The following is a 72,089-nucleotide window of genomic DNA, read 5'->3' on the forward strand; positions in this document are numbered from 1 at the left end:
CACATACATATAGGGCAGGGCTTTGGGCCAGTGATGTCATCACACCCGCCGATGCTGGCTGTCGTTGAGGCTTTGTGCTATTTGACTGCATATAATTTATTTTAGCAATGTGAGTACCTTTCTTTGTTTGTATACAATAAGCAGTATTCATGCTATGTGCGCCCTTGTTCCTTTCCCTTTATGGCGGCTATCTGAGACTTCATGATTCAGGGTTTAAGGGAATTATATCGGTGGATATCATATGTCGGGACCCAGTGGACCATACTGGTCTAGACCGGGGACACTGGGAGGTATCAGTTGTTCAGTATGCGTGTTTGATCTCTGTAACTGGGGATCATATTAATCCAGTAAAAGGCTTTTCTTGCAGTGGAGGGCACGTGTGCTTGGAGGACTTCCCAATCTTCTCACATGGCTTGGTGTTTAGTGGAGCATATCACTATTTAAAGAAGAAACTGATTGTTGTTCCAATTTTCTACAACACAATATGTTTCATTTGTTAGTGAAACTTGGACTACTAACTTTTTACTGAATTACACTATATTACCAAAAAGTATTGGGACGCCTGCCTTTACACACACATGAACTTTAATGGCATCCCAGCCTTAGTCCATAGGGTTCAATATTGAGTTGGCCCACCCTTTGCAGCTATAATAGCTTCAGCTCTTCTGGGAAGGCTGTGCACAAGGTTTGGGGGTGTCTATGGGACTGTTTTACCATTCTTCCAGAAGTGCATTTGTGAGGTTAGGCACTGATGTTCGACAAGAAGGCTTGGCTCGCAGTCTCCGTTCTAATTCATCCCAAAGGTGTTCTATCAGACTGAGGCAGGCCAGTTAAGTTCCCCCACCCCAAACTCAGAAGCAGATCTGCCAATTATGGTGTTCAATGGCAAATGCCAATGGAGCTCCACGATACCAGTCAGTGATCTCAGGGTCTACTAGAGGACGTCGGGCTCTCAGACCACCCTCATGAAGTCTGTTTCTGATTGTTTGGTCAGAGAAATTCAAACCAGTGGCCTGCTGGGAGCAATTTGTAGGGCTCTGGCAGGGCTCATTCTGTTCCTTCTTGCACAAAGGAGCAGATACTGATCCTGCTGATTGGTTAAGGACCTTCTATGGCCCTGTCCAGCTCTCCTAGAGTAACTGCCTGTCTCCTGGAGTCTCCTCTATGCTCTTGAGACACAGCAAACCTTCTGGCAATGGCACGAATTGATGTGCCATCCTGGAGGAGTTGGAATGCCTGTGCAAACTCTATAGGGTCCAGGTATCGCCTACTACTACCAGTAGAGACACTGACCCTAGCCAAATGCAAAACTAGTAAAAAACAGTAGGAAAAGATGAGTAGGGAAAAACATTTCAGTGGTCTCCACCTGTAAAACCATTCTGTTTTGGACGTTGCATCGATGCTGCCCATCTAGTGCCCTATTGTTAATTTCATTAACACCAAAGCAGCTGAAAAGTATTAACAACCCCCTCTGCTACTTCATTGACCAGATCAATATCCCAGTAGTTTAAAGGACTTGATGCTATACTCTGATTAAAAAGTGTTCCTTACATTTTTTTGAGCAGAGTATGCTTAAAATTACTCAGGGTTTTCGGGGAGTTTACAGGTGCAGCTCTTGGGGAGTGTAAGGGTAACCCCAAAACTCACGGGTTTCAGTAACATTTTGACTGTTGAAGCCAGATTGAAAATTATATTCACTAGACAAACATGTAGGTAACCAAGAATATATAGTATATATATATATATAAATATATATATTTTTTTTTGGTATTAACATAAGGAGCAATTACAAAGGATGACTGAAACAGGCTCCCTACAAATATGGCTGTGGTTGTTTCTTGAGGTTGCTTCCCCTCTCTTCCCTTGGTAGTGTCTCTGATTGCCCGAGGAGTTTTTTTTAGCGATGATACTCTTGTTTCAGCTTCACAACTCCTGAAAAAGCAGAACTCGGTTCTGAGAAATGCGTTGAGTCAAATTATATACTGTGTTTTGGCTACACAGGGGTATCAGAAGATTGGGTTCCCCACTCCTGCACAGCCAGGCAACAAAAATTTTCCATACCTCCTCCAGACACAAGGAACAGTCTTTGAGCTTGGTTTCTATTGTTTTATTAGGGGTAATAACTTGGATGGGAAAAATGATTTATGGGATGCCCAGCTTAGCTTGGGAAAAAACAGGGACAACTTCCTCCCTATGAACATGCTCCAGAACTGTCCTCCTTCTGAAGGACTGACTGAATATTAAAGATGCAAATGCCTCTTGAGGACTAGGAACCCTCAGTCCTTTAGAGCAGTGGTCCTCAACTCCGGTCCTCAGGGCCCACTAACAGGCCAGATTTTAAGTATTACCTTGGGGAGATGGAGACTAGAGTACTGCAATCACTGAGCAGCAAATGATATCACCTGGGATGTATTTCAGTTATCTTGCAAACCTGGCCTGTTAGTGGGCCCTGAGGGCCAGGGTTGGGGACCACTACTTTAGAGAGTTGTACAAGGAGTTGTAGACTGCATTCAAGAATATCTCCAACTCCCCTGTAGACACTGACCCCAGCTCGACCAACTGCAGGAGTTGTTAGCCCACTTGGCTGCTTCTTCATCAGCTCACCCAGCTGCCTCCTCATTATCCCACCTGGCTGCCTCTTCAGAAGTCTACCTGGCTGTGTCTTTACCAGCCTACTTGACTGCTCCGTAGATCTCCCAGGGCAAGGTATATGAAAGATTAAGCACAACGCTGTCTTCCAGAAAGACCTGCAACATGTGGCTGTCAGTTCCTGACCATGCTGATGTAATCACTCTGTCCTCCTTGCTCCTGCTACCTCTTAGGTAAGATTCCTTTTAAACCGCTCTGCTGTCGGGATTCTCCCAGGTCAGCCCATGCTCAAGCCCGAGGCAGGGCCACCCTGGTAAGGATTCCCCTCAAGGGCCACCAACAGGTCTCCTCAGCACTCCATCTCCGTCTTCCACCTCACTCCCCCAGCCAGCATGACTCATCTATATTTAATAAGCTGGCTCAGCCACCATGCCAGGCTCACTGCCTGAGGATGCAACCCTCCTGGCCTCTGCCCTCCAGTTTCAAGAAATTTCTCACAACTTACAGAGCCAAGGGGAGGCACCAGGGACCTGCCTGTATGAATCATCCAGCCTAACCTTAACCACTTGCCGACTGCCGCACGACTATTTACGTCGGCGGTCAGCCCCTCACAGGCAGAGTGACATAGGGCTACATCGCTAGCCTGTAAGGGTTTTGGGAGCGAGCGCGCGTCGCTCGGTCACAGACCCCCCACGCGTGTGCCCGCGGACCCGATGTCCGCCGGGCACTCGCGATCGTCTGTGACAGCGGGAGAAAGGCAGGCGGCTGATGTAAACAAAGCCGCCTGTCATTCTCCCTTGTGTAACAATGGTGATCAAACGGTTCTACTATGTAGGACCGTTGATCACTGTTCTTACACATCAAGCCACATCCAATCACAGTTAGAAACACGCCCCTAGGACAACTCCTTCACTACCAGTGTCATTATTACAGTAACAGTGCATATGTATAGCACTGATTACTGCAGTAATGTTACTGGTAACCCCAAAAGTGTCAAAAATGTCAGTCAAGGGTCCGATCTGTCCGCCCCAATGTCGCAGTCCCGCAAAAAAAAAACGCAGATCGCCACCATTACGCGTTTAAAAAAAAACAACAAAAATGACAAAAATCTTTCCCTTTGTTAGTAAACGCAATAACTTTTGCGCAAACCAATCAAAATACGCTTTTTGCGATTTTTTTTTACCAAACATATGGTAAAAAAAAAAAAATTGGCCTAAAATGTTAAAAAATTTTGATTTTTACATTTTTTTTGGGGGGGAATTTCATATAAAAAAATGTGAAAAATATTGTTATTTTTGCAAAATTGACGCTCTTTTTTTGTTTATAGCGCGTGATCAAATAATAGCACAGGTGATCAAATACCACCAAAATAAAGCTCTGTTTGTGGGAAAAAAAGGTCGCCAAATTTGTTTAGGTACAGCATCGCACGACCGCGCAACTGTCCGTTAAAGTCACGCAGTGCCGAATCGCAAAATAGGCCCTGGTCAGGAAGGGGGTAAAGTCTTCCGGGGCTTAAGTGGTTAAGTAAACCCATCACCATATTAATATTTACAAGTTAAACATGAGCCAAAACATTAATTTTCCAGCACTCACACTATTAGCACACTAGAGGGTACTACACTATAAATAATGGTGCCAGGGACAGCACTCAACAGTTTTGCTATAATTAAAAAAATTAATAGTGTGTGTCTGTTATAAATATGCAAGAATAGTATTCACCTGTACCCTGAATTCTGCTCTTGAATACCTTTTTTATTTTTTTATAAGTGATCACATGGCCTTGTTTTCAGGTGCAGAAGGAGCTTGGAAAGGTGAGGTTGGATAGTGTATGGGGTGTGTCAGCAGAGATACAGCAGTACACTAGTAAAAAGTGAAAATTAGTGTTGAGCGAACACGGACTGTATTATTCGTGTTCGTACTGAATAATTGGATTTTTGTTACCCGAACACGGACACGGACACTTTACTGTATATTCGGGTAAAAATCCGTGTTCGGTCGTTTTATTTCCGGGTTTTGCATGCTTTGGCGCGCTTTTCATGGCGGGCTTTCAACAGCCAATCAACAAGCGTTTAACTGGTGTGCCTAAGCCATCCCAGCCATGCCTACAAATGTATCAGTAGCTGTGATTGGCCGTCTAAAGCATGTGACCAAGTCTTTATAAGTTCGAGGCAGCGCCGCAGCGGCGTCATTCTGCTGCTTAGATCAGGGACAGAGCACACATCAATGTGCTGGCTGCTGATTAGGGAAAGACAGGCAGGAAAAAACCATTTGTGTCCGGATAGAATTGAGGGACAGGTCGGAGTGTTTTAGGCAGGGCGAGTTGTAGGCATTTTAGGGAGAGGCTGCTGCTGATTTTTAGGGAAATTGTGTTCTACAAACTACAATCGATATTGCTGTGTGGGGTGGGGTCTGCACTTAGTCCTGATCTACGATCTCTTATCAATCCTGTTAGGGATAGAGTTTGCTGATTTTTAGGGAAACTGTGTTCTACAAACTACAATCGATATTGCTGTGTGGTGTGGGATAGGAGATAGGCAGGTGTCAGTGATCCACATCCATTTTTCTGTGTGTGGGCTGCAGTGAACACAATCTTTTTGGGGTGCAGTGAACACAATCTTGGTGCAGTGAACACAATCTTTTTGGGGTGCAGTGAACAAAATCCTTTTGGGGTGCAGTGAACACAATCTTTGTGGGGTGCAGTGAACACAATCTTTTTGGGGTGCAGTGAACAAAATCCTTTTGGGGTGCAGTGAACACAATCTTTGTGGGGTGCAGTGAACACAATCTTTGTGGGGTGCAGTGAACAAAATCCTTGTGGGGTGCAGTGAACACAATCTTTGTGGGGTGCAGTGAACAAAATCCTTTTGGGGTGCAGTGAACACAATCTTTGTGGGGTGCAGTGAACACAATCTTTTTGGGGTGCAGTGAACAAAATCCTTTTGGGGTGCAGTGAACACAATCTTTGTGGGGTGCAGTGAACAAAATCCTTTTGGGGTGCAGTGAACACAATCTTTGTGGGGTGCAGTGAACACAATCTTTTTTGGGTGCAGTGAACACAATCTTTGTGGGGTACAGTGAACACAATCTTTGTGGGGTGCAGTGAACACAATCTTTTTGGGGTGCAGTGAACAAAATCCTTTTGGGGTGCAGTGAACACAATCTTTGTGGGGTGCAGTGAACACAATCTTTGTGGGGTACAGTGAACAAAATCCTTTTGGGGTGCAGTGAACACAATCTTTGTGGGGTGCAGTGAACACAATCTTTTTTGGGTGCAGTGAACACAATCTTTGTGGGGTACAGTGAACACAATCTTTGTGGGGTGCAGTGAACAAAATCCTTTTGGGGTGCAGTGAACACAATCTTTGTGGGGTACAGTGAACACAATCTTTGTGGGGTGCAGTGAACACAATCTTTGTGGGGTACAGTGAACACAATATTTGTGGGGTGCAGTGAACAAAATCCTTTTGGGGTGCAGTGAACACAATCTTTGTGGGGTGCAGTGAACACAATCTTTGTGGGGTGCAATGAACACAATCTTTTTTGGGTGCAGTGAACACAATCTTTGTGGGGTACAGTGAACACAATCTTTGTGGGGTGCAGTGAACAAAATCCTTTTGGGGTGCAGTGAACACAATCTTTGTGGGGTACAGTGAACACAATCTTTGTGGGGTGCAGTGAACACAATCTTTTTGGGGTGCAGTGAACAAAATCCTTTTGGGGTGCAGTGAACACAATCTTTGTGGGGTGCAGTGAACAAAATCCTTTTGGGGTGCAGTGAACACAATCTTTGTGGGGTGCAGTGAACACAATCTTTGTGGGGTGCAGTGAACACAATATTTTTTGGGTGCAGTGAACACAATCTTTGTGGGGTACAGTGAACACAATCTTTGTGGGGTGCAGTGAACAAAATCCTTTTGGGGTGCAGTGAACACAATCTTTTTGGGGTGCAGTGAACAAATCCTTTTGGGGTGCAGTGAACACAATCTTTGTGGGGTGCAGTGAACACAATCTTTTTGGGGTGCAGTGAACGAAATCCTTTTGGGGTGCAGTGAACACAATCTTTGTGGGGTGCAGTGAACACAATCTTTTTGGGGTGCAGTGAACAAAATCCTTTTGGGGTGCAGTGAACACAATCTTTGTGGGGTACAGTGAACACAATCTCATACTTCTGAAGATTTGAGGGTGCTGCCTGTTCCATACTCCTACTCCTCATCCATCCTTTTAGGGGTACAAACAATAGTAATTGGGGCCTAGTGTGGTTGTGTACGTGTGAGATACACAGGGCCATATTAACGTAGGGGCTATTGGAGCTGCAGCTCCAGGCCCCTACCTTTTATATAGGCCCCGGGTTGGCCATATTCACTGTTACCGCTCTTCTGTCACTTGTAAACACAGAAGTCTGGCTTCTATGCTCGCTTCCCCAGGCAGCACCCTCAGAACCTCCCCACACAGCGCGAAGGCCGGACAAGGAGGGACAGTTGCCGATGCATGGATGTGTTTATGGGCTTCAGAGACAGCATCCCATGTTGAATTAGGCATGCATGGCTGCACCCTTCCTCCTCTGGGTGCATGCCAAGGCACGGCCCTTAAGGCCCTTCAAAATCCTCAGCACCAAGCCCATGATGCTCCTAATCCGGCCCTGGTCCTCCTCCACCGCCTCTTCCACCTACACCGCCCATAGGTGTGCGCAGCCTATTGCATTAGGGTGTGCACCCCAAAGTTTAAATACACATGCATGTGTTTGCCTACATGTACATGGCCCCGATACATTACTCTCCCTGCTGGCAAAGAGAAATAGAGCAGAGCAGGTCAGAGGGAGATCTTTCCCATCTCCTCACTGGCAAACATAGTGATAATGCTATGTGCCCTAGGTGATTAGGGTGTGCCCAGGCACACCCGGCACACCCTGTGCGCACGCCTATGACACCGCCACATCCACCACCACCTCAACCTCCCTCCTACTCCATATGGGCCTCGTCCTTCAGAGATGAAGAACATTGTTTTATTTTACAGTTTTTTTTTGTTGTTTTAAGTTATTTCCCTATCCACATTTGTTTGCAGAGCACTTGCCATGCTCTTAATTACGTTTTGCTGCCATTTGCAGCACTCTAGCCCTTTCCTTTGGTGTTTTAGAGCCATTTTAGTGCCTGAAAGTTCGGGTCCCCATTGACTTCAATGGGGTTCGGTGTCCGGGAAAAGTTCGGCAAAAGTCCGGGACACGGACCCGGACTTTTTTTTAAAGTTCGGCCGAACCCACTGAACACGGACATCCAGGTGTCCGCTCAACTCTAGTGAAAATCCCTAGTCCTCCCTCAACCAGACTGACCCAAAGACCAAATATTATTGCATCACTCCCAGTTGCTGCTCTTAAAGCGGAGTTCCACCCAAAAGTGAAACCTATGTTTATCTCATTATAACCACCCCCCCCCCCCCCTCCGGTGCCACATTTGGCCACATTTTTCACCTTTCGGGGGAGGAGGGGGGGAGCGGGTACCTGTTGTTTGACAGGTACCCTGTCCCCACTTCCGTCGGCAAGGTATGTCACTAGTTCAGCCCCCCTCCTCCCCCATCCTCCTTCCCCTGCTGCCGGGCCAGTAAGAGAGCGCAGCACAATAGGGAACCAGTTGTGACGCCGCAAGACGACAGCACCCGACAGCTGATGGAAACATTGGCTGGGGTGCCAACATCGCTGAATTCCAAGACAGGTAAGTGTCCTAATATTAAAAGTCAGCAGATATAGTATGTGTAGCTGCTGATGTAATTTTTGGAGGGGGGTGGGGGGGAACTCTGCTTAAAGTGTACAGCCAGTACATACAAAGTAATGAAAGATAATGAAGTACAACACTCTTAAAGCGGTAGTATCCCGCTTTTTGACACTTTTACCTACAGGTAAGCCTATAATAAGACTTACCTGTAGGTACAATTAATATCTCCTAAACCGGCACGGTTTAGGAGATATTTGCAGTGCATGCAGCCGCTGACGCGAGCAGCGCATGCGCTCTGAAGGTCCGGGGGGACCTTCAGTTTTTCTTGCCGGGAGATTTCCGGAAAATCACTCTCGCGCGCATTCGCGGGAGTGACGTCATTGCGGCTCCGGCCAATCACAGCGCCGGAGCCGCCGAACCCGGAAGAGACGCAGAGGGATCATGGCAGCGCCCGCAGCGATGTCCGGGGGTCCGTGTCGGGGCTTCGTTCTAAGGTAAGTAATACATAATGAGCTAGTATGTGATGCATACTAGCTCATTTTGCCTTTGTCTTGCAGGTTTTGTTTTTTTTTTCGGGTTTACAACCGCTTTAAATACATAAATCCAAAAAATTCATAGAAAAAAAAGCACATGGTTGCATCTAATAACCCCATATCAAATATGTGTATCCTATAGAGGTGTAAATTAATAATACAAAAGTGCTACCCCCGTGGTGAACCGATTGCATAGAGAAATAAAATGAGTACATAGATAAAAGTGATAATTATAAAGTTTAAATATACTCCCTAATCCACAAAATAATATTATATATGGACACAATATGCAACTACTTTGTTAAACAGTCGCCTTTTAGAGCCGGTTCACACTACCGCCACCAGAAATTTGCCCCATGAAGAAGCGACTTTTTAGCAGAGACTTGTAAGAGACTTGTAAGATTGGCGACTTTGTCTGTGGGGGAATGCCTGGGTAATCTTTTTCTTCTTCCTGGAAAGTCTGATCACAGTCGCTTGAAAATAGATAGAGGTCGCCTTGAAGTAGTACAGGAACCTTTTCTGAAGTCGGAGCGACTTCTGTAGTGCATATTAAAACGGCTCTCATTCATTTACATTGAATTTGTAATGACAAGAGACTTGGGGCGACTTGAGGGCACACAAGTCGCGTCCCAAGTCGGAGTAGTGTGAACCGGCTCTTAAAGTTCACCTTTTGAAAAAATAAATAAATAAATACATGCACATCTTTTTGCAGGTAAAAAAAAATGTGCATTTACTATTTTTTATTACATTGCATCATGTATTGTAAAGAATTGCACCCTCGATCATCAGATCGATCGTGGGTGCAGTGCCAGGATCATGCAGACTCTCAGTCAGCTGTCTGCCGTCCCTCCTGTAAGAAGAATCAATGAACAACGAAAACTGCCCATCAGCTCCCTGGTAGTTCATTGAGAATTACAAGCCGTCTGCTGCAATCGCTCGCAGTACTTGTAGTCTATTCATTCACAGTAAACTGGTGGGTGTATAAGAGCATGGTACATGTTACACCCAAATTATGGGTGTCACATGCAGCATGCTCCTATAGGTGAACGTATCCATTCAGCGCATTATGCCACTAGAATAAACTTGAAAGTGTCTATAGTTCCCGAAGTGCAGAAGTACATTAACTTTATCCAATTGTGAACAGGTACTCTTCAGTGCATAACCCCCTTATGTATGTTCACTCACCAGAGCCAGTATGACCTCTTATATAATAGGTGGGTCTATACGCACTGTTAAGGCCCGTACACGCGTACCGATTGTCGGCCGTAAAGATTTGGCCGACAACCGATCGGCCGATTGTAGGCTTGTTAGTATGATGCTTCCGACAGCCGACAGCGCACTTTCGGCCGAAAAGAATCTGTCGTGCAAGCATTAAAATTTTTGTTGGCCAACACCAGAACGGCCGATTGTTCGCCAGTCAGTACAGATTTCGGCCGACAATCAGCAGATTTGCAAGACTGGGCATGCTCAGAAAAGAAAAAACCCACGGAAAGTTAAGCATCACATGACATCACTTCTGCAGTCGGCTGTTGTTGGCCGACAAAATTCGTGTGCAGTCTTTTGCAGTTTTCAACAGACACGACAGCCCTGGACAAAAGACGGCTGATCGTTCGGCTGACGATCGGTACGTGTGTACGGGGCTTTAGAAATATCCTCCTACTCCTCCACTCTTTGCCAACAAAATGGGCTTCCAAAGGTTAATATACTCTTCTTCACCCAGGAATAGGAGGTCTAGTCCAGTTATCTCTCCTCTCTTCATACCAAAGAAAAACACAAACAAGGAAGGCATATTTTACCATGCATGTTTTATTTAGAATAATTGTGATAAAAAAACCTACACTATATTGTCAAAAGTATTGGGACGCCTGCCTTTACACACACATGAACTTTAATGGAATTCCAGTCTTAGTCTATAGGGTTCAAAATTGAGTTGGGTCACCCTTTGCAGCTATAACAGCTTCAACTTTAGGTTTAGGAGTGTGTCTTTGGGAATGTTTGACCATTCTTCCAGAAGTGCATTTGTGAGGTCAGGCACTGATGTGAACGCAAAGGCTTGGCTCGCAGTCTCCACTCTAATTTATCCCAAAGGTGATCTATCGGGTTGAGGTCAGGACTCTGTGCAGGTCAGTCAAGTTCCTCCACCCCAAACTTGCTCATCCATGTCTTTATGGACCTTGCTTTGTGCACTGGTGCACAGTCATGTTGGAACAGGAAGGGGTCATCCCCAAACTGTTCCCACAACGTTGGGAGCATGAAATTATCTAAAATGTCTTAGTATGCTGATGCCTTAAGAGTTCCCTTCACTGGAACTAAGGGGCCAAGCCCAACCTCTGAAAAACAACCACACACCATAATCCCCCCTCCACAAAATTATTTTAACCAGTGCACAAAGCAAGGGTGGGCCAACTCAATATTGAACCCTATGGACTAAGACTGGTGTGCTTCAAAGTTCATATGCGTGTAAAGGAAGGCGTCCCAATACTTTTGACAATATAGTGTATGCGCACTTACATAGTAAGGTGCCAAAGACCAGCACCTGGATAGACAAGCAAGTAGACTGTGAGGATACAATGATCCACCCACTCCTTCCTGGATACAAACGTGCACTCCAACTGGTGGAAAAGATGTCAGCAGCCATAACCGCACTTCGATGCATTTCGTCAACCAGGAAATCTTTAGAAAGAGATCTTTCTGAGCAGTGCTGTTAGGGGACTTTCTCTATCCTTGTGAACAAGCCAGAAGTGGTGAAACATGCCAAGGAATGAATGTTGAATGCAGTCACTTTTGTTGACAACTAATAAATACGGATATAGAGGAGCTAAAATGGTGATGGAAGTGGCCGGCACCCAAACTGTCCATGTATAGGAGGAGCAAGTCTTGAGTGGAGCTGTGGATTTGGGTCTTTATTTTAGTTTCATCAGAGGCATTTATATGGTTCAGGTGAACAAAATACAGAAAGCCTTCAATGCATCAGAGAGAAACTGTGTACTGATATATGTGGATTAAAATTCTCACCACTGATTATCGTGACTTTGTTACAATTTAAAAAAACTTTTCTGTAAAAGAAATACCTTCACATCACATATTTTGGGGTGCCTGATCCTCCACCACACAATGTGGTTCCACCCTCCAGCCCCTGTACTGCTGATTTGTCCTGCAGAGCCGTAGAAGCTTGTGGTTTGTACCACAGTGCACAGGGCGGGGGGGTCCAGGCAACCAATGCAACTGAAAGTATTGCATGTGAATATACCGTAACTCTGCAATGGAGCAGATGATAAAATCTGTGGTTTTCTTTCTGCCTGTAAGTGGGTTGGAGTACTTACCTGGTGCCCCTACTTAGCTCTTTCTCCAGATAATGGTTGGTATAGAGTATAGTCATGTCATATTTAGGTCGATTTTGATATTTCAAACCGATTTAAGCTTATTTTGTTCCTCTTCAATCATTCTCTGTGTATGTTACTGCACTTGCCTGGGAGGTCCATGGAGTAGCTTTGGCCATGTGAGTGCATAATTTTTAATACAGCATATAATATGATGTTTTTAAAATTATATCTGTATAAAAAATATCATGTGCTGTTTATGTAAAAAAAATAAAAATTCTTCTGTATCTACACAGACTTCTGTTCTCCATTATTGTCCTGAGGAAGCGGGACATATCCTGTGAAACGTGTAGAGGAAAACAGGATCCCTATGACAACTTCAGCAATACAAAGGGGTTGAAATCTGGTGCAGCTGTGCATGGTAGCCAATCAGCTTCCAACTTCAACTTGTTCAATTAAGCTTTGACAATAAAACTTGGAAGCTGATTGGCTACCATGCACAGCTGCACCAGATTTTGCATTCTACAGTTTTAGTCAACCCCGATGACTCATGTATATACAGGCAGATTGCCTGATTTGGATTCTTGTAAGATACTGTAGGAGTCATAGTAGAAGAGGTTTTAAAATGGTTGTTAAAGTGGAGTTCCACCCAAAAGTGGAACTTCTGCCCTTTTGCTCCCTCCCCCCCTCCGGTGCCACATTTGGCACCTTTCAGGGGGGAGGGGGGAACGGGTACCTGTTTTTGACAGGTACCCTTCCCCAATTCCGGGATATGGCACCGCGGCGCCGTCCCTCAGAAGTTTGGCCCCCTTCTCCTTCCCCCCGTGTCGAGCCAATAGGACTGTGCAGCGCGCTTCACGCATGCGCAGTAGGGACCCGCCCGTGAAGCCGCAAGGCTTCATTGCCGGGTTCCCTTACCGGAAATGGCGGCCGCAACACCCAACAGCTGATGGAAACATCGGCTGCGGTGCCGACATGGCTGGACTCCAGGACATGGAAGTGTCCTAACATTAAAAGTCAGCTAATATGTGTAGCTGCTGACTTTTAATTTTTGGAGGGGGTGGAGGGGGAGGCGGAACTCCGCTTTAAGTCAGAAGTTTTTCTATGCATTAAGATATAAAACCTTCTGTGTGCAGAAACCCTCCTTAGCCCCCCTAATATTTACCTGACCCCCATCTTGATCCAGCGATGTTGGAGGAGAGTCTCTTCTGTCTGGGACTCTCCCTCCTCATTAGCTGAGACAGCAGCGTGGCACCATTGGCCCCCCACTGCTGTCAATTAAAGTCAGTGAGCCAATGAGGAGAGAGAGGGGGCGGGGTCAACCCTTGGCTCCATGTCTGAATGGACACACAGAGTGGTGGCTTGGCTCGGGTGCCCCGCATAGTAAGCTGCTTGCTGTGGGGGCACTCAGCAGGAGGGAGGAGCCAGGAGCGCCGGCAAGGGACCCAAGAAGAGGAGGATCCAGGCTGCCCTGTGTAAAACCATCACACAGAGCAGGTAAGTATAAAATGTTTGTTATTTTTAAATTGAAAAAAACTGAGACTTTAGCATCACTTTGAGAGCCGGTTCACATTGCAGCGACCCGACTTGCTGGGGCAACCTGTGAGGTCGCGGTGCGCAGCTCGCACCGCGACCTCGGAGCGGCCGGCACGGACTTCATATCGTTGAAGTCAATGCAGGTCGCTCCTGGTCGCCCCAAAGAAGCTCCGGACCCTTTTTCTAAGTCGGAGCGACTTGTGTCGCTCCTATTAGAACGGGTCCTGTGCTAATCTATGGCAGGTCGCCTGACAAGTCGCCCCAGTGTGAACCGGCTCTTAATGATTGCACTTTTTGTGTGATGTTAATATAATTGTAAATATTTTTGATAGTTATTTTGTAGTCCTTGAGTGCTTTAACTACTTGCCGACCAGCCGCCATGTATATACAGTGGCAAAGTGGCCGTATTGTGCTAAAACGACATGCTTGTAGATTGTTTTGTTCAACAGCTACTAGATGGCGCTATTGAACCGCCGTAGGCACGATCGTGCCGTGATTGGCTAACGGGGATATCAATCAATGGGTCCGGCAGGCCCCATGTCCACTGGCCACCTGCAATTATCCCTCGGCAAGGCAGATCGCTGTTCTGCAAGTGGACAAGATGGAGAACTTGTGTTCTTGCTAAGCAGGAACCCGGATCTCTGTCTTTGCCCAATCAGTGCACCCCCCACAGTTAGTATGCACCCCCTAGGAACACACTTAACCCTTTTATCGACCCTGATGTTAACCCCTTCCTTGCCAGTGGCATTAGTACAGTAACGGTGCATTTTTTTTTTTAACACTGATCACTGTATTAGTGTCACTTGTCCCCAAAAATTGTCAAAATTATCAGTTAGATGTCCGATTTGTGTGCTGCAATGTTGCAGTCCTGCTAAATATCGCTGATCGCCACCATTACTAGTAAAAAGAAAATTACATAAAAATATCCCATAGTTTGTAGACACGATAACTTTTGCGCAAACCAATCAATATATTTTACCAAAAATACGTAGCAGAATACATATTGGCCTAAATTGATGAAAAAATGTAAAAAAAAAAAAATGTATTGGCTGTATTTTATAGCAAAACATAAAAAAAATGTTTTTCTCAAAATTGACGCAATTTTTTGTTTATAGCGCAAAAAATAAAAACCGAAAAAAGGAAGCTCTTTTTGTGGGAAAAAGGACATCAAATTTTATTTGGGTACAGCATCGAACGACTGCGCAATTGTCAGTTAAAATAACGCGCCGTATCGCGAAAAAATGGCCTGGTCATTAAGAGCGGAAAACGTTCCGGTCCAGAAGTGGTTTAAAGTCCATTAAAATTGGTATTTTTCATAGACGCTCATAGTGTGCAAAAAAAAACCTACAGTATAGCAGAGGAACCGATGCATGTAGAGAGGAAGTGGCTGAGAAGTTCAGCAGGGAGAAAGGATGAAAAAAAATGAAAAAGTGATTTTTTATATAAAAACTGTAATTGTTTATCATACATACAAATTTTTGTAATTTTGTTTTTCTTGGCTCTGAGAGTGCTCACAATAATCCTCTTTCCCTTTGTTCCCCATGGTTTACAGCTCCGCCTCCTGAAATATTTCTGTACACCGAGCCTACACTGGGCTGTCAGTGAAATCCAACATTGATTTTATGCAAAAAGAGCAATAAACAACCAATAAGGAAACTGAATATGAAAATTGGTATGTTAGTTGGAGTTTATTGTAGTTTCACACTAGATTATTTTAGGCAGTTACATGGCTGAAGGGAGCATAGTACACATGTAGACGGCTCCTTATCAGAAGAGGAAATCTTCCTCTATACTATGTGATCTATGAAAATCTCTTTTATTACTTCATTTCTGAAGTTTTCAAGTTTCAAAGGGTACAACATTATAAAGTGCTGGTCTAACTACTGAGCTGAAAATAAGCAAAAATTGTATCTGTTACAATTTTTTTTTTGTTACCGCATATACTCGAGTATAAGCTGACCCGAATATAAGCAGAGGCACCTAATTTTACCACAAAAAACTGGGCAAACGTATTAACTCAAGTATAAGCCTAGGGTGGGAAATGCAGCAGTTACTGGTAAATTTCAAAAATAAAAATAGATACCAGAGGCTGCGGGCAGGGTACAGGAGAGGAAGAAGCTGCAGGCTTGGTGAAAGAGATGCAGAGGCTGCGGACGTGGTGCAGGAGATGCAGGGGCTGTGGGCATGGTGCAGGAGATGCAGGGCTAAGGGCATGGTGCAGGAGAGGAAGAAGCTGCGGGCATGGTGAAAGAGATGCAGAGGCTGCGGACATGGTTCAGGAGATGTAGGGCTGAGGGCATGGTTCAGGAGATGCGGGGCTGAGGGCATGGTGCAGGAGATGTAGGGCTGAGGGCAGGGTGCAGGAGATGCAGGGCTGAGGGCATGGTGCAGGAGATGCACGGCTGAGGAAATGTTGCAGGAGATGTAGGGTTGAGGGCATGGTTCAGGAGATGCAGGGCTGAGGGCATGGTTCAGGAGATGCAGGGCTGAGGGCATGGTTCAGGAGATGCAGGGCTGAGGGCATGGTGCAGGAGATGCAGGGCTAAGGGCATGGTGCAGGAGATGCAGGGCTGAGGGGATGGTGCAGAAGATGCAGGGGTTGTGGGCATGGTGCAGGAGATTCAGCGCTGAAGGCATGGTGCAGGAGATGCAGGGCTGAGGGCAGGTTGCAGGAGATGCAGGTCTGAGGGCAGGGTGCTGGAGATTCATGGCTGAGGGCAGGGTGCAGGAGATGCAGGGCTGAGGGCATGGTGCAGGGCTGAGGGCATGGTGCAGGACTTGCACGGCTGAGGGCATGGTGCAGGAGATGCAGGGCTGAGGGCATGGTGCACAATATGCAGGGCTGAGGGCATGGTGCAGAATATGCAGGGCTGAGGGCATGGTGCAGGAGATGCAGAGCTGAGGGCATGGTGCAGGAGATGCAAGGCTGAGGGCATGGTGCAGGGCTGAGGGCATGGTGCATTAGATGCAGAGGCTGTGCAGGGGTCTTACTTACCCATCCCCAAGGCGCCTTACATTTAAAAATGGTGCCACCCAGTGCCACATTTCATTGCGCATGCACCGTCTGCCCGAGAATAGTCCAGTGCGTACAGGCTTTCCCAAGCGGCTGTGGTGCATGCACAGTGTATATGTCGGGCTGGTTGCCACTGACGTTCGGTCAGCCCCAGGGAGAACAGGTAAGTGACTCGAGTATAAGCTGAGGGGGGCTTTTTCAGCATAAAAAATGTGCTGAAAAAGTCAGCTTATACTCGAGTATATACTGTACTTTGCCTTCAGATCTAGGCAGCAACAAGTCAAACAAGAAACTTAAAAATGGTCGTTGAAAATAATTGTTTACACAAACAAAAGTTTTTCCTTTTTATTATCATTGTTATATACTGTATATATACCGTATATAGGATTTATATACCGCCAACAGTATTATGCTGCCAACTTGCTCATCCATGTCTTTATGGACCTTGATTTGTGCACTGGTGCGCAGTCATGCTGGAACAGAAAGGGGCCATCCCCAAACTCCTCCCACAAAGTTGGGAGCATGAAATCGCCCAACACCATAATCCCCTTTCCACCAAATGATTTGGAGGGGTGGCCCAATACTTTTGGTTTTGCAGTGGAGGAACTTGACTTGCCTGCACAGAGTCAAGCCAAGCTTAACCCCTGAAAAACAACCCCACACCATAATCCCCCTTTCACCAAATGATTTGGCCTGCACAAAATCCTGACCTCAACCCGATAGAACACCTTTGGGATGAATTAGAACAGAGACTGCAAGCCAGGCCTTCTCATCCAACATCAGTGCCTGACCTCACAACTGCGCTTCTGGAAGAATGGTCAAACATTCCCATAGACACTCCTAAACCTTGTGGACAGCCTTCCCAGAAGAGTTGAAGCTGTTATAGCTGCAAAGGATGGGCCAATTCAATGTTGAACTCTACGGACTTAGACTGGGATGTCATTAAATTTCATGTGTGTGTAAAGGCAGGCGTCCCAATACTTTGGATATATAGTATATATAAATACTGGTTATTTACAGTACATACTGTCCCTGATATTAAGCAGTGTTATTATTTCATAATTATTTTATATTTTTTATTTTCATTTCATTTTTAGATTGTTTACACAACCCATATTTTTTTCAAAAATGTTATTCTAATGTAGCCTTTTTTAACAGGTGCCCAGCACCTTGGGGGTGCCTCAAGGTTTCTTCAGAGGTGCCTTGAGAAAATGCCTAGAAATTACCCCAAAACTGTATACAAGCTGGTGGGTGGATGAAGCCTGCCTTTTAGTTACCTAAAGCCTCCGGTTTTCATTGTACACCATTACGACATTCTAGCTGCCAACCTCCTAACGACCAATGGCATCATCAGTTGATAAGGAGGATGTCAGATGCCGGAATATCATCCTTGTTTGACCCTCCCTCTCTCCATCAGCTTTTGGAGTATCATTAGCTAAGTGATTGGAAAAAAGGAGGGAGAAGAGAAACATTGGAATACTAGTCAGTACCAGCTTGAACAAGTGTATTTGCTGTGGAAGAATAAATCACCTTTAACATTGGGTGTCCTACGTGTACTTATGTTGCTGTATTAAAACTATCAAAATGTTTTTTGTTTTTTTTTCTTCATTTTAGAATAGGGCGCCTCAAGCCTGTCCATAATTTTGGAGGTTGCCTTAAGACCCCGTTCACACTGGGGCTACCTGTCAGGCGACCTGGTCGCCTGACAGGTCGCCGTAGGTCGCCTTCCATAGAGAAGCTGTGGACCCGTTCTAATAGGAGCGACACAAGTCGCTCCGACTTAGAAAAAGGGTCCGGAGCTTCTTTGGGGTGACCTGGAGCGACCTGCATTGACTTCAATGTTATGAAGTCCGTGCCGGTCGCTCCGAGGTCGTGGGGCGAGCAGCGCGCCGCGACCTGTGAGGTCGCCCCGGGAAGTCGGATCGCCCCAATGTGAACGGGGCCTGACTGAAAAAAGGCTGAGAAACAATGTTCTAATATCTTACAGCTCTGATGAAACGTTATATTCTGCAAAACACTTTGTACTTTTTATGAGCCTCTGTTATTCTATTTGTTTATTTTTCTATTATAAGTTTACATTGTATCAGTTTTGTGTTCTTCTTTCTAAATTAGGGAAAAAATAAATCAAACATTTTGGAGGTTGCGTACTTGCCTTGACTGAAAAAAGGCTGAGAAACAAAGTTCTAATATCTTACAGCCCTAACAAAGCTTTATAATCTGCAAAACACTTTATACTTTTTATGATCTTCTATTATTCTATTTGTTTATTTTTCTATTATATTTGTACATTGTATCAGTTTTGTGCTCTTCTTTCTAAATTGGGGAAAAAACAAATCAAAAAGGTTTTTGATATGAAACAGATTCCAGTGTTTCAAAGGTCACCAAATTCCTCCCGGTATAGATGGAGGAAGAACAGTTAAAGAAAATGAGTTGCGATCATAAAAAGAATAATAAAGCATTACAAAGTACAACGTCTTGCAGCGCGAACTTCACCAGGAGAAGCATTTATGTTACTGTCTGCAGGAAAGATTGGACATAAGTGCCAAAGAGTTGGATACAAGGAACCATGACTTATCTAATATCGGGTGAACACCTATGAATATGGAAAAATCAAAGTTGTGATTCGAATGAATTAAAGAGGTGTCACTTTTTGCCACATCCTGGAAGGTCTGAAGAGCGGTGTCATGTCTGGAAGAGAGGTATGATTGCTCTACGGTAATTACTGATACTGTGACTTGCAACTAAATGTTACTTAAATGATTTTGAAGTTATTATTGTAATACTTTAATGATTGCTTTGTGCAGCAGCAGGCCTGGTTTTTATATGAAACGTATAAGTATAAAAAAGGACATGAAATAGTATAGTGAAATAAGGAATGGTTAGTGTGCTATGTACAGCGAGGGAAAAAAGTATTTGATCCCCTGCTGATTTTGTGTGTTTGCCCATTGACAAATAAATGATCAGTCTATATTTTAATGGTAGGTTTATTTTAATGGTGAAAGACAAAATAACAACAAAAAACAAACAAAAAGTTATAAATTGATTTGCATTTCAATGAGTGAAATAGATATTTGATCACCTATCAATCTGCAAGATTTCTGGCTTCCAGGTGTCTTCTATACAGGTAATGAGCTGAGACTAGGAGCACTTTCAGCTTGTTAACTGTATAAAAGATACCTGTCCACAGAAGCAATCAATCAGATTCCAAACTCTCCACCATGGTCAAGACCAAAGAGCTGTCCAAGGATGTCAGGGACAAGACTGTAGACCCAAACAAGGCTGGAATGGTCTACAAGACCATGGCCAAGCAGCTTGGTAAGAGGGTGACAACAGTGGGTGTGATTATTTTCAAACAGAAGAAACACAAAATAACTGTCAGTCTCCCTCGGTCTGGGGCTCCATGCAAGATCTCACCTTGTGGAGTTTCAATGATCAGGAGAATGGTGAGGAATCAGCCCAGAACAACGCGGGAGAATCTGGTCAATGATCTCAAGGCAGCTGGGACCATAGTCACCAAGAAAACAATTAGTAACACACTATGCAGTAGGGCTGTGCATCTTCACTTACCTCACGATTCGATGCGATTACGATTATTAGGGTCTCGATTCGATACGATTCGATTCCGCGATACATCACGATGCATCACAATTACTATGGGGACCCTTTTCTAAAGGGGGATCTATGGTGACCCTGCTCTAAAGGAGGATCTATGGGGACCCTTCTCTAAAGGGGGATCTATGGGGACCCTGCTCTAAAGGAGATCTATGGGGAGCCTGGGCCTGTCCTAAAGGGGATCCAGGGGAACTGAGCTCTAAAGGGGGATCTATGGGGACCCTGCTCTAAAGGGGGATCTATGGGGACCCTGCTTTAAAGGGGGATCTATGGAATAGATCCCCTTTAGTGCAGGGTCGCCATAGATCCCCCTTTAGAGCAGGCCAGCATCCCCAGAGATCCCCCTTTAGTAGAGAAGGTCCCCCCATAGATCCCCCTTAAGTAGAGCAGGTCCCCTCATAGATCCCCCTTTAGAGCAGGCCACATCAGGTTAGAAGAGTTACCTGATGCTAGTTGTAGTACCAGAGTCTGTAGTAGTCCCCCTAGTTGTAGTATAACAGGCCCTGGTAAGGAGGAATGCTGGGCTCTGTAGTGCCCCTAGTTGTATTATAGCAGGCCCTGGTAAGGAGGAATGCTGGGCCCTGTAGTGCCCCGACTTACCAGGAAGCAGAGCTGCTGCCAGTTGTGGATGAAGTAGCGGTAGGTGTATGGAGTAGGGCTCGGACAGGTCCTGGGTGATGAGCCTCATGTCGGGAATTTGGAGCTCGGACTAGTGCAGTGCACGGTACAGGCGGAACGCAGGGCCTCCTCGCTCCCATGCGGTCAACTCAGGCTGTCTGCCGAGAACCGCACTGCTACCAGAAGTGTACCGAGCTGGGAAGGCCGCAACTTCGGGCGGCCGGGCTGTCAGAGCGGGCGGTCGGGCAGCAGCGTGCTAAGTGGGCGTGACGTGTGTATCCCGGAGCCAGAGAGAGCACTGATAGCTCCGCTCTCCTCCTCTCCTCTCCCGCGCCGCGAGGAGGAGCTCTGTATCCCACAAGCCCGGCCAGCGCCGCCATGTCACTTCTGTCCCCGCCCCCGGAAATGACGTCATTAGGTAATCGATTATTCAACCACCCTGAATCGATGCAGAATCGCGAAGGGTCGCATCGCGATGCATCGATTCAGCGATTATATTCAGCAGCCCTACTATGCAGTGAAGGACCTCCTGCACAAGAAAGCACATATAAAGGCACGTCTGAAGTTTGCTAATGAACATCTGAATGATTCAGAGGAGAACTGCGTGAAAGCGTTGTGGTCAGATGAGACCAAAATCGAGCTCTTTGGCATCAACTCAACTCACCATGTTTGGAGGAGGAGGAATGCTGCCTATGACCCCAAGAACACCATCCCCACTGTCAAACATGAAGGTGGAAATATTATGCTTTGGGGGTGTTTTTCTGCTAAGGTGACATGACAACTTCACTGCATCAAAGGGACGATGTATGGGGCCATGTACCATCAAATCTTGGGTGAGAACCTCCTTCCCTCAGCCAAGGCATTGAAAATGGGTCGTGGATGGGTATTCCAGCAAGGCAATGACCCAAATCACACAGCCAAGGAAACAAGGAAACAAAGGAGTGGCTTAAGAAGAAGCACATTAAGGTTCTGAAGTGGCCTAGCCAGTCTCCAGACCCTAATCCCATAGAAAATATGTGGAGGGAGCTGATGATTCGAGTTACCAAACGTCAGCCTCGAAACCTTAATGAGAAAACGTCTGACCTCTGTGATTGCAAGGGTTTTTTCACCAAGTACCAAGTCATGTTTTGCGAAGGGGTCAAATACCTATTTCACTCATTAAAACGTAAATCAATTTATAATTTTTTTAAATGTGTTTTCTGGATTTTTGAGGTTGTTGTTCTGTCTCTCACTGTTAAAATAAAGCTACCATTAAAATTATAGAGTGATTATTTCTTTGTCAATGGGCAATAGTGATGGGCCGAACACCCCCCTGTTCAGTTCACACCAGAACATCTCGAACAGGGAAAAAGTTCTAGCGAACATGCAAACTCTATTAAAGTCTATGGGACACCTACATGAACAATCAAAAGTCCTCATTTTAAAGGCGTATATGCAAGTTAATGCCATAAAAAGTGTATGGGGACCCTGGTACTGCCCTGGGGGAACACGTATCAATGCAAAAACATTTTTTTTTAATGTTTATATTTACAGGAGAAGTGATTTTAATAATGCTTAAAGTGCCTGGGGGATCCCCTTAATGTGCCTGTAAAGTGGAGCATGTGCACGATGTATGGAGCCTGCTGCAGCAATACTGACATTTCTAAAGGAATAAACGTAATTTAAACTTGCTTGCGGCTGTAATGTATTGTTGGCTCTCGGCAATACAGATAAGAAAACATAAAAAAATGGCGTGGGGTTGCTAGAAACAGTGCACTTCACCAATAATTATCCCAATTCACTCCACCAGCAATTATCCCAGGGAACCCTGGTGGCTAATTTTCCAATTCACTAATATGAACTTATTCACAAGTATTGGATCAGCTGATCAGTACACTCTTCTGATTCAGGTGTTTCATGAAGGGAGACAAAAGCCATACCCCCTTTTCCGGGTACCATTAGAAGATAAGGTGATTGGGGAACTTTTGGGTGCATTTAATCTCTTACTTCCTGCCCCATTCTTTGCTGGACCTCCTCTTCATTTATATGGCCAGTAGAGGCTTACACAGAAAGGCGTTTTCTTCTATATTATCCATCCAAAGCATGAATGTTTCAATAAATTGTCATTATATTTTGACATGTCGCATAACAATGGTTAATCATGGGGGCGCGTAGAGGCTTGGCATTAGCCAAAATTATGATCACAAACCAGCAGCTCAATTACCCAAAGTCATATGGCACTTTTCCACTGCAAGTACCGGCTAGTACCGGCTCGGCTCTACTCGGCCCTGCTTGGCCCGGTTTGCTTTTCCACTGCGGTACCGCATGGTATAGTGTCGGAACGGTTCGGTACGGTACGGTATAGGTTTGTTTTTCCACTAAAGTAGTACTAAAGTTAAGTGGGTGGGATAACAACGGGGTGGGTGTGATTCTCTGACCAATCAGTGGCTATTAGTGACTGCATGCAAAGGATTGTGGGATATGGTACCAGTTTGGTACCTGTTGGAACCACAATCGAGTAGGTACTGTTTTTTCAGAGCCGTACCATACCGTACCGTTCGGTTCCATGCAGTGGAAAAGCAAACCTATACCGTACCGTACCGAACCGTTCCGACCCTATACCATGCGGTACCGCAGTGGAAAAGCACAAAAGTGTGCCGAACCGGTACGGTTCCATGCAGTGGAAAAGCGCCAATAATGTACCCACATCAGTCTGATCATCGATATATCTGGTACTATATTTAGGTATTGAGGAGTACAAATTGCCAGGTTGTTTCTTGGTAAGTTTTAGAAGATACCAATGGGTATAGATCTTACAGCAAGAGAAAAGTAAAAGACAGAGGAGAAGCAATGAAAACATGTGGGTTGGGAAGAAGCATCTGAGAAAGGGGAGAGGAGAAAACCCCCCTGAATTATTGGGGTGTCCAGGATTGCTCCCACTATAGGTGACAAACAGTCAAGTAGTCAAAAGTGATCAATATCCTATAGGAGCGAGTGAGATATTACGAGGCCCCAGCAGTGCCGGGGCAAGGTCATTTAGAGCCTATGGCGAACATGAACAAGTTGTATGGACATTACGTGTCAGCAAAAATGTCACCCCCCCCCCCAAAAAAAATAAAAAAGTTGTGCAGTAGTCTGCATACTTACCCCCTAAGTATAAATTTCCCTTCCTTCCAGTAGGAATCTCGCCTCCCAGTAGAAATCATTGTTCCCCCCCCTCCCAGTTCAAATCCTCTCTCCCCCCAAATCCTCTCAGCACAAATCCTGCATACAAAAATGCTCCCAGCACAACCCCCTTATCCCCTCCTAGCACAAATACCCCCCACCCCCCAATCATCCCTACTAGCAAAATTCCACCCCCACCAAAAAAAAAAAAATAAACCCCCTTCTAGCACCAATCCCCTGCCCCTCTACCATATGACCTCTTCTAGCACAAACCCCCCCAAATCCTTCCTCCTAACACAAATCTTCCCCCCAATCCCCCCTCCCAACACAAATCCCAACCAAATCACCACTCCTAGCACCCCCCTCCCCGTAAGTTTCCCCGCCTAACAAAATGATTAACATCTGCTGTCCCCCAAATTTCCCCTACCAACACAAATCCCCACCCCAATCTCCTTGCAGAGCCCCTCTTAGCTCACATGACACCACAGTGTCCAGGGCAGTCACCCTTCCTGCCCACCCTGGGTCCCAGGTTTTAATTGTCCGTGTTTTCTTTTGCAACAATCATTTTTTGAAGTCTTTTGTTTAAAAACTTTACTCTGACAGCTCCATTTCCTTACTTTATTTTTATCAACTTGTTTTTCAGAAACGTTGCTAATGAATGCACTGTAATAGTTTCAGAATAAAAATACTGGCAACAAAAAATGACAACAATGGAGAAGTTGGAGAAACAAACGCTTGATAAGCTTTATGACATAAGAAGCCTGATGAACATAGAAAGTAGGTCCCATGGACTGCGGATCCCTTCCTCCAGCTTTTACACTTATAAAGACATAATATTAAATGTGCAAATATGGGAGAACTTTTTTTAATTCATATTTTTATGTGTTGCTTATAAATGTACCCCCATCATTAATATCACCATCAATGGTGCAAAAAACTCATAAAAAATGATGGCTTCTTTTCCGTTCCTGATTTGTATCTTCCTTCCATCTTTATTAAAGTATACATAAAGGCAAAACCTGTATTTTTTTAGTTTTGGAAAGTGGATCGGGATTAGAACACTTGCCATGTTGTGATTGATGTCTGTGTCCCTATTATGGAGATTCACCCTTTCATTTTATCCTGTTTACCTTTAACACCAATAGAGAACGTGAAAGAACAGTAATAAAGGGGAAATCTTCCAATGGGGACACTAGACCTGGAGACAATCAGGGATATCCTTGCTTTGGAAGGATTTCCTCTCTCTTCCTGTTTTGGTTATGGGACAGGAAGTGAAGGGAAATCCCTACAATGGGACACAGATGGCAAAAAAAGCTGACAGGGGTTATAACCCAAAGAAAAAAGAGTTGCCCGGGTCAACAATTGTATTTTTCTCAACAATTGTATTTTCCTTCCTACACTACCCTTACCACCCTTTCTAGATTGGTTGCTCTCCCAGCTGTTATGGGTAGCAGTGACATCTAGGGCTGCCACCTCTAAGGTTACTACTCCCACATCTTCACCTAACTTGGCAAATCTGTTTGAGTGCTCCAGAGGTGTAGCTAAGAACCTTCAGGGCCCCAATGCAAGAAACCATGAAGGGCACCCTGGACCCCTGGGTGGTGCCCTTCCCTTCAAGCCTGGGGCTCTTTCCACTGATCCAGGTGCCCTTTACTCTCGTTGTTGGGCCCTTTATTATGGTCCCGCAGTGGGACCATTTCATAAGTTCTGCAGTGGGTCCCCTTCCTGCCATCTTGGGGCCTCCCCACGGTGGTGGAATGCCAGGGCCCGGTCGCAAGTGTGACCTTTGCGATCCTAGAAGACAGTGATTTCTCTACATGCTGCCCCCGCCGCCCCTCCTATCCAGGTGTACAGGGGAGCTGCACAAGCCCCCTGGAGCATGGGGCCCGGTTGCAATTGCAACCCCTGCAACCCCTGTAGTTACGCCCCTGGAGTGCTCAAACCCAGGGCTGGCCATCCTTTTATTTGAGCTCCTACTATTCCCTCTGACTGTATTAACCTATCTTCCTACCTGATCATACTGACTTACCCCTTCACCCTCCACATCAACCCCATTAACCACCTGCAAGGTTGTCAGTCTTGCCCAGTGTTGCAATTTGCTCCTTTAGATCTATAATGTGAGCTTCCAGAGGGACAACCTGCTCATATCTGTCACAGCAATATCCAGCTTGGAGCTGTTGCCCCATTATTGTATACATGCGGCACACTATGTACTGTACAAAACCTTTAATCTTGCTAGCACTTATAATTCCAGTTACAATATTAATATTTCTAACAGGAAATTTCAGATGTTACTTACAGGTTAGAAGACTCCTGTTATAATCTCCTGTTTTAAACTCTAATTTTTAACTCACCACTTAGTCAATGTTCCAACAAGCAAAGAGTGAGCAAGCTCAGAGTGAGTTTTGCACAGTGGCGGCCCATCTATTGGGGGAGCAGGGGCGCCGCCCACCCCTATCCATGCATCCGGCCCCCTAATCTAATGCTTTTTTAAGCATGTGATTAGAGCCAGAGGCTCTAATATGCTTCTAAAAAGGGTGGGCTCGGGGCACAGAGCACTGCGCCCTGAGCCCACCCAGTGGTGTGCCAATAGCGAATGAATATTCCCTATTGTCATACGGATTTTCCTCCTGGCCAATCAGGAAGTGGGTCCTGAGACCCATTTCCCGATTGGCCGAAAGAAGAAATCATGCTATTGGTCGAGGAGGAGGATGGAGGAGACACAGGGGAAGCCCGACCAACAGAGGGGACTGAGGGGGAAGCCGCCGCCACCACTGCCTGCCCTCCACATGTCAGTCCAGGGTGAGTAAGCCAGCGATTGGGGGGGGGTATGGTGTGTGGGTTGGAGTTGGTGTGGTCCCGGGGTGGGGGGGGCATGGTGTGCGGGCTGGTGTGGTCCATCTGACGCCCCCCCCCACGGCCCATGGAGCACCAGCCGCCACTGGTTCTGCAGAAATTTATATAATACCTGTAGCACCTGTGGCCAAATATCCCCTCCCCTTAAGTAGCAGACTGAGCCCCTGTTCACATCGGGCCAAATTGACATGTGATTTGACATGTCAAATCGCATGCCAAATCGGAGTTTATTGCCGGCAACGGCACCATTTCTGCACAACTTTGGGGGCGATTTCAATAGACATCTGTGCATGAACCCGCACAGATGTCTCTCAAATCGCCCCCGAAGTTGGATTGAAATGCTGGTTTGAAATTGTGCGAGTTCAGCTGAACTCCCACGACTTCAAACCCGCCCTCAGTGTGAACGAGGGCTGAAGGAAGGAAAGATCAAAAATGCAATTTAAAAAGTGACAGAAAAGGTGTTTTAAAAAGATGCTAGCAAAGATCCCAAAGAAGAAACTAAAACAATTGCAACCACAAACAATCGCCAACAGTCAAAAGCAAAACTTTTCTTCACTCTCTACTCGGATCTCCCAATTTTCAGCTTCGTCAAACAGGACCGGAAGGATTTGCCCCCTTAATGACCAGGCCATTTTTTGCGATTCGGCACTGCGTTATTTTAACAGAAAATTGTGCGGTCGTGCGATGCTGTACCCAAATAAAATTGATGTCCTTTTTTCCCCACATATAGAGCTTTCTTTTGGTGGTATTTGATCACCTGTGCGATTTTTATTTTTTGCGCTATAAACAAAAAAAGAGCGACAATTCTGAAAAAAAAAAAATATATATTTTTCACGTTCTGCTATATAACATTCCTCCAAAAATCAAAAATCAAAATTTTTCATCCTTTTTGGCCAATTTGTATTCTGCTACATATTTTTGATAAACAAAAATCGAAATAAGCGTATTTTGATTGGTTTGCGCAAAAGTTATCTTGTCTACTCACTAGGGGAAAGATTTATGTCATTTTATTTATTTATTTATTTTTTACTAGCAATGGCTGTGATCTTCGGTTTTTTGTGGGACTGGGACATTGCGACGGACAGATCGAACCCCTAACTGACATTTTTTACTTTTTTGGGGTACCAGTGACATTACTACAGTAATCAGTGCTAAAAATATCCACTTAAATAGTGGGAGCTCTCACGCTCAAAAGCAATATTACTCCACAAATAATATTGATATCAATATATAATGTGAAATCAATATATGAGCAAACGCGAAAAAGATGATAGATAGATCACGGTGCTGCAACTTAAATAAATATGAAAGAGAAACCCCCTTAGGTTTGTGGGACTTTAAGGGTAACAGTAAAGGCTCTCATAAGAGAAGTTTTAACGTGAAATAATTATAAAATTTTTTATTTTGTAAGGTTGTGGTTGTAACAGACAATCATCATAAACTGTACATGTTTAAGTCATAGACTCGAAAAAAAGCATGAATGATACAATACAGTTGTAGGTACATAGCAGAGTCCAACGCGTTTCAAACTGTTTGTTTTAGTACATAAATCTTCCTCAGGGAGTCTGCATATGTTCCTGAAATACATGGTTAAATGTAAGTTCCAAGAAACAGAATATATATAAACATTTTACAATGAAAAGTTTTTTATACATGAAAAAAGTATTATTAGCATCTGCGACCACATGTTGCCCTAAAGAGGTCCTGGAAAGCCTCTTGCTAGTCCAGGATACTCCTAGAGAGGAAACCTACTCCCAGAGATTGAAAGGGAAAAGGGAGAGAGGGGGAAAGGGAAGATTATGAGAGCCTTTACTGTTACCCTTAAAGTCCCACAAACCTAAGGGGGTTTCTCTTTCAATTTATGACGGGATTATGGTAACCAATTACCTGGTAGCTATCTATACTATTTTACACTTAAATAAATATAACTGAAAAATAATAGTGCAAAAATGATATAAACGGTTAGCTGCGCACATATATCATCAAAAACAGTGACATGTGTATAAGTGATCAATCAAATAATCAAATACGTGAATTTTTTTGGTGGCGGTGTTTTGGAATTTTATTGTTCACGTATTTGATTATTTGATTGATCACTTATACACATGTCACTGTTTTGGATGATATATGTGCGCAGCTAACCGTTTATAAAAATATGCACTGTTACTGTATTAATGACATTGGCAGGGAAGGGGTTATCCTAGGGGTGATCAAAGGGTTAAGCGTGAGCCTAGGGGAGTGTTTTCTAACTGTGGGGGGGGTGGGCTTGTGAAATGATCATAGAGACCTGTGTTCCTATATAGAAGGATCACAGGCGCTCTGTGATCATTCCAGAGAGAAGAACGGTCGGCTGTGTTTACAACAGCAGACCGTTCTTCTCCCTCAGCGGGGAGCGATCGCGGGTGTCTGGCAGCAATCGCGGCCGCCGGTCCCGTGGATTGGCACGCCTAGTGGGGGCGGGTGCGCACGTTCGCCCCCCAGCACCTCGCACGCAAACCGACGTAGGGCTACATTGGTTAGCACAGGAGAGGCTGCCTGCTGCAGTAAATTTGAGGCAGGTGGTCTTAATGTGGTAGTTGCAATAATAAATATACCAAAGTTGCAAAACTGTAGTCATGCTTTAAGATTTGTTTTGACCTTCATGATTAAGGGGTTCATTTATAGTGTCATGTATTCTACCAGGTCACCACCAGAAGCCCAGACGGCTCCAGAGAAGAATATCTAGGGTAAAAAATATTTTCATAATTTATCTAATTCTGTCTGTATTTTGTATAAAAATGTGGAGTTTTCCAGCTACTGTACATCTTCTATTATTTTATACACATTTCTAACCATTGTGTTCCCTAAAACATGATATAAACTCTTCTTCTCGTGTTCAGAAGAAATCAGGACACAAGGTTGGGATCTTTTGTTCGGAGGAGATGAACCCCGGATGGCTGGAAGAAGTGTTGAGATCTAATCTTTTTAATGATCGAATTAGGAAGTTGGAATGCATCACATTTAAAGGCAAAAAGAACATAAAAGAGGACGCCTCCAAGTACACTTTCTGCATCTGCCTTTGTAATAAGCGAAACTGGACCAACATTGTGTCACCTCCATGGAGAGAGGCGGTGGAGATACTTATGGGTAAGAGCCACATAGACCATTAAGGACTTATAAAACCACAATTACCTGAGACTAGAAAAAAAACATGTAACATATTGCAAGATTCAGTTTACAAAGATATTTGTTAAGATTTACCGCTTCCCGACCACCCGCCGCCTTTTTACTGCGACAAGGTGGCTCTCCTGCGCAAACCGACATAGACCTATGAGGAAAGTGCAGAGGTTGATACGGCGCTACCTTATAAGTGATAATGTGCCAGACAGAATAAATATATAAAAATATAAATAGTGATTATGTTCATAAAATGCTCAGAAAAATAGAATAAATAAATAAATAGTGATATTATATAAAGTGCTCGAGTGTTTGGTAGTCAGAGGACACAGTGAATATTTGACCTTTGACAATTATCCATACAGGAGTGAGAAGTGCTGGTGCAAATAAATAAATAAAAAGACCAATATGCAAACCAGTGAAATTTATTAAAGAGTGACCAGCTGCTGTTAAATGACGTGGTAAACCAGTGATGATTGTCATGAATTCATGGAAAAAAAATTATTATAAATACCAATAAAAAGATCGTGAATTAAAACAAATGCCTGTTGGTGTACAGCGTGATGTGCCAGTAATAGTGATGATACAAGTTCATATGATCAAAGCTTATATAAATAAATGAATGCCACCGCTTCAAACTTTCCCTTGTGGACGGAGAAAATGTGCAGTGATACAAGCCAGTGTTTGAAAACAAAGAGGTTAAGGATGCAATCACCAGTGTGACCACTTGGTGTCGCCTTTTATATACAACCTGTTTAAGTAATGGGACCGATACAAGTGTTCAGGGGATCCTTTTCCACAACCTCACTCTTTGTTGGTCCTCAGAAACAGAAAGAGAGAGGGGGGGGCCCCTTAGTGTGGTATACAATGCCAAACCAAAAATTGGGGGTAGTAACTCACAGTTTGGCTGTCCGCGATCAGTAGAAAGGGAGCCGGGAAGCTTCCGCGTTCCACGGCCCTAGCTCCAAAACCCGGAAGTGACGTGATGACGTATGACTCCACCCGAAAAAAACATGTAACATATTGTAAGATTCAGTTTACAAAGATATTTGTTAAGATTAACCGCTTCCCGACCACCCGCCGCCTTTTTACTGCGACAAGGTGGCTCTCCTGCGCGAACCGACATAGACCTATGTCGGTCGCGCGCAGGCAGCTAGTGGGCGGGCGCGCGCCACCGGCGGCTCGCTCCTTCCCCCACTCAGCAGCGGGGAAGCAGATGCAGCGGGCAGGCGGCTCTGATTGCCACCTGACACCCTCGATTGTTCCCCGCTGAGAGAGAAGGACGGGCAGCTGTTGTAAACACATCCAACCATCCTTATCCCTGGAATGATCACAGAGCTCATGTGATCCTTCTATATAGGATCACATGTCTCTATGGTCATTTCACAAGCCACGCCCCCCACAGTTAGAATCACTCCCCTAGGCTCACATTTAACCCCTTGATCACCTAAAATGTTAACCCCTTCCCTGCCAGTGTCATTATTAGAGGTGTACCGAACTGTTCGCCGGCGGACAGTTCCCGGCGAACTTAGCATGTTCGCGTTCGCCGCTGCGGGCGAACATATGCGATGTTCGGTCCGCCCCCTATAATACATCATTGAGGCAAACTTTGACCCTGAGCTTCACAGTCAGCAGGCACATTTCCAGCCAATCAGCATACCTCCCTCCCACACCCTCCCACCTCCTATAAATAAGCAAGGGCAGCATCCATCTTAGATCATTTCTGTGTTACTGAGAGCAGGGAAAGTGCTGCTGCTGTTAATAGCTAGGGACAGTTGTCAGTGTTCCTGGTCTTGCTAGTCAGTGTTCTTGGTCCACTACTGCTGTAAGGACAGCATCCTATTCCTGACAGCACCCCATAAGGCCCTTCTAAGGGCTGGTATTTGTGTAATTTTATATATATATATATATATATATATCTAGTGTCCCCAAAAGCCCTTTTAAGGGCTGGTAATTGAGTTTTTTCTTTTTATATATATATATTGTATATATTGTACACTGCAGTTGCCTGCCCGCTGTGTGTGAGACAGACCCACCACAGACTGTACTGTGTGCACACCACACTCATTTCGGGTGGCACAGGCACAGTACCGTGCATTTTAAAAAATATTTTTTTTTTCCTCTGTCATAATTGCAGTGAGTGCTGTGTCAGGTCCACAGAGTGTACTGTACCCACTGCAGTGCACTGCCCACCACTGATATATATACGGTGGCACAGCATCTTGTTGCAAATTTAAAAAAAAATATTTTTTATTATTGCAGTTGCCTGGGCTGCCAGTGACTGTCAGGTCCACAGAGTGTACTGTGCCCACTGCAGTGCCACTGCGTGCCCACCCACCACTGATATATATGGTGGCACAGCAGCTTGCAAATTAAAAATATATATATTTTTTTATAATTGCAGTTGCCTGGGTGCCAGTGACTGTCAGGTCCACAGAGTGTACTGTACCCACTGCCCAACACTCCTATAGGGTGGCACAGCACCTTGCACTCATAGTCCAACACATTAAAAAAAAAAAATGACAGGCAGAGGCAGGCCACCCCGCAAGGGCCGTCGTGGTCGTGGTGCTGTGATTTCCTTAGGCCCTAGAATAATGCCCAGTGTTCAGAGGCCACCACAGACCCTGAACTCAAAAAATTCTGAGGACATAGTTGACTGGCTTACACAGGACACCCAATCGTCTACAGCTTCCGCTCGGAACCTTAATGCACCATCCTCCTCCAGCTCAGCTTCGGGCACCTCTCAATTTACCACTCGCCAGCCCGCCGGCACCACCACCAACACTAGCACCACAGCCGCTTCACTTGATCCGTCAGAGGAGTTATTTTCACATCAGTTGAAAGAAATAAGTGATGCGCAACTATTAATGCCAGAGGATGTAGATAACGGGGATATGTCTCAGTCAGGCAGCATTATACACATGGACGTACATTGTGATGATGATGATGATGTTGTACCTGCTGCTGCTGCCTTTGCTGAGTTGTCAAGTGAAGCGGCTGATGATGACGATGTGTCCGTGGATGTCACCTGGGTTGCCTGCTCGAAGAGCAGAAGAAGAGGGGGAAAGTTCAGATGGGGAGACAGAGAGGAGGAGGAGACGAGTTGGAAGCAGGGGGAGGAGGTCATAGCAAGGAGCTAGTGGCGCAGTCAGACAGCATGTAGATTCGGCACCCGGGGTCAGCCAGACAGCACGCCAATCAACGCAAGCTGTTGCCACCACCAGAATGCCGTCCTTGCAAAGCTCAGCAGTGTGGCATTTTTTTTGTGTGTCTGCCTCTGATATCAGAGATGCCATTTGTAACCTGTGCCAAAAGAAACTAAGTCGTGGGAAGTCCAACACCCACCTAGGTACAACTGCTTTGCGAAGGCACATGATCTCACATCACAAACGCCTATGGGATCAACACATGAGTAAAAGCAGCACACAAACTGAAAGCCACCATCCTCCTCCTGGTCCAGCATCTTCAGCCACGTCAACCACTGCTGTCCTCCATGCCCCCTATCAACAACCCGCCCCTCCGCCTCTCACCTTCAGCAGTTCCTGCTCATCTGCCCACAGTCAGGTGTCTGTCAAGGAAATGTTTGAGCGTAAGAAGCCAATCTCACAGAGTCACCCCCTTGCCCGGCATCTGACAGCTGGCTTGTCGGAACTCTTAGCCCAACAGCTTTTACCATACAAGCTGGTGGAGTCTGAGGCCTTCAAAAAAATTTGTCGCTATTGGGACACCGCAGTGGAAGGTACCCGGCCGAAATTATTTTTCACAAAAGGCAATCCCCAACCTGTACTCTATTGTGGAAAATGAAATCATGTCACGTCTGGCACACAGTGTTGGGGCAAGGGTCCATCTGACCACTGATAGCTGGTCTGCAAAGCACGGTCAGGGCAGGTATATCACTTACACTGCGCATTGGGTAAACCTGCTGGCAGCTGCCAAGCATGGAATGCGTGGCTCTGCTGCAGAGGAGTTGGTGACACCGCCACGACTTGCAGGCAGGCCTGCTGCCACCTCCTCTACTCCTCCTACTCCATCCTCTTTGCTAACCTCCTCGGCTGAGTCCTCTTCTGCTGTTGCATCTTGCTCCACACCAACTGCACCCCCCCAGCTCCCCAGGGGCTATTCCACATGCCGGATACGACAGTGTCACGCTGTCTTGGGGTTGACTTGCCTGAAAGCAGAGAGTCACACCGGACCAGCACTACTGTCCGCCCTGAACGCACAGGTGGATCAGTGGCTGACCCCGCACCAACTGGAGATCGGCAAAGTGGTGTGTGACAACGGAAGCAATTTGTTGGCGGCATTGAATTTGGGCAAGTTGACACATGTGCCATGCATGGCACATGTGTTGAATCTGATTGTACAACGCTTTGTGCAGAAGTACCCAGGCTTACAGGACGTCCTCAAGCAGGCCAGGAAGGTGTGTGGCCATTTCAGGCGTTCCTACACGGCCATGGCGCACTTTGCAGATGTTCAGCGGCGAAACAACATGCCAGTGAGGCGCTTGATTTGCGACAGCCCGACACGTTGGAATTCAACACTGCTAATGTTCGACCGCCTGCTCCAACAAGAAAAAGCGGTCAACGAGTATTTGTATGACCGGGGTGCTAGGACAGCCTCTGCGGAGCTGGGTATTTTTTTGCCACGTTACTGGACGCTCATGCGCAATGCCTGTAGGCTCATGCGTCCTTTTGAGGAGGTGACAAACCTAGTCAGTCGCACCGAAGGCACCATCAGCGACATCATCCCATATGTTTTCTTCCTGGAGCGTGCCCTGCCAAGAGTGCTGGATCAGGCCGTAGATGAGCGTGAAGAGGAAGAGGAAGAGTTGTGGTCACCATCACCACCAGAAACAGCCTTACCATCGCTTGCTGGACCTGCGGCAACACTGGAAGAGGAGTCTGAGGAAGAGGAGGAATGTGGCTTTGAGGAGGAGGAACACCAACCACAGCAGGCATCCCAGGGTGCTCGTTGTCACCTATCTGGTACCCGTGGTGTTTTACGTGGCTGGGGGGAAGAACACACCTTCAATGACATCAGTGAGGACGAGGAATTGGACATGAGTAGCTCGGCATCCAACCTTGTGCAAATGGGGTCTTTCATGCTGTCATGCCTGTTGAGGGACCCTCGTATAAAAAGGCTGAAGGAGAATGACCTGTACTGGGTGGCCACGCTACTAGACCCCCGGTATAAGCAGAAAGTCTCTGATATGTTACCTAATTACCGGCAGGCGCAAAGGATGCAGCAGCTACAAAATAAATTGAAAAGTATGCTTTACACAGCATATAAGGGTGATGTCACAGCACAACGGGAATCCAACAGGGGAAGAGGTGAAAGTAATCCTCCTCCTACCACCACAACCACGCCGGCAAGGACAGGACGCTTTACAGACGTCTTGTTGATGGAGGACATGCGGAGCTTTTTTAGTCCTACGCATCGCCACAGCCCTTCTGGGTCCACCCTCAGAGAACGACTCGACCGACAGGTAGCAGACTACCTTGCCTTAACTGCAGATATCGACACTCTGAGGAGCGATGAACCCCTTGACTACTGGATGTGCAGGCTTGACCTGTGGCCTGAGCTATCCCAATTTGCCATTGAACTTCTGGCCTGCCCCGCTTCAAGTGTGCTGTCAGAAAGGACCTTCAGCGCAGCAGGAGGTATTGTCACTGAGAAGAGAAGTCGCCTAGGTCAAAAAAGTCTTGATTACCTCACGTTTATTAAGATGAATGAGGCATGGATCCCGAAGGGACTGACAGTGGGGGATGCATTTGACTAAAAAAGGCCTGGTGATGACTGAGATGCCTTGGGCTAAAAATGGTCCACACGCTGCTGTATTTAATCATTCTCTGCATGCCGGATGACTTACGTGACGTCTCCGCCACCAACTACGGTTCAAGCTGCAATGTTTTAGTGCACTTTCTGCCTTGAAAACCTCAATTTTTCAGGCTGCAACAATACCTACTTTTTCATGCATGTGTACATGCCTAATTTTTCTGGCCTCTGGTGCTACACTGTGGCTGCAAAAAAACAAAAAAAAAAAGGCACATACATGTGTCAATTCCCCTTTGTGATCGTTACCTTGTCGTGGTGAAGGGGCTTGCGTATCACAATGAAGCGATCACCTCTAGGAGTGTGTTGGCACACCCCAGATGATAAGGTCGTTGCTTCATTGTGAACAGACCAAAAGCGATCCGCGGGATAATTTTTCATAGAAAAAATATTCATTTTCTTTCATTCTTTCTGCGGAGCTGGGTATTTTTTGGCCACGTTACTGAATGCTCATGAACAATGGCTGTAGGCTCATGCGTCCTTTTGAAGAGGGGACAAACCTGGTGGTCAGTCGAACCCAAGGCAACATCATCGACCTCATCCCATATGCGTTTTTTCTGGAGCGTGCCCTGCGAAGAGTACTGGATCAGGCTGTAGATGAGCATGAAGAGGAAGAGTTGTGGTCCCCATCACCACCAGAAGCAGCCTTGTCGTTGTCAATTGCTGGACCTGTGGCAACGCAGAGAGAGGAGTCTGAAGAAGAGAAGTCAGAGGAGGAAGGTGGCTTTGAGGAGGTGGAATACCAGCCACAGCAGGCGTCCCAGGGGGCTTGTTGTCACCTTTCGGGGACCCTTGGTGTTGTACGCGGCTGGGTGGAGGAAGAGACCTTCAATGATGTCAGTGAGGACAAGGAACGGGACATGGCTAGCTTGGTATCCAACCTTGTGCAAATGGGGAGTTTGCGGTTGTGTAAATGGACTGACTGACTGACTGTTAAACGGGGAGTTGGGTCTGTCAGAGTTTGGTCTGTCACTGTGAAGCGGGCGTAACCCTTACACTACTTGACCGATACAACATCATACCTGATCGTATTCACACACTGGATGTTTTAAAGCACGTTATTCCAAACAATTTAGGAATGTTAGGTGATTTCTGCCCTTTATGGATCAAAACCCGACTCTGCGTCAACTACGTAATTTTCCATGGTAGTTTTGCCATGGATCCCCCTCCGGCATGCCACAGTCCAGGTGTTAGTCCCCTTGAAACAACTTTTCCATCACTATTGTGGCCAGAAAGAGTCCCTGTGTGTTTTAAAATTCGCCTGCCTATTGAAGTCTATGGCGGTTCGCCCGGATCGCCGGTTCGCAAACATTTGTCGATGTTCGCGTTCGCCGTTCGCGAACGGCGAAATTTAGGTTCGCGACATCACTAGTCATTATTACAGTAACAGTGCATATTTTTAGCACTGATTACTGTAGTAATGTCACTGGTCCCCCCCAAAGTGTCAAAAATGTTAGTCAGGGGTCCAATCTGTCCGCTGCAATGTCACAGTCCCCCTAAAAATCGCAGATCACCGCCATTACTAGTAAAAAAAAAAAAAAAAACAATAAGAAAGACATAAATCTTTCCCGTAGTTAGTAGACGCGATAACCAATCAAAATACGCTTATTGCAATTTTTTTACCAAAAATATGTAGCAGAAAACAAATTGGCCTAAAATGTTAAAAAATTTGGATTTTTCTTTTTTTCTTTTGAGAATGTCATAATATAGCAGAATGGGAAAAATGTTGTTTTTTTTTTTTTTTTCTTCAGAATTGTCGCTTTTTTTTGTTTATAGCGCAAAAACAGAGGTGATCAAATACCACCAAAAGAAAGCTCTATTTGTGGGAAAAAAAGGACATCAATTTTATTTGGGTACAGCGTCGCACGACCGTGCAATCGTCCGTTAAAGTAACGCAGTGCCGAATTGCAAAATATGGCCTGGTCATTAAGGGGGAAAATCGGTGATCCCGAGCGTGACTCGGGGTTGATTTTTTCTATCAGGAGCGGTAACCCCGAGTCACGCTCGGGGTAGATGTGCAGAGAGCGCAGCGGTGTTCTCTTACCTTCTCCTGGCGATCCAGCGATGATCTCTCATTGCTGTGACCGCCAGCCGAGAGTCCCGCCGCTCCTCCGTCCTCCGTCGGTGTGATGACTTCCTAGTTCCGTTCCCTGCAGCAGCAATGCTGCATGGGAGCGGAACTAGGGAGGGAAATTCAAAAAAAAAAAAAAAAATGTTGCACAAAACACAAACACATAACACATTTTATATTATATATATATATATATATATATATATATATATATATATATATATATATATATATATATATATATATATATGCATATATATATATATATATATATATATATATATATATGCATATATATATGTGTGTATATATATATATATATATATATATATATATATATATATATATATATGCACACACACACATATATATATATATAAAATTATATTATTGATTCAATTATAATTCATGCGTTATATATATATATGTGTGTGTATATATATATATATATATATATATATATATACACACACACATATATCTATATATAATATATAATGCATGAATTATAATCTAATCAATAATATAATTTTATTATATATATTATATATTAAATAATATTATTGATTAGATTATAATTCATGCGTTTGTGTTTCAAATTTATCACATCTGGGATGTCTACTAGAGTCTTGTTTTGGTCAGGTTTAAGTCAGTAATTACTAAGAATTGTAGGCCTATAATACATAACGCCAAATTTCCATGAAAACAATTGTACCGCTTTTGGTACATAATTCCTGACATAATCATACCGCCAGGGAGGTTAAGCTATAAACATTAGGCTATAATGCAATTATGTTTTTGATTTATAATCAATAAATACTGCACTAGGATTTTTTTTACTTTGGCAATTTCACAGTTATTGGTGAATGGTTTGGAGCAAAACCAGAATCCACATAAAGAGCAGAGAGGATACTAATGGATCCTGCTATACAGAATACCTAGGAGAACAAAGCTCTTTATGTTCTTCCTATAACTAGGGGTCCGATTCCTGGACTGAGTGTGTATATTTACAAACATGTGGTGATTCATAAGGGTTGAAGGATATAAAAAAAGAAAAGGACCCAATTGAAGTTCTTCATTCCGTGTTGGGTCACAATATTTGGACTTGGAACTTGGCGGCTGATAAGAGAGAAGAGCTTGTCCTTCTGTATGAGGCCCTGGCTCCATCAGTTCAGAAGTTGGCCCAGGTTGCAGAGGGGTTCTTCAAATATCTTTTGCTTGTGTGCATGGTAATTTCAGAGGCTGTGGCTTTTAGGAACTAAATAAAAGATGCCCAGGCCCCATCAGTTCAACAGCAGGGGCCGGGTAAAGGGAAGGGGCTATTTACTAATTTTCGGGAGCAAGTAGAGTACCCCGCCCCCCAAACTGGGGCTCCTGACAATTTAATTAAAGTTCTGGACTTCTTTTCTATCAATCTGTTGGGGAAGGCCAGAATTTAATTTAATTGTCAAATTCTGAAGCAGGAAGAGTTTACTCCACCTGATCCCAAAAACTAGTAAATAGTCCCCTCTCTATCTCTGGTCTGTACTGCTGAGCTGATGGGGGTCAGGCAATGGCACACTTAGGAGGTGTTGCCTGCACTAGGCACTGGAACTCTGGGGGTGCCAGCCAGATGGCTGCCTGACATGTTTATTTTTTTGTTGCTGTCAGACAAGTAGAAGCTGTGCTGTATGCAATCTAATGTGGGCAGTTCAGAGCCAAGGGAAGGCCCCTCCTTGGCTCCGGTCACATGACAGAGCTAAGGAGAGGACTTCCCTTACTCTGAACTGTGGTGGACTAGCAAGCAGATCTTCAGTAGAGGAGTCTTAACAGGGGATCTGTACTGGAGAATGTCTGTACTGGGGGAGTCAGTACTGAGGAGTGCCTGTACAGGGGGGTCTGTATGGGGGGACTGTATTGGGGATTTATGTACTAAGGGAGTCTGTACTAAAGGGTTAGACTAGGACGGTGGTCTGTAATTAGGTGGTCCTGACACAGAAACAAACAGGGTGTTAGATTTGGATTTTCTAAGGGTCACTGAAATCATCACTGGCACTGGGTTCTGGTTCAGGCAGCACTCCACAAAATGGGGACCACCCTTAGAAAAAATTGGAAAGGATCCAGGGTTGAGAATCCACACACATGCAATCCTATAAGAGTGCCAAACAAACATCCAAGAGTGAAAGGTACTGTCATTTCCTGATAAAATTGATTCATAGCAGACTAAATGCAATGCATTTTGGGGCCAAACACAATCCCTCTTCATCAAAGCTACCAAACAAGTGCAAATTTTAGAAAAATCAAAGCTCAAAAGGCATAAATATGAAAAATGATGATACATGTAAAAAGTAATGAATTTGAAAGTCAAAGGGTACCTTTGTATTTGTACTTGTTTTGTAGCTCTGATCTGTTTTGCCCCCAAAATGGGTTGGATTTATTATGTTATGAATAGGGTTGATCGAACACCTAGATGTCCGTGTTCGACGGGTTCGGCCGAACTTTAAAAAAAAGTCCGGGTCCGTGTCCCGGACTTTTACCGAACTTTTCCCGGACACCGAACCCCATTGAAGTCAATGGGGACCCGAACTTTAAGGCACTAAAATGGCTCAAAAACACCAAAGGAAAGGGCTAGAGTGCTGCAAATGGCAGCAAAACGTAATTAAGAGCATGGCAAGTGCTCTGCAAACAAATGTGGATAGGGAAATAACTTAAAACAACAAAAAAAAAACAGAAAAATAAAACAATGTTCTTCTTCATCTCTGAAGGACGAGGCCCATATGGAGTAGGAGGGAGGTTGAGGTGGTGGTGGATGTGGCGGTGACATAGGCGTGCGCACAGGGTGTGCTGGGTGTGCCTGGGCACACCCTAATCACCTAGGGCACATAGCATTGCCAGTGAGGAGATGGGAAAGATCTCCCTGGGACCTGCTCTGCTCTATTTCTCCTTGCCTACAGGTACATGGCCCCGATACATTACTCTCCCTGCTGGCAAACACATGCATGTGTATTTCAACTTTGGGGTGCACACCTTAATGCAATAGGCTGCGCACACCTATGGGCGGTGTAGGTGGAAGCGGCGGTGGAGGAGGACCAGGGCCGGATTAACAGCATCATGGGCTTGGTGCTGAGGATTTTGAAGGGCCTTAAGGGCCGTGCCTTGCCATGCACCCAGAGGAGGAAGGGTGCAGCCATGCATGCCTAATTCAACATGGGATGCTGTCTCTGAAGCCCATAAACACATCCATGCATCGCCAACTGTCCCTCCTCCACGCTGTGTGGGGAGGTTCTGAGGGTGCTGCCTGGGGAAGCGAGCATAGAAGCCAGACTTCTGTGTTTACAAGTGACAGAAGAGCGGTAACAGTGAATATGGCCAACCCGGGGCCTATATAAAAGGTAGGGGCCTGGAGCTGCAGCTCCAATAGCCCCTACATTAATCTGGCCCTGAGGAGGAGGACGAGGTAGCCAACACTGCTTCTTTTCAAAAATTTTAAATGAGGGTACACCCCAAAAGAGTGAGAAAGAGCAAAAATGGAACAATGGGTGGGTAAGGTCGGTATCCATTGCTATTCTGCATAAGGTACGGAAAAGTCCCGTGGGATCCATGCCTGGTTCATTTTAATGAACGTGAGCTTGTCCACATTGTCTCTGGACAGGCGGCTGCGCTTGTCTGTTATAACGCCCCCAGCCGTGCTAAATACCCGTTCAGATAATACACTGGCTGCAGGGCACGCCAGCACCTCCAAGGCGTAAAGGGCAAGCTCAAGCCATGTGCCCAATTTGGAGACCCAGAAGTTGAAGGGGGCAGACCCGTCATTCACTACATGTAGGCGTGTGCACACATACTGCTCCACCATGTTGGTAAAATGCTGCCTCCTGCTAAGACGTTCCATCTGAGCTGCTGGTGCTGCTGTTTGTTGTGGCGTGCTGACAAAGCTTTTCCACATTTCGGCCATGCTAACCCTGCCTTCTGAGGTGCTGGCGGTGCCCTGGTTGCGTTGGCGACCTCCTCCTCCTCCTCCTCTGCCTTGTGCTTCCACTGTGGCCCCGCTGTCAGATGGGAATGCCAGCAGCATGGCGTCTACCAGCGTGCGCTTGTACTCGCGCATCTTGCGATCGCGCTCCAGTGAGTGAATTAAGGACGGTACGTTGTCCTTGTAACGGGGATCCAGCAGCGTGGCCACCCAGTAATCAGCACAAGTTAGAATGTGGGCAACTCGGCGGTCGTTGTGGAGACACTGCAGCATGTAATCGCTCATGTGTGCCAGGCTGCCCAGAGGCAACGAAAGGCTGTCCTCTGTGGGAGGTGTATCGTCCGTGTCCTCTGTATCCCCCCAGCCACGCACCAGTGATGGCCATGAGCTGGCCTGGGTGCCACCCTGCTGTGAACATGGTTCCATCTCCTCCTCCAGCTCCTCCTCCTCCTCATCCTCCTCATCCTCCAGAACTGTGCCCCTGCTGGACAATTGCGTCCCTGGCGTTTGCGTGTGCAGGAACCCACCCTCGGAGCCCCTTGCGAATGACTGCCCTGAAAGCCTTGGAAATGTTACCTCTTCATCCTCCTCCTCCTCCTCATCCTGTGCCACATCCTCTTCCATCATCGCCCGAATTGTTTTTTCAAGGAGGCATAGAAGTGGGATAGTTAAGCTGAGAACGGCGTCATTGCCACTGGCCATGTTGGTGGAGTACTCAAAACAGCGCAACAAGGCACACAGGTCTCGCATGGAGGCCCAGTTAAATTAAATAGCGGAATAGAAAATATGATCCAAAAAAAGTGTATGTATATCACACGTACACAACCACACTGGGCCCCAATTACTATTGTTTGTACCCCTAAAAGGCTAGATGAGGAGTAGGGGGAGTATGGAACAGGCAGCACCCTCAAACCTTCAGAAGTATGAGATGAACCCCAACAACTTGGAAAGGTGGATCTCTCTCACACGTACCGACACAGACTATCCCGCAATTCAATTGATCCTCAAAGGTTTTTATTGAATAGCGGAATAGGAAATATGATCAAAAAAAGTGTATGTATCTCGCACGTACACAACCACACTAGGCCCCAATTACTATTGTTTGTACCCCTAAAAGGCTAGATGAGGAGTAGGGGGGGTATGGAACAGGCAGCACCCTCAAACCTTCAGAAGTATGAGATGAACCCCAACAACTTGGAAAGGTGGATCTCTCTCACACGTACCGACACAGACTATCCCCCAATTTAACTGATCCCCAAAGGTTTTTGATTAAATAGCGGAATAGAAAATATGATCCAAAAAAAGTGTATGTATATCACACGTACACAACCACACTAGGCCCCAATTACTATTGTTTGTACCCCTAAAAGGCTAGATGAGGAGTAGGGGGGGTATGGAACAGGCAGCACCCTCAAACCTTCAGAAGTATGAGATGAACCCCAACAACTTGGAAAGGTGGATCTCTCTCACACGTACCGACACAGACTATCCCCCAATTTAACTGATCCCCAAAGGTTTTTGATTAAATAGCGGAATAGAAAATATGATCCCAAAAAAGTGTATGTATATCACACGTACACAACCACACTGGGCCCCAATTACTATTGTTTGTACCCCTAAAAGGCTAGATGAGGAGTAGGGGGAGTATGGAACAGGCAGCACCCTCAAACCTTCAGAAGTATGAGATGAACCCCAACAACTTGGAAAGGTGGATCTCTCTCACACGTACCAACACAGACTATCCCCCAATTTAACTGATCCCCAAAGGTTTTTATTGAATAGCGGAATAGGAAATATGATCAAAAAAAGTGTATGTATCTCGCACGTACACAACCACACTAGGCCCCAATTACTATTGTTTGTACCCCTAAAAGGCTAGATGAGGAGTAGGGGGGGTATGGAACAGGCAGCACCCTCAAACCTTCAGAAGTATGAGATGAACCCCAACAACTTGGAAAGCTGGATCTCTCTCACACGTACCGACACAGACTATCCCCCAATTTAACTGATCCCCAAAGGTTTTTGATTAAATAGCGGAATAGAAAATATGATCCCAAAAAAGTGTATGTATATCACACGTACACAACCACACTGGGCCCCAATTACTATTGTTTGTACCCCTAAAAGGCTAGATGAGGAGTAGGGGGAGTATGGAACAGGCAGCACCCTCAAACCTTCAGAAGTATGAGATGAACCCCAACAACTTGGAAAGGTGGATCTCTCTCACACGTACCAACACAGACTATCCCCCAATTTAACTGATCCCCAAAGGTTTTTGATTAAATAGCGGAATAGAAAATATGATCCAAAAAAAGTGTATGTATATCACACGTACACAACCACACTAGGCCCCAATTACTATTGTTTGTACCCCTAAAAGGCTAGATGAGGAGTAGGGGGAGTATGGAACAGGCAGCACCCTCAAACCTTCAGAAGTATGAGATGAACCCCAACAACTTGGAAAGGTGGATCTCTCTCACACGTACCGACACAGACTATCCCGCAATTCAATTGATCCTCAAAGGTTTTTATTGAATAGCGGAATAGGAAATATGATCAAAAAAAGTGTATGTATCTCGCACGTACACAACCACACTAGGCCCCAATTACTATTGTTTGTACCCCTAAAAGGCTAGATGAGGAGTAGGGGGGGTATGGAACAGGCAGCACCCTCAAACCTTCAGAAGTATGAGATGAACCCCAACAACTTGGAAAGGTGGATCTCTCTCACACGTACCGACACAGACTATCCCCCAATTTAACTGATCCCCAAAGGTTTTTGATTAAATAGCGGAATAGAAAATATGATCCCAAAAAAGTGTATGTATATCACACGTACACAACCACACTGGGCCCCAATTACTATTGTTTGTACCCCTAAAAGGCTAGATGAGGAGTAGGGGGAGTATGGAACAGGCAGCACCCTCAAACCTTCAGAAGTATGAGATGAACCCCAACAACTTGGAAAGGTGGATCTCTCTCACACGTACCAACACAGACTATCCCCCAATTTAACTGATCCCCAAAGGTTTTTGATTAAATAGCGGAATAGAAAATATGATCCAAAAAAAGTGTATGTATATCACACGTACACAACCACACTAGGCCCCAATTACTATTGTTTGTACCCCTAAAAGGCTAGATGAGGAGTAGGGGGAGTATGGAACAGGCAGCACCCTCAAACCTTCAGAAGTATGAGATGAACCCCAACAACTTGGAAAGGTGGATCTCTCTCACACGTACCGACACAGACTATCCCACAATTCAATTGATCCTCAAAGGTTTTTATTGAATAGCGGAATAGGAAATATGATCAAAAAAAGTGTATGTATCTCGCACGTACACAACCACACTAGGCCCCAATTACTATTGTTTGTACCCCTAAAAGGCTAGATGAGGAGTAGGGGGGGTATGGAACAGGCAGCACCCTCAAACCTTCAGAAGTATGAGATGAACCCCAACAACTTGGAAAGGTGGATCTCTCTCACACGTACCGACACAGACTATCCCCCAATTGAACTGATCCCCAAAGGTTTTTGATTAAATAGCGGAATAGAAAATATGATCCCAAAAAAGTGTATGTATATCACACGTACACAACCACACTGGGCCCCAATTACTATTGTTTGTACCCCTAAAAGGCTAGATGAGGAGTAGGGGGAGTATGGAACAGGCAGCACCCTCAAACCTTCAGAAGTATGAGATGAACCCCAACAACTTGGAAAGGTGGATCTCTCTCACACGTACCAACACAGACTATCCCCCAATTTAACTGATCCCCAAAGGTTTTTGATTAAATAGCGGAATAGAAAATATGATCCAAAAAAAGTGTATGTATATCACACGTACACAACCACACTAGGCCCCAATTACTATTGTTTGTACCCCTAAAAGGCTAGATGAGGAGTAGGGGGAGTATGGAACAGGCAGCACCCTCAAACCTTCAGAAGTATGAGATGAACCCCAACAACTTGGAAAGGTGGATCTCTCTCACACGTACCGACACAGACTATCCCGCAATTCAATTGATCCTCAAAGGTTTTTATTGAATAGCGGAATAGGAAATATGATCAAAAAAAGTGTATGTATCTCGCACGTACACAACCACACTAGGCCCCAATTACTATTGTTTGTACCCCTAAAAGGCTAGATGAGGAGTAGGGGGGGTATGGAACAGGCAGCACCCTCAAACCTTCAGAAGTATGAGATGAACCCCAACAACTTGGAAAGGTGGATCTCTCTCACACGTACCGACACAGACTATCCCCCAATTTAACTGATCCCCAAAGGTTTTTGATTAAATAGCGGAATAGAAAATATGATCCCAAAAAAGTGTATGTATATCACACGTACACAACCACACTGGGCCCCAATTACTATTGTTTGTACCCCTAAAAGGCTAGATGAGGAGTAGGGGGAGTATGGAACAGGCAGCACCCTCAAACCTTCAGAAGTATGAGATGAACCCCAACAACTTGGAAAGGTGGATCTCTCTCACACGTACCAACACAGACTATCCCCCAATTTAACTGATCCCCAAAGGTTTTTGATTAAATAGCGGAATAGAAAATATGATCCAAAAAAAGTGTATGTATATCACACGTACACAACCACACTAGGCCCCAATTACTATTGTTTGTACCCCTAAAAGGCTAGGAGTAGGGGGAGTATGGAACAGGCAGCACCCTCAAACCTTCAGAAGTATGAGATGAACCCCAACAACTTGGAAAGGTGGATCTCTCTCACACGTACCAACACAGACTATCCCCCAATTTAACTGATCCCCAAAGGTTTTTGATTAAATAGCGGAATAGAAAATATGATCCCAAAAAAGTGTATGTATATCACACGTACACAACCACACTAGGCCCCAATTACTATTGTTTGTACCCCTAAAAGGCTAGGAGTAGGGGGAGTATGGAACAGGCAGCACCCTCAAACCTTCAGAAGTATGAGATGAACCCCAACAACTTGGAAAGGTGGATCTCTCTCACACGTACCAACACAGACTATCCCCCAATTTAACTGATCCCCAAAGGTTTTTGATTAAATAGCGGAATAGAAAATATGATCCCAAAAAAGTGTATGTATATCACACGTACACAACCACACTAGGCCCCAATTACTATTGTTTGTACCCCTAAAAGGCTAGATGAGGAGTAGGGGGAGTATGGAACAGGCAGCACCCTCAAACCTTCAGAAGTATGAGATTGTGTTCACTGTACCCCACAAAGATTGAGTTCACTGCACCTCACAAAGATTGTGTTCACTGTACCCCCCAAAGATTGTGTTCACTGCACCCCACAAAGATTCTGTTCACTGTACCCCACAAAGATTGTGTTCACTGCACCCCAAAAAGATTGTGTTCACTGCACCCCAAAAAGGATGTTGTTCACTGCACCCCAAAAAGGATGTTGTTCACTCCACCCCAAAAAGATTGTGTTCACTGCACCCCACAAAGATTGTGTTCACTGCACCCCAAAAAGATTGTGTTCACTGCACCCCAAAAATGATTTTGTTCACTGCACCCCAAAAAGGATTTTGTTCACTGCACCCCAAAAAGGATGTTGTTCACTCCACCCCAAAAAGATTGTGTTCACTGCACCCCACAAAGGATTTTGTTCACTGCACCCCAAAAAGATTGTGTTCACTGCACCCCAAAAAGGATGTTGTTCACTGCACCCCAAAAAGGATTTTGTTCACTGCACCCCAAAAAGATTGTGTTCACTGCACCCCACAAAGGATTTTGTTCACTGCACCCCACAAAGATTGTGTTCACTGCACACCAAAAAGGATTGTGTTCACTGCACCCCAAAAAGATTTTGTTCACTGCACCCCAAAAAGATTGTGTTCACTGCAGCCCAAAAAGATTGTGTTCACTGCAGCCCAAAAAGATTGTGTTCACTGCAGCCCAAAAAGATTGTGTTCACTGCAGCCCAAAAAGATTGTGTTCACTGCAGCTCACACACAGAAAAATGGATGTGGATCACTGACACCTGCCTATCTCCAATCCCACACCACACAGCAATATCGATTGTAGTTTGTAGAACACAGTTTCCCTAAAATTCAGCAGACTCTGTCCCTAACAGGATTGAGAAGAGATCGTAGATCAGGATTGAGTGCAGATTCACCCCACCCCCCACACAGCAATATCGATTGTAGTTTGTAGAAGACACTGACCCTATAATTCAGCAGACTCTATCCCTAAAATGCCTACAACTCGCCCTGCCTAAACACTCCGACCTGTCCCTCAATTCTATCCGGACACAAATGGTTTTTTCCTGCCTATCTTTCCCTAATCAGCAGCCAGCACGTTGATGTGTGCTCTGTCCCTGAATCTAAGCAGCATAATGACGCCGCTGCGGCTGCCTCGAACTTATAAAGACTTGGTCACATGCTTCAGACGGCCAATCACAGCTACTGAGACATTTGCAGGCATGGCTGGGATGGCTTAAGGCACACCAGTTAAACGATTGTTGATTGGCTGTTGAAAGCCCGCCATGAAAAGAGCGCCAAAGCATGCAAAACCCGGAAATAAAACGACCGAACACGGATTTTTACCCGAACATACAGTAAAGTGTCCGTGTCCGTGTTCGGGTACAAAAAATCCAATTATTCGGTACGAACACGAATAATACAGTCCGTGTTCGCTCAACACTAGTTATGAATCAATTTTACCATTAAATTCTATTGGTCTTTTGGATGTTTGTTTGGTGTTCTCATTGGATTGTATGTGTAATTGCTGGGTGTTTGTATTGATTGGGTCTTCACTGGGAGGTCTCTACTAAGAGGCTATACTGGGAGGGGGGTGTCTGAGGGGTTCTGTACTGGGGATCCATATTGAGGGGTTAGAATGGGAGGGGGTAATCTATATATGTACTGGGAATCCATATTGAGGGGTTAGAATGGGAGGGGGTAATCTATATATGTACTGGGGATCCATACTGAGGGGTTACAATGGAAGGGGGTAATTTATATATGTACTGGGGATCCATGCTGAGGGGCTAGAATGGATCGGGTTAGGCTAGAAGGGGGGAGTCTTTCAGGCAGGCTCAATGATGGGGGGAGTCTTTCAGGCAGGCTCAATGATGGGGGAGTCTTTCAGGCAGGCTCAATGATGGGGGGAGTCTTTCAGGCAGGCTCAATGATGGGGGGAGTCTTTCAGGCAGGCTCAATGATGGGGGGAGACTTTCAGGCAGGCTCAATGATGGGGGGAGTCTTTCAGGCAGGCTCAATGATGGGGGAGTCTTTCAGGCAGGCTCAATGATGGGGGAGTCTTTCAGTCAGGCTCAATGATAGGGGGAGTCTTTCAGGCAGGCTCAATGATGGGGGGAGTCTTTCAGGCAGTCTCAATGATGGGGGGGGGGAGTCTTTCAGGCAGGCTCAATGATGGGGGGAGTCTTTCAGGCAGGCTCAATGATGGAGGGAGTCTTTCAGGCAGGCTCAATGATGGAGGGAGTCTTTAAGGCAGGCTCAATGATGGAGGGAGTCTTTCAGGCAGGCTCAATGATGGGGGGAGTCTTTCAGGCAGGCTCAATGATGGGGGGAGTCTTTCAGGCAGGCTCAATGATGGAGGGAGTCTTTCAGGCAGGCTCAATGATGGAGAGAGTCTTTCAGGCAGGCTCAATGATGGAGAGAGTCTTTCAGGCAGGCTCAATGATGGAGGGAGTCTTTCAGGCAGGCTCAATGATGGGGAGAGTCTTTCAGGCAGGCTCAATAATGGAGGGAGTCTTTCAGGCAGGCTCAATGATGGAGGGAGTCTTTCAGGCAGGCTCAATGATGGGGGGAGTCTTTCAGGCAGGCTCAATGATGGAGGGAGTCTTTCAGGCAGGCTCAATGATGGGGAGAGTCTTTCAGGCAGGCTCAATAATGGAGGGAGTCTTTCAGGCAGGCTCAATGATGGAGGGAGTCTTTCAGGCAGGCTCAATGATGGGGGGAGTCTTTCAGGCAGGCTCAATGAAGGGGGGAGTCTTTCAGGCAGGCTCAATGATGGAGGGAGTCTTTCAGGCAGGCTCAATGATGCCCCACAATTTTTAATGGCAGCCCTGAACAATGATTTAGCATTTACTGAAGTCTGGGAGGTGGTGTAGATACATAAGTCACTTAGTGTAGATACGTTTGGACTAGTTGTCCTTAACAGAAAACAGAAGATGGATATGGAAGAAATAAAAAGAGACAGAAAAAATCCTTGTATGGTTAAGTTCTGTTGTCATCTTTGTTTTCTGCTCTTTGTATTTTGCACAGGACTGAGACCCCTGATAGTGGTGATTCTTAATGTGAAGGACAGCAGTGAAGAAGGGAAGAGGTGGATTCTACAGACCCTGAGCTCTATTGGAATACAAAGTAGACATCTCTTCCTCTTTAGCAGACTGGAGGAAGATATCTACACGCAACACCTCAATCTGAAAATCCAGACGGAACCTGTGCCCATAGGTTAGCTTGAAAAATTATTAGACCGTATAAGAACTAAACAGGATTATGGCATTGATACAGAATAATGATTCATTTTAGATAAATATCTACAGGGTCCAAGAAAAGCCCCTAAGGCTGGGTTCACACTATGTGCGGCGCGGGGTACAAAAGGGGGTCCGTTGTGTCCTCATTCACCGTTTTAAGTCCGAATTAGGTTGGATTTTTTGCCTGAATTCAGACCGGAAACAGAGCCAAAGACGCAGAGGACCATTCTGCTTTGAGCTCCGCGGCCGCCCCGGAGATGTGTGAACCCGCTCCATTGCGAGGCAGTCACACTCTCCTGCCATTCTAGTTGGACGCGGAGAAACCCACATCCAATTTGCATAGTGATTGGGTAAAGAAATTGGGAAGACTTTAAATTAGATTTACTCTGGTAGACGCGCTGCTTCTGGCATTCCCACATGACAGCGGGGGCACAGTGGAAGCACAAGGCCAAGGCAGAGGAGGAGGAGGAAGAGGTCGCCAACGCAGCCAGGGCACCGCCAGCACCTCAGAAGGCAGGGTTAGCATGGCATAAATGTGGAAAAGCTTTGTCAGCACTCCACAACAAGCAGGAGCACCAGCAGCTCATATGGAACGTCTTAGCAGGAGGCAGCATTTCACCAACATGGTGGAGCAGTATGGGTGCACACGCCTACATGTAGTGAATGACGGGTCTGTCCCCTTCAACTTCTGGGTCTCCAGATTTTAAAGCTGAAGTATAATATGCTTATACAGTATTTTGTCTTGCCTGCTTCCTTCTTCCCAGTCAACAAACAAATGAGAAATGTATCCACTTGCTGCCCCCTGGCAGTAGATTAACTGCTAGGGGGTGGAAGCTACAGGCTCAGCGACATGTGCACTGCCATAATCCCATGACCGCTGTGTCATCAGGTGGACACAGCAGATTATGGTGCTTAGTACCTGTCTGCTGTGAGAGGCCGGGGTATCATGTGATCGCTATGAGCAATCATAATGATCACTTGATAACTTGAAAGCAAACTGTCAAGAATGGTTTTTATTCATGACATTTTGCTTACTGTTGTGATGTTGTGGTTGGTCACAAGTGATCACATGGTACCTGGGCCCATCACAGCACCCTGTACCATGTGACCACTCACAACATCACAATAGTAAACCCTAAATCATGAATAAAATCCATTCATGACTGTTCAAAGCATTGCTTATAACAGTGATCATCACTGTTATAAGCAATAATAGTGTGAACAAAAATCCCTGATCATCTCCCCAGAGCAGTACAGTGTCACTATGATGATACTGAACTACACTGATGACAGTATGTAAAAAAATAGTAAAAAAATTTACAAAAAGTTTTACAAAAATGAATGAAAAATTGTTTAACATTTTATTTTTATTACATATTGTCACCAGTCAGTATCTCTGACCGCCGCCACATCAGTCATATGATGATGCTGTACTGCACTGGTGACAGTATGTAAAAAAAATTGCCTCTTACTAAAAAGCTTGGACTGTGTAATTTCCAAAAAGTGGTAATTTGGGGAATATTAAACTGTCCTGAGTGTCAAGAAATGAGAGCAGTTCAGTACATCAGAACTAATCAGTTTCCAAATATACAGTATATACACCATAGATTGTGGACTATATAAATTTCAGGCAGACTACATAATATTCACTAATTTGGGTTATTTTTTAACAAAGAAAAAAATGAAAATTTACTTTGAGAAATAATAATGGACTTTAAAGGCACGTATAATAAAATTTGACAATTTAATAATCTAATTAAAAATGTCCACATAATACAAACACAAACTAAATATCTAAAATATGGCTCATGTGCCAGGATGTGGGGACACACCAGGTAACGATGAAGATTGTAAATCTCCAATCTCATAGATGTAAGCTACCTTGTGTTCCAAGAGACCTTAATATACGGTTGGTGCCTTTGAACCTGGACTTGAAAGATTTTGAAAGGGATGCAATCTAGGAACAACATAGAGACCTTTGGTGCACCCAGGGACCCTCACTAACAGGGTGTCACTAAAAGGACTATCATACATCTGGGTTGAACTACAAGGGAATATGTTGTTCCCTTTGCATCTCTTTCAAAATCTTTCAAGCCAAGTAACCAAACATCTGATTGTTATTTATACTAGTGATCAACCGATATCAGTTTTTCGTTGTCGATACCGATTTTTTTGCCAATGCATATTAGTATCGGCTGGTATGCGCTGATATTTTCGTACATTTAATTTTTTTTTTTTCTTGACAGGTACTCTTGTGGAGGGATCTGGGAGTCTGAAAGACCCCAAACCCCTCGTTTGCACTTAAAAGAATTCAAAACGCTAAGTTTGGCTGTTTTGAATGCTGTATTTTTTTAAAATCTGGCGCCAGTACCCGGAAGTGATGTCATGAAATCACTTCCGGGTTTTTGCATGGAGACCCAATCAGAGCCGAATGCGGATTTGATTGGGTCTTCAGCGGCCGTGCAGGCTGGTTGCCTGGGTATCCTGGTGGGATGGGAGACCCGGGCAAGCCTCGGAAGGCGGCGGGAGGGGGGGGATGTCCCCTCCCACTCCTTGTAATGATAGCCAAGTGACTTCTCAGCCGCATCAGTTGTCATTACAAGACAGCCGACCGACGGCTATGGACGCCGGTACCTGGGTGATGCCTCTAGCTCCAGGCATCACTCCGGTACAAGCACTTTCCCGAAATATCGGCAATATCGGTAACCTCAGGGGCCGATTCCGAAATATCGGGGAAAGTGCATATTGGCCCTTGATATATCGGCTTTGCCGATAATCGGTCGTTCCCTAATTTATACACATCGAACTTGTTTGTATTAATAAATACAGTGTTAAATAATTTCTTCTCTTCAGTCTTCACTAAAGAATTGGGGGGCTACACTAACCCAGTATGTAATGATAAATTAAATAATACACCTCAGGAGGTACCGCCATGGCTAACAGAAGATAGACTTAGAACTAAACTAGAGAAACTTAACATAAATAAATCACCGGGACCGGATGGCTTTCACCCGAGGGTTCTTAAAGAGCTCAGCCAGGTCATAGCCAGACCATTATTCTTGATCTTTAAGGATAGTCTACAGATGGGTATGGTGCCAGTTGATTGGAAGAAAGCCAATGTGGTACCAATATTTTTAAAAAAAGGCAAAGATATATCCCAGGTAACTATCGGCGGGTCAGCCTAACATCTGTAGTCTGCAAGATTTTGGAGGGAATGTTAAGAGACTACATACAAGATTTTAGTAATGAAAACGGTATTATTAGTAGTAATCAGCATGGATTCATGAAAAATTGTTCTTGCCAGACCAATCTATTAACCTTCTACGATGCAGTGAGTTGCCATCTAGATAAAGGAAAGCCGGTGGATGTGGTGTATCTGGACTTTGCAAAGGCATTTGACACCGTTCCCCACAAACACTTATTGTACAAACTAAGGAAGGTAGGTATGGACCATAAGGTGAGTACCTGGAGAGAGAACTGGCTCCAGGGGAGAGTCCAGAGGGTGATGATTAATGGGGAGTACTCAGATTGGGCACGTGTGGAAAGTGGGGTCCCCCAAGGTTCTGTCCTGGGACCAAGCCTGTTTAATGTATTCATAAATGATCTAGAGGAGGGGATAATCAGTACAATCTCAGTATTTGCAGATGATACTAAACTAAGCATGCCAATATCTTCTATGCAGGATGCGGAAACCTTACAAGCAGACCTGAACAAAATAACGGGGTGGGCAACTACATGGCAGATGAGGTTTAATGTTGAAAAATGTAAAGTAATGCACTTGGGCGTCAGAAACACGAAAGCAAACTACTCACTAGGGGGGGAACCTCTGGGTGAGTCTAGGATGGAAAAGGATCTGGGGGTCCTAGTGGACAACAGGCTTGGCAGTGGCATGCAATGCCAAGCCGCTGCAAGCAAATCCAACAAAATACTGGCATGTATAAAAAAGGGGATTCACTCCAGAAATAAAGAGATTATTCTCCCACTCTACAAGACTCTGGTCCGGCCACATCTGGAGTATGCTGTCCAGTTCTGGGCAAAGGTCCTCAGGAAGGATGTGCTGGAACTGGAGAGAGTCCAGAGAAGGGCAACAAAAATAATTAGGGGAATGGAGGACATCAGCTATGAGGAAAGACTACAAGCACTGAACTTATTTTCTCTGGAGAAGAGAAGATTGAGAGGGGATATGATATCAATGTACAAATACTGTACGGTTGATGACCCTAGCATAAGGAACAAACTATTTAGAGAAAGGGAATACAATAAGACACGTGGCCCCTCATTAAAACTAGAGGAAAAACGGTTTAACCTTAAAATACGTAAGGGGCTCTTTACTGTCAGAGCGGTAAGGATGTGGAATTCTCTTCCACAAGCAGTGGTATCAGCAGGAAGCATCGATAGTTTCAAAAAACTATTAGATGGGCACCTTAAAGACCACAACATACAGGGGTATACAATGTACGGTTAACAGCAAACACACACACATCATAGGTTGAACTGGATGGACTGATGTCTTTTTTCAACCTCACAAACTATGTAACTATGTAAAATAATACATTTATTCAAAATATGTGAAGTGTTTTATTTAATAACAGTAATATCTTACTTTAACATTTTACTATGGACAATACTGTGCATACGTTTTAGCCAGCAGAAAATAAAATAATGTCAAATACAAATTAATTCAAATATTTATATTTGACTGGTTTCCTTTTATCAATTTTACACTTGCAAAGTGAACGAACAAAATAAAAATCTTCATCAAATGATTACAATGACCTTTTAAATAACCTTTGGCTTAACAGCATTATTTCAAAATGGTACTCAAAAACAACACACGGTCTTGGATTTCAACAATATGTTTACAGTCTGAACTTGAATAGAATTTGATGTAAAATTCAAGTCAAATTGAAATTTAATTTCGTTAATCAGATATTTTGGTAAAATTTGTTTGTACTGTAATTCAGGGATTTTGGATATATCCGAATAATGAAAATCAATCCAAATATTTATTCGGAACAAAATGAACCGACATGTCTATCATAAACCAAACAGTATTTACAAGTCTTCACTTAACCCAAAAGTCCTAATTGAATCAGCCTTTTACTGCCTTTTGTTATTTTATGTGTTCTTATTTTATTGTTATTATCATTATTATTACTTTAGATTTGATGGCAGTAGCTCTTTTTATTTTTTCCATTAAAGTATTTGAATTTTATGTAATGGTCCTTAGCATTTTATAGCATTTTCATTTATCTATTCAGTAGGTGCTGATGTTGGCAATGCAAAAGAGAAAAAAAACACTCTACGTGATGCAATTAAAAATTGGACAAGACACAAAAAAAAAGGTACATTTTTAATTGCTTCATGATTCATTGTTAATGGATATCTCAAGTCATCATTAGCTTCACCCCTTTGGCCATTTCATGGAGTTCATCTTGAACCTATTTTTTTCTGTCTCCTGAAGTCTTCAAATATGTAAGCTGTACTCCAAATCATGCTTCAGGCAGGAAAGAGGAATGCGTAATTATTAATAAATATACTGTTAGACCTTGTTTACACTTGCTTCAAAATGTGGCATTTGAATGCCAATCAGAGCAGCTATCACTAAATAAAACGGTTACCTTACAGTCCTGCACAAGCTATTGAGTTTTCTTTGCTTCACTTCAGAAATTATACCCCACGTCGTTTTCTTGGTGCTTCACCGTATCTCCAAAGCCTCCATAGAAGTCCATCACAGAATTCTCTATAGCCGTAGAGTGGTGCTTCAGAGTTAGCTTCACTTTGTGTTGTATGTATTGGGAAAAATAGAAAGCCTACACATACAGGGCATTTTTAAACTTCATTAAAGCTTAAAAAAAATAAAATAACAAAAGCATCAAAAATGCATGGTAAAGCGATAGACGCTTTCATGTGTGTTACTAATCAACACAAGTGTAGACAAGCTCTGTCCCTTGCCAGAGAGTTCATCTTTAATAATGAACCCATCTTCTTCTGTCTCCTGACCTCTCCCTCCATGTGATATTATATTGTTTCAGATTCTCGGCCACCACTTTCCAACCTAGACCCCTCAGGCCCGGACTCATCTTTGAGTCCTCCTTTCTTCTATCCAGGACACACACAAGAAAAGCCACCTCATAAAGGTGAGAATCTATTTAAAGACTGTAAAATGTGTCTTCTGTTACAATAGAATGTATGTCTGTTGATGTCATATCTGTGTTTTATTACATAGAATCTATAAAAATAGAAGGTCCTCCCAGTTCTTCCAAACCCCCAGAGGTAAGTAACAGTTTTTTTTTTTCTTTCAATCAACAAAAAATATAGATTTGCCTGTTTGATTTTAGGAGAAGAGCGATTTGATTTGCCAGGTTAAACCAAGGTTGAGGTTGATTCCTCCAAAGCATGATATGTAAACCTTGCTTGGCTTGTCATGCAAGGCTCGGTTCACACTGCTGCAACTTGCGATCCAACTTATGAGACTCCAGGTCGCATAACATGTGAAATCCCATGTTAGTCAATGAGAGCTGTCTTAATTGGTGCTACTGAAGTCACTCTGGCTTTAGAAAGGTTCCTGTACTACCTCAGGGCAACTTTTTTCCAACTTGTGCCCATAGACTTTAATGGAAGTCGCCTCCAAGTTCAATCCTCATCTATATTGATGTAGTTTGAATCCGACATTACAGGAAGATTACCCAGGCAGTGCAGTGAAGCCCCTCCTCAGCTTCAAAATTGCAACAAAAATGCTAAAGATGGATTACTTTGATGCAGTTGGCCAGCTTAAACATATATTGTAGTATATGTGAACTAAATACAGTAAAACCTTGGTTTGCGAGCATAATTCATTCTGGAAACATGCTTGTAATCTAAAGAAAAATTCCCCATAAGAAGTTATTAAAACTCAGATGATTCGTTTCACAATCATTTATTCATAAATCCATCAGTTTATAGTCCATATAAAAAGATTATAGCGATGTGATAGGTTGTATAACCATAAAATGTCCATCCACAAATGGCGCCTCCACAAGGGGATTAGAAGCAAAATCCAGCAGGAGCTACAGAGCATAAAAGAGAAGAGGGGTGCCTCTAAGTGTAGCAATATGGTTACATTTAATGAAGGTTCAATATTTAGCAACTCACAGGGTTGATGATTAACCGGTTGCCGACCGTCACAAGTACATATACTGCGGCGGTCAGCCCCGGCCAGGCAAAGTGACGTACCGGTACGTCACTAGCCTGTCACTAGCTTGTGAGGCAATAGCAGGCGAACGTGCGCCAGCGGAGGCGCGCGCCCACCCAGGCTCGTTCCCTAACAAGTCAGTGCGTGATGTCCGCTGGTCACTCGCGATCGTTCGCCTTGAAGGGAGAAAGGCAGGCGGCTAATGTAAACAAAGCCGCCTTTCATTCTCCCCTGTGTAAAAATGGAGATCACACGGTTCTACTATGTAGGACCGTTGATCTCTGTTCTTACACCAGTAGCCATGTCCAATCACAGTTAGAAACAAGCCCCTAGGGACACACTTAACCCCTCCTTCCCCAATAAAGTTAACCCCTTCACTGCCAGTGTCATTTTTACAGTAACAGTGCATATTTATAGCACTGATTACTGTAGTAATGTCACTGGTTCCCCCAAAAGTGTCAAAAATGTCAGTCAAGGGTCCGATCTGTCCGCCGCAATGTCGCAGTCCCGCAAAAAAAATCGCAGATCGCCGCCATTACTCCTTAAAAAAAAAACAACAAAAATGACAAAAATCTTTCCCTTAGTTAGTAAACGCAATAACTTTTGCGCAAACCAATCAAAATACGCTTATTGTGATTTTTTTTACCAAGCATATGTAGCAGAAAACAAATTGGCCAAAAATGTTAAAACATTTTGATTTTTAAATTTTTTGGGGTGGATTTTCATATAAAAAAATGTGAAAAATATTGTTATTTTTGCAAAATTGTCGCTTTTTTTTGTTTATAGTGCATGATCAAAAAATCTCACAGGTGATCAAATACCACCAAAAGAAAGCTCTGTTTGTGGGAAAAAAGGATGTAAATTTCGTTTGGGTACGGCATTGTATGACCGCACAATTGTCCGTTAAAGTCACGCAGTGCAGAATCGCAAAATAGGCCCTGGTCAGGAAGGGGGTAAAATCTTCTGGGGCTTAAGTGGTTAGAAGAGGCACATCTAAGTATGCAGGCACCTGGGGTAAAGCTGTCCACACAGACCGTCCTGCGCACCGCTGGCTCTCACCGCTGTCAGTCTGCAGTTGTGACCGGGAAGACTACCCTGCAGGAGAGCGATCTGAAAGAGAGGCTTGAATCGCTCGTGTAGCGCAGTGTGGAAGGGATGACATTGATGGCGGTGCGGAGGACGGTCTATGTGGACAGCTTTACCCCGGATACTACAAACAAAAAAGAGTGAAAATTTTGAAAAAATAATATTTTTCAAATTTGAATTTTGAAATTAAATTTCCCCCCAAAAAATGTAAAAATCTAAATTTTTTATAATTTTTGGCCAATTTGTTTTCTGCTACATATTTTTGGTAAAAAAAATCGCAATAAGCGTATTTTGATTGGTTTGCGCAAAAGTTATTGCGTTTACTAACTAAGGGAAAGATTTCTGTCATTTTTGGTGGTTTTTTTTAACGAGTAATGGCGGCGATCTGCGATTTTTTTTGCGGGACTGCGACATTGCGGCGGACAGATCGGACCCTTGACTGACATTTTTGACACTTTTAGGGGTACCAGTGACATTACTACAGTAATCAGTGCTATACATATGCACTGTTACTGTAAAAATGACACTGGCAGGGGAGGGGTTCATTTTATTGGAGAGGGAGGGGTTAATGTATGCCTGGTGCTTACTGACATGTGTGGGGGGAGGTGACTGAGTGACACAGGGACAGATCGCAGGTTCAGCTAAGCTGAACCCTGCAATCTGACCCTGCCTGTCACTTAGGAGATCCGCCCCGGGGGGCGTGGCTTGGACATGGCGGTGTGATGTCGCTTTCACATGGTGCTCCCGCTCCTTGTCCTCCCTTCTCGGCATTTCCACCTATCTTCTAGCTACTATGAGCGTCCATAAACGGAAAAAGACCAAGTCTTCATCCACATCGTGCTCCAGGAGGGCTGCAACCACCCCCATCCGCTCCTTTTTCTCGGACTCAGCAAGCCCCTCATCCGCGGCCTTGTCCCTGGCACCGGGTGGCGGCCTGGGAGCCGCGGCTCCCCCTTTGCCGGGAAAGGACTCCTCACCCCTACGTCCCCCCTGTGCAATGGCCACCGCCGGATCGCCTCAGCCGTCTCCCGCAGTGCAGATAGGGGACAACACCGAGCTGTGGGCTCTCCTGCGGGCTCTACCCACGAGGGCTGACATGGAGGCCATTGTTGCACAGGTGGCAGAGCAGCATAAGAAGGACTATCAGCATCTGAGTGGGGAAGTGGCTCAGCTAGATGGCCAGATTTCGGCCAGAGAGGAGGCGGTGGGCGACCTTCAGACCAGGGTCCTTGCCCTGGAGCAAGCCCGTGCATCACACGAGGAGACCCTCGCAGCTCACCAGCTCAGGATGGAGGACTTTGAAAACCGGAGCCGCCGTAATAACCTGCGGCTCCGGGGCATCCCGGAGGCTACTGGCTCTGAAGACCTCATGGAAACAGTGCGGGCGATTCTTTCCCTGGTGTGCACTCCGGACCCTCAAGCCTCCTTTGACTTTGACAGGGTCCGTCGTGCCCTTGGAGCTCGGCCGTCTGACCCCTCCCGACCACGGGACGTGATCTGTCGCCTCCACCGTTACACCGTGAAGGAGAAGGTGCTTCGGGAGGCGTGGGCGAAGGGTCCGGTGGACTTTGATGGGGCGACGGTACAGATTTTCCCGGACGTTGCCCGCGGCACTCTTCAGCGCCGGGCGATGCTAAAGCCCTTATTAGAAAAGCTCAGGAGTCCGGAGATTACCTATCGCTGGGGATTCCCCCTGCAACTCACGGTGCGGAAGAACGGATCCTCTTTCACCCTCCGCAGACACGCTGATCTGACAGCCTTGTTCGCCTTCCTGGATGTACCCCCAGTGGATCTCCCGGACTGGATGGCGCTGCTCCCGGACCGTGACCTTGGTCGGGGAGCTGGAGGATTCAGCCGCTCCTTGCCTAGAAGACAGCGTCGGTGGAATCAGCGTTCGAGGGGGAGCTCCCGTGAGCCGGGGGTCGCGGCCCCTGAGACCTAATTCACTGCCAGCATCGGTCTGTGAGTATGGCCCCGCTCTCCTATCTCCCCTCCATTCCGACCCCGGTGCTGTCTAGTGACTGTCGTAGCGGAACTGCCCATGGACTTCCTGCACTATCCCCCCTGTGATTTTTTTGTCAGACTGCTGTGGCCCGCTCCATGCTGCCCCCCCCCCTCCCGTGTGGCTCCCTGATGACCCGGGTACTGCGCTATGCGGCCTGATTCCTCGTGGTTCATCCTGCGGTCCCTTGGTGCCCCTTGCTGAACCTTACAGGTCCCTGCTTTATTGGCCCCCTCCCTCCTGGAATACGGTCCGACATTGCTTTTGCTCCCCGGTGACGATTGTGGCTCCCCTTTCCTTGGATGTTGTTGCCCCCCCCCCCCTCCCGGCCGCTGTGTCCCTTCCCCTCCGTTGTTCCGGAGACAGGGATGTGCATGCTCCTGGTTGGACGTAAGCTCGAAACTGCCTTGTTCCGGACTCTGGTTCTGGGGGGGAAGGGGGTGGGGGTGGGGGACGTTGGGGGCTGCTGTCACTGTAGTTTTAAGTTGCAATGCTGTTGATACGTGTGGGGGGAGGGGGCTGCCGGGGTCCGGGCTTCCGTGGCGCGGAGACCCGGGCTCCGCCTCGTGGGGGGCCGCGGGATGCACACTCAGTGATACCGGCATGGGTGCGGTGGGGGGAGGGGGCCCGGCCCGACTGCGCTTACACTAGCGCTATATCCGTGGCGCCTATTGCCCTGCTCTTTGGGTGGCTGTGTCCTCCCGCTCACTGCCCAGTGATTGGCCTCTGAACTCTTGGGCTGCATGGTTACTATTTGGGATTGGTGCTTAGGTGTTTGTAAGAAGCTATTCTGGGGTATGTTCTGCTCCTTCTCCCTCTCCTCCTTCCTTCCTCCCCCCTCCTTTCCCCTCTCCTCCCCTCCCCTCTCCTCCCCCCTCCTCCCCCCCTCCTTCCCCCCTCCCCCCTCCTCCCCCCTCCTCCCCCCTCCTCTGCCCCCTCCCGCCTCCTCCCCCCCTCCCCTCCTCCTCCCCCCCTCCTCCCCTCCCCTCCTCCTCTCCCCTCTCCCTTCTTCTCCCCCTTCCACGTCCCCCATCCTCCCCTCCCTTCTTCTACATTACCCCCCTTCCCCCTTTTTGACCCCTTCCCCCTCTTCCCTCTCTCCTTCCCCCTCCTCCTCTTCCTCTTCCCTTCCTTCCTCTCCCCCTACTCCCCTCCCTTCCCCCACCCTTTTCCCACGCTCCTTCCTCCCCCCTCCCGCCTTCCCTTCTCTCTTCCCCCCCCTTCCTATTCCTCAGTCCCTCCCCTCGGGGCCATCCCTCCTGCTCGGACCGGTCTTATGCTGCTGGTAGGGACCCCCCTCGGGGCCGCGGGCCGGTGGGGTCTTGATGAGGTGGGGTCTGGATGCACCTGGGGTGTCGGGGGCCGGGATGGGCCCTTCGGGGAGATGTGGGTGTGCATCCCCTGGGGGTCTTCCTCCTTCCGACTCTCCCTAAGTTATGCTCATGATGGACGCTCTTGTTTCTATGTGTAGTTACATTCTTATTTAACGTTTTTTTTTTTCTTACATGTATGTGGTTTAAATCGCGAGTTTTGCCGAGAGGGGGCGGATGGGAGCGGTCACCACTTTCCTCCTTTGTTGGTGTCCTTCCCCGTTCCCCCCATAGGATCTCCTTGGCCGAGGTTCCCCACACTCCACCCAGGTTAGGGGTGGTGGGTCTGGCACCTCAGGAGACCTGAGACTAGTTCTCATAGTGCCCTTTGGCACAGTAGTTTCTTCCCTTCTTCCCCCCCCCCTTATTTTTGCCTCCTTGCTACCTCTTCTCCTCTGCTTCCTTAACTTTATTTCTTGATTTCCTTTTCTCTTCCTGCTCCCCCTTCCCCCCCCCCTCCCCCTTTTTTTTTTTTGAGATGGCCACCTCCCGGGTTGACCCCGTCCGTTTGGTGACCCTCAACGTCAAGGGACTTAACACCCCGGAGAAACGTTCCATCATTTTGAATGACCTTCACCGTCTTCGGTCCCACGTTGGCTTCTTGCAGGAGACCCATTTTAGAGCCGCCAAACTTCCGAAGTTGGGCGACAGACGATTCCCCACTGTCTACCACAGCTGCTCACCTGATTCCAGATCGAGAGGGGTCAGCATTTTGATTAGTGCACGAGCTCCGTGGATATTTCTAGATTCGTGGAGTGACGAACTGGGCCGGGCTCTTTTTGTTAAGGGCCGTCTGGGCTCTGTCCCGGTCACCCTCGCCAATTTTTACCTTCCGAACACTGGACAGATATCCTGTCTCGAACCACTGTTGTCGCAACTCCATGACTTCATGGAGGGTCAGGTCCTTCTGGGGGGGGATCTCAACTTCGTCATGGTTCCGGTCCAGGATGCGTCTAGAGGCGCCTCCCACATCTCCTATGCTGCTCTCAAACGCCTCAAAAAGGGGTTTCATGCCTTTCACCTTGTGGATGTGTGGCGGATCCTTCACCCGTCGTCCCGGGATTATACCTTCTACTCCTCCCCCCACGCTTCCTACACGCGTATCGATTACTTCCTGATCCCGCAGGCCTTGCTGGGTAAGGTCGTCTCGTCTTCCATCGGCCCTGTCACTGTGTCCGATCATGCACCGGTGATCCTTGAGCTGGATTTGCGGTCCCCGGAGCCTCGGCAGTGGCAGTGGCGGCTGAACGACAGTCTCCTCCAGGACCCCAAAGTACTGGAGGAGCTGCAAGTCGAGCCTGGGCGTTTCTTTTCCTCCAATGCCCTCCCGGACAGTTCTCTGCTGATGGTCTGGGAAGCTCATAAGAGCTATATGCGGGGGGTTCTAATAAAGATCGGTTCACAGCGTAAACGGGAGCGTGCCCGTCAGATGCACGATCTTCTTACGCGACTGGAGTCGCTGGAGGCTGCTTATAAGAGGTCCTTGGCCCAATCTGTCCTTCAGGAACTAACTGTTCTTCGTGAGCAGTTGCGCTCCCTGACCCTTTTTAGGGTGAAGGCATCGCTAGCTAAGTGTAGAAGGGTCTTTTATGAACATGGGGACAAATGTGGGAAAATCTTGGCACGCGCACTGCGACAGCGGAGGGCGCAGACATTCATCCAGGAAATCCTCGCCTCCCCGAACCAGAAGGTACACGCAACGGACCGCATAGCGGAAGCCTTTCGCCGCTACTACTCCTCTCTATACAACCTGACCCCTGACACGACTGCGTCCGCGCGGGACGACCTCCGCTCTCGGATTCAGGAATATATTAGTGCCTCTGGTCTTCCTGCCCTCCCGCTGGATGCTGTGGAGCGCCTGGAGGAACCTCTTCACCCCGATGAGCTGTTGAGCGCCTTGACGAACTCTCAGAAAGGCAAGGCTCCGGGCCCAGATGGATACTCTTTGACCTACTATAAATGTTTTGCGCACATTCTCTCCCCGCACTTTCTGGCTGCATATAATGCGGCAGGCTTGGGTGCTGAGTTTCCGGTGGACTCGCTTCGCGCACATATTACTGTGATCGCGAAGGAGGGCAAGGATCCCCTCCTCTGCCAGAGCTATAGGCTTATCTCGCTCCTAAATGTGGATCTGAAACTGTTTACCAAGATCCTATCATCTCGCTTGGCCCCTCTGCTCCCACAGTTGATCCACGATGACCAGGTGGGCTTTGTGCCTTCCAGAGAGGCCAGGGACAATACAACGAAAGCCCTGGATTTGTTGCATTTGGCCTGTGCGCGGAAGACCCCTATGCTGCTTCTCTCGACGGATGCCGAAAAGGCATTCGATCGGGTAAACTGGGATTTTCTAATGGGGACGATGGAGCATGTCGGCCTCGGGCAACGTATGTTGTCTTGGATCCGTGCGATTTACTCCAACCCGTCGGCCTGTGTTAAGATAAATGGTCTGCTTTCCCACCCGTTAGAGATCTCTAATGGGACGCGGCAGGGTTGCCCCCTGTCGCCCCTGATCTTTGTCCTGACACTGGAGCCTTTTTTGCGCTCCGTCAGAGCTAACGTGGACATAGCCGGGTTGACCATCTCCTCATCGCTGGCCCCGAAGGTTGCAGCTTACGCCGATGACCTCCTGTTTTTCCTCACGAAACCTCTTGTATCCTTGCCTAATCTTATGAAGGAGTTCCGTGTTTATGAAGCTCTTTCATCTTATAAGATTAACCATCAGAAGTCGGAGGCCCTGCCTGTGGCGATGCCTCCGGCTTTGCTGGCCCTCCTCCGGCAAGACTTCCCATTTAAGTGGAGCTCTTCCCATATCAAATACTTGGGTATCTCCCTCCCCAACTGCCCCGACCGCGTATTCGAACCTAACTTCCCTCCTCTCCTCTCTCGTATTCGGAAGGATCTGGAGAAGTGGCAGAAGGGATTGTTCTCTTGGTTTGGGCGTTGCAATATTATCAAAATGAATGTCATGCCTCGTTTGCTATATGTATTGCAGGCCCTTCCAATCGTGGTCCCTTCAGCCTTCCTGCGCAAAATCAACGAAATCTTCCATAAATTTCTGTGGGTGAGGGGCCCCCCCCCCGCCTTGCCCTCAAGGTTCTCCGAATGCCCAAGCTCTGTGGAGGCATGGCCTTCCCAGACGCGACGATGTACTACGAAGCGTGTCACCTTACCAGGATTGTGGACTGGCAGGTTCATAGTCACTTAAAACAGTGGATCAGGATTGAGCGAAGTCCGGGGGATCCCCCTCCGGACTCCCTCCTGTGGGGTGCTTCCGACTTGCCTAAGCATGTGTTGGAGCATCCGACTGTGGGAGCTACCCTTAAGCTGGGGCGTAGGATATGCGAGGCCGGCCTGCTTGCCTCTCTCCCTTCGCCTCTGTTCCCGGTGCTCGAAAATCAGCACTTCTCCCCAGGTAGGACGGATAAGGGCTTCCACGTCTTGAAGTCCGACGGCTTCCACCAGGCTAGGCACTTCATTGCTCAAGGGAAATGGGTCTCGCGTCAGACTCTCTTTTCCAGTAACTCCTTTGCGGCTCTATCCTTCTGGCAGAAGGTGCAACTAGCACATTTTCTACAGTCCCTTCCACCTGCAACCTCATTTAATAGACGCCTAAAGCCCTTTGAGGAACTGTGTGCGTCGACCTCTCCATTACGACATACCATTTCTTTGATATACCGCCTGTTAACGGGGCCGTCGGATGACCCTTCCTCTCGCCCCCTGTATCTTGACAGGTGGGAACGCGACCTGGGCCTCTCTTTCACGGATCACCAGATTGATCGCATTATGTTTTTCACGTACAAAACTTCCACTTGTACCAAATATCAGGAAACGGGATACAAGCTGCTGACCAGGTGGTACTACACTCCGGTCAGGTTACGCAGAATGTTCCCTTCTTGCTCGGACCTCTGCTGGAGATGTGGGGAGGAGGTGGGTTCCCTTCTCCACATTTTTTGGTCCTGTAGCCGCCTGCAACCCTTTTGGGCTGAGGTTTTACGCATCACACAAAAATTCACAGACCATGCCCTCACTTTGGATCCTGCTCTCTTTCTCCTTCACCACAACAGTTTCCCACGAGCATCCTACAAAAAATCCATTCTGCCGCTGCTCTTCATGGCTGCCAAAAGCTGTATCCCTCTTCTCTGGAAGCAGTCCCAGCCACCTACAGTAGCTATGTGGTTGCGGAAAGTAGCTAGCATTAATGAAATGGAGGATCTTGTGGCTGCTGAATGGGGCACGAGGGAGAAGTTCCTCAAAAGATGGTACTACTGGCATGAGTTCAGTTTTTCTGCGGAATACAAAGACCTGGTGATCTAGCTCGTTTCTGGCGGATCGGGTGGCCATCTTCCCCCCCCCCCTCTTTTTTTTTTTATCCCCGTCTCCTCCTTCATCTCCCCCCCTCTCCCCCCTACTGTTTTCACCCTCCTGTCTTTCTCTCTCGTTAGGTGGGATCTCCCCACCCTCTTTGGGATAATATTAAAAAAGGAAAAGGAGAGGAAGGGAAATGTTAATCACCCTGCTTTCTCTTTTTTGTTCCTTGCTCCTTCCCTCACGGGCATACATGCATGGGTTTCACATAGCTGGCTGTGGGGGGATGGGCCCGCCGGGGTTGTCTTTTCTCCGCCTCCGAAGTCCGGCCATGTGACAGATGCCGGTGGAGGGGGAGGCCTCTCCGGGGACCTATTCCCCTGTGGCAGTCAGATACGACATCTGATACCACTGCCCTCTGGTTTAGGGGCGGCTTTTGCTGTTATTTTATGCTTTAGACTCTGAGCTGTTTGTCTCTATATTTGCTGTGTATAGACTTGTACTGCTGATCTTGCCTGTATTGTGTGCCTTTTCCTCTCCTAATAAACTTTGAATTTAAAAAAAAAAAAGGAGATCCGCCCGCTCTGTTTACACAAGCGGGCGGATCTCCAGACTCGATTCCCCAACGATCGGGGAAGAGCAGCGGTGATCACCGCCGCTCCTCCCCTTGCCCGACTCCCGCTGTGACTGAAAACAGCGGGAGCGAGCCTCCGGCGGCCCGCGCGCCGCCCACAAGGGGAGGAGTCCAGCAACATAGGTCTACGTCGCTGGACGATAACGAGCCACATTGCCGCAGTAGCCGCAATGTGAGCGGTCGTTATGTGGTTAATATACTGGCCATTCCCTGTTACTTCCAGGATAAGCTGCTGTAGGAAGATTAGTGAGTTTATTCCCTCATTACTTTCTATTAATGTTTTGGTGTACCCTGTGTCCCTAAACCCCTCTTCTGTTAAAGCTCTTCAGCAATGAATACTAAAAAGACTTCCCCTAGACCAGTGATGGTGAACCTTGGCACCCCAGATGTTTTGGAACTACATTTTCCATGATTCTCAACTACACTAAGAATGCATGAGCATCATGGTAATTGTAAAATGTGTAGATATCACATATTGTAAAAAGATGTGCGCCAACCCGAACACCAAAAAGGTTAAGGTGTTTGGGTTGCCACACATCCTTTTACAATATGTTATAATTAAACTTTTTTCAGGAAAGATTAGCATTTTGTGTATCTTATACCGCTGTTGGTCCTCCTTTACAACTACCTTTTCAGAGCTTCACCCCTCATGTCTGAGGTTTTCCGGTGTTCTCTTTTCCATTTAACTTCATTTAGTTGTGGAGGTACCCAGTCCTATATGGATGAAGCGGTGCTCATTATATTTCCACTCCTAAATTATTGAGTGGTTTCATGCTCTTGTATTTTTTATCGTTTAAGTTAATCATGGGAAATGTAGTTCCAAAATGTCTGGGGTGCCAAGGTTCGACATCACTGCCCTAGACTGACCTTGAATTGTTGGGGTGCGTGGGACTGTGCCTGTGTGATTGGCAGTCTCTGTACTACATTGAGAGACCTGGGTATATTCTCAGAGGACCCTTCTGGTCTAAGTGCTAAGTGTAAGTGGGGTGTGGTGCTCTACAGAGTCCTTTGACAGCAGAACCTGTACATAGGTTTATAAGATATTAATAGAAGTCTACAATGCAAACATAAGCCAAAGATGTAATTGATATCATCCAGCAAATCTTTGTAACAAAATACAGCAGTTCTCAGTCTATTTGATTAAACTATAAAAACATGGATGTCGCACCACTTCCTCAAACTAAATCTCTCTAAAACTGAGCTGGTAATTCCCCCCCCCCCCGTCCGTGCCCCCCTCCATGACTTTTCCATCAAAACTAGTTATGCAACCATCAATCCCTCCCCTCATGCCATGGGTACTAGGTGTAATCCTAGACTCTGACCTGTCCTTTCAGCCCCAAATCCAATCATTGTCAAAAACTTGTAGACTTCACCTCCGCAACATCTCTAAAATTCGCCCCTTTTTAACAACTGTAACCACCAAGCTACTCATTCACTCCCTTGTTATTTCTCGCCTTGACTATTGCAACTCCCTTCTCATAGGCCTATCACTTCATAGGCTATCCCCTCTTCAGTCTATCATTAACGCTGCTGCCAGGCTTATCCACCTTACCAAGCGCTCAGCGTCTGTCTCCCCTCTCTGCCAATCCCTACACTGGCTCCCGATTACCCAGCGAATTAAATTCAAAATACTAACCACAACATACAAAGCCATTCACAACTCTGCCCCGAGCTACATCACCAATCTTGTCTCCAAATATCACCAAAAATCGTCCTCTCCGCTCCTCTCAAGACCTCCTACTCTCAAGCTCCCTTGTCTCCTCCTCTCATGCTCGTCTCCAGGATTTCTCCAGGGCCTCTCCCATCCTCTGGAACGCTCTACCTCAACCTGTATGGCTATCTCCTATTCTAGCTGCTTTCAGGCGATCCCTGAAAACTCATCTCTTCAGGGAAGCCTATCACACCGCCAACTAATCTGCCATCAGCTCATTCCCTACTCCTACCTCTTGTAACACCTGCCCCACCCCATTAGATTGTAAGCTTTTCTGAGCAGAACCCTCTTAATCCTCTTGTATTTTATTGTATTGTAAATGTAGTCTCCCTCTAATATTGTAAAGCACTGCATTAACTGCTGGCGCTATAGAAATCCTGAATAATAATAATAATAATAATAATAATAATAATAATAATAATAATAATAATATTCCAGGTAAGCCTTAGGGCTCTTTCACACGGTCCGCCTCCGTAGGCGGATCCGTGCTGCTCAGCGGGGATCGATCCGTGATCCCCACTGAGCCGGCGGATGACAACTCCGTCTCCGCTTGCAGTGCGGAGAGGGAGGTGTCACAGCCCCCGCTGCTCTCTATGGGGAATCGGATGAGAGCGGACTGCCTCTCCGCTCTCATCCGATCCCATCCGATTCCCAGGACAGATGGAAAATAGGGTTTCCATCCGTCCGGATTTCACGGACAGGATCGGATGCAGATGGCAGCGGGTGTCAGCGGACATGTCACCGCTGACATCCGCTGCTCCATAGGGCTGAATGGGGCATCCGATCAGATCCGCCTAAAAAAACTGACAGGCGGATCTGATCGGACCTCCCGTGTGAAAGAGCCCTTACTTCACTTGATGGTGGGAAGAGCTGCTAATGTTCATTTATGGTCACATGCTTAATAATGAATCAACATGTATAAGACTTCCTCCAAAATAATACAATTAATCTTCCTTTTTTTTTTTCTCCCGTCTTATCATCTGTCCAATTGAACCATCTCAGAGGCACATTGTTGGGATCTTCTCCAGATCTTCTAAAGAAGATTACTCCTGGCTGGTTGAACTCCTGACATCAGAATATTTCAGAAAGACGATCCGGGAAGTTAGACCTTGCTACATCTCCAACAATGGATTCCAGCAGTTCATGAATGATTTGTCTCAGTGCACATTTGGGATTCTGTATCACACCAAGAACAGAGGAAGAATCAACATCACCAACGTCAAAGACTCTTTGTATGATGAAGAGTTGAATTGTCTCAAGAGCATGCTTGGTACAGAATACAGAACAGAGCAAAAGTGAATTGTTTGTTGGCTAAGAATGAATGTGGAAATATTTGGAATTAAAATGGTCAAACATGGTCAGAGTAACCAGACACTGCTTCTTCTTGATGGGGAGTTACTTATGTCCAACATACTCACACAATATGCAACAACCATCACTTTCATAACAACTTAAGTAAAAATATATCTAAGGCCAGAAATAATATCCTACATGAGACATTTATCATTAGTGAAGGCCTTTCTAGGTCTCTAAGGGAGTCTAAAAGAGACCCTCCCACCAATATAAAAAATTGCACTGGAAAGCACAAAAAAAAAAATCAGGGATTTAAAACGCTTACTTGCATTTTTTTTTCTTTCCCTAAATATTTTTAATGTGCTTTTTTTCTTTTTTTTTGTATATCCATGTTTTATTGGCTTTCACAAGCATATATAACAATTCAAAAAGTTCCAAAAATTAGACAATTATATTCAAACAATGCTTAAAAACTTTACCATCTTAGTAACACTCTAGGAAAGTACAGATACCGCCTTTCCGTACTTAAGTACAGTAGTGAAGTAGTTCTACTTAGTTACTATACATCTCTGTCTGTGAGGTGGGAATTTTCCCCACAGACCACAAGTGTAAGGAGAATTCTTCCCACTGATCATCACACTGATGTACTGTGAGCTGCAAATATAATAAATATTAGCAAGGTTCCCTAAAGCCAAAAAGTTATTTCAAGGGTTCCTCTATGTTAAAAAGTTTGAGAAAGGCTGGATTAGACTTTTGCATTCAAATTATACGTCTTACATAAAGAGAGGGACATTGAAAGAACATTAACGCTGACAGATATTGCTAACAATACAAGTAACAGATAATTAAAATGTAACTATATTGACTGATAACCTCCTCTGTGTGCCCAGGGAAGGACAATGTCCTTGTGGTGGTCGATGACCTGGAGGACTGCAGTGATCAGGAGAAGACTCGGATCCTGAAGAATCAGCCAAGTATTGGAGAGATGGCCAGTGACCTCCTTCTTATATCACACACACAGAAAGCTGATAAAATGAAAGTTGTAAAGAAACTGAAGAGTATAAAGCAATTTTGTCATCCTTCAGGTAACTTTCCTTATTCCGTGACCTCTGTTCACTGGGGATATAACTAGAAAATTTCACAATGCTGGTGTGTAAAGTAGGAAAACAAAGTTTTATGTTTTTTTTAAAATAACAAACATTATATTTATACTTACCTGCTCGTTGTAGTGGTTTTGCACAGAGCAGCCCAGAATTTCCTTTTCTCAGGTTTCCTGCCGGTGCTCCAGGCCCCTCCCTCCTGCCAGGTGCCCAGCTTGCTATGGGGGCACCTGAACAGGCTTGCTACAGAGCCTCTGCTCTGTGTGTTCATTCACACATGGAGCACAGCTCAGACCCACCCCCACTCTATCCTCATTGGCTCAGCCAATAAGGAGGGAGAGACCCATGAGAGCCAAGGCTCTTGCGCACATCGCTGGATCAGGATCAGGTTCAAGTAAGTATTGGGGGGTTGCTGCACACAGTTTTTTTTATCTTCCTGCATAGAATGGTACAAATAGTTTACAATAGTTACTAAACCCACAACAGTAAAATCAGTGTGTATGTGCAGTAAAGCATGCTTGTTATACTTACTGTGGAACCTAAAGGGTTAATCCTCTGCATTGTGTAAAAAGGCTGTTTGATCCTGTCTTCTCTGATCCTCGTCTTCTTCCACAGTTCCCAAACCATCCCCCGATAGAACAGAGCCTTGGAGGCACTCTGCACATGCTCAGTTTGGTGAGTTGCTTGAGAGTTTTTTTTGTTTTCTTGGGAGAGTGCATGTGATCAGCACACAGCCAATCAGTACCGACCAGACAGAGGGCCAGGGGTCCTGCAACCTCAAAGGACAATTAGGGGGGAATGAAAATTCCTCCCACACACTTTAACCAGACACTGATAGAAGTCACAAGACTGCTATATACTGCTGATGAGAAAAGGTATTTAGCAGTTTATATTTACTAAAATAATTGCATTTCCATGTTCTGTGTACTGTGATAAATAAACAATAGTGCAGCGCTCAAGGTGATATGTGAAACAAAAACCTCAGTTTAAGGAAAGGTTCCCAGTGGCACCAGTTATAAAGTGAATC

The 72,089-nt window shown here is 45.9% G+C and overlaps 1 protein-coding gene across 1 annotated transcript; it reads left to right on the forward strand.

Annotated features, from left to right (window-relative positions):
• Nucleotides 1–9,643: 9,643 nt before the first annotated feature.
• LOC309557634 (uncharacterized protein) lies at nucleotides 9,644–57,178 on the forward strand (the record flags this gene model as incomplete). The annotated part of the gene is made up of 7 exons (XM_082260423.1): nucleotides 9,644–9,724; nucleotides 29,806–30,052; nucleotides 50,176–50,364; nucleotides 55,652–55,732; nucleotides 56,423–56,527; nucleotides 56,617–56,663; nucleotides 57,068–57,178. The coding sequence occupies 7 exons, from the start codon at nucleotides 9,644–9,646 to the stop codon at nucleotides 57,176–57,178; spliced, it is 861 nt and encodes a 286-aa protein (XP_082116549.1).
• Between the last annotated feature and the right edge of the window lie 14,911 nt (nucleotides 57,179–72,089).

The sequence above is a fragment of the Pelophylax lessonae genome, assembly GCF_965119305.1.
Source record: "Pelophylax lessonae genome assembly, chromosome: 6".
Lineage (NCBI taxonomy): Eukaryota > Metazoa > Chordata > Amphibia > Anura > Ranidae > Pelophylax > Pelophylax lessonae.